Source organism: Chlorocebus sabaeus, chromosome 6 (assembly GCF_047675955.1).
Source record: "Chlorocebus sabaeus isolate Y175 chromosome 6, mChlSab1.0.hap1, whole genome shotgun sequence".
Lineage (NCBI taxonomy): Eukaryota > Metazoa > Chordata > Mammalia > Primates > Cercopithecidae > Chlorocebus > Chlorocebus sabaeus.
The window spans coordinates 11,802,822-11,865,249 of NC_132909.1; the positions used below are offsets into that span (position 1 = coordinate 11,802,822).

Consider the following 62,428-nt stretch of genomic DNA (forward strand, 5'->3'; position numbering starts at 1 on the left):
TAGCTCCTCTCTGTGGGGCAGGTCGTCCCATCAAGTGTTCAGCCCTCAGCAGAAAGGAGGCCCTGGAATGGGTGGTTCATCTCTGTAGGGAGGTCATCCCATCATCTCTGCAGCTCTCAGCAGACAGGAGGCTGGAGAGGGTAGCTCCTCTCTGCAGCTGTTCATCCCGTCATCTTCCCAGTCTCTGCAGAGAGGGTAGCTCCTCTTTTCACCTGGTCATTCAGTCATCTCTCCATCCTCTGCCCTCCTCTGGCTGGGCCCATAGATTTTACGGACCTCCAAAGGGAGGAAGTGCATACCGATTGGCCCATGGGTGACCATGGGCACCCAGAAAAGGCACTACAAGTCCCCATTCCTGGCCTGTGAATCTGGCAGCCCAACCCCCAGCCATCAGGCCTTCAAGTACATCACAAAGCAGCTGGGACTACAGGCACGCACTACCATGCCCCGCTCACTTGTATATTTTTTTTGTAAAGAAAATGCATGGTTTTACCATGTTGCCCAGGCTGGTCTTGAGCTCCTGGGCTCAGGTGACCCACCCACCTCAGCTTCCCAAAGTGCTAGGATCACAGGTGTGAGCCACCGTGCCCGGCCATAAATTTCTATGTCCGATTAAAGCAAGATGTCTATCAGTCTATGTGTCTGTGCACTATGAGGAAGATCCATGTTTGGAAGGCGCTATTTGATGGCATAAGGCAGAGCAGAGTGGTTCAGGACCAGCCATGTCAGAAAAACATGTTTCAGCTGGACACAGTATCTCACACCTGTGATCCTAGCACTTTGGGAGGCCAAGGCAGGCGGATCACAATGTCAGGAGTTCAAGACCAGCCTGACCAACATGGTGAAACCCCGTCTCTACTAAAAATACAAAAGTTAGCTGGGTGTGGTGGCACGCGCCTGTAATCCCAGCTACTCAGTTGGCTGAGACAGGAGAATCGCTTAAATCTGGGAGGTGGAGGTTGCAATGGGCCAAGATTGCACCATTGCACTCCAGTGTGGCTGACAGAGCGAGACTCCGTCTCAAAAACAATAAATAAATAAAGACATAAATAAATAAGAAAGAAAAACATGAGTTTCTCTGTTTTCATAGCATGTAGGTTGGGGGTGGCAAAGCCAGCAGCAGCTGTTACTTGATTCGGGCTGCAGTGCTGAATCTGGGGGGCAAACAGAGCACTGTTTTCCCTTCCCCATGCCTCACGAGCATGTGGCGTTCTCTCCCCATATGCTAGGGTTGCTCTCCTTGCACGGCCATAAAGTCAGTGTGTTGCAATGATGGATCCAGATGGCCGTGACAGCAATGAAGGTTGTGCAAATTTGATCAGTAGCTTGATTCCAGTCAGTCACATCTGAGAATGGGTCCTTACTGTTACGGGATCTTTGGAATGCTGCTTTTCTGACCAGAAACCCATGGCTGGTAGCACCTTTGCCCAAGTTTTGCTTGGACCCTCAGCTCGTTCTACCCACTCGGCCTGGCAGGCTGCACTCAACTCACACTACTGGCCTGGATCCCATGCCTCCAAGGGAGACTGCGAGGGGTGTGTGAGCAAGCATGGGGTCCAGCCACACAGTCAGACATGCTAGTTGCTGCCACAGGGCGGGCAGCTCCCAGTGCCAGCATGGTGCCAGCTCTCTGCGAGGCTGTGACTAGACCCGGTGCCTTACAGGCAGCTTCCCTGGCTGGAGCTGGGGAATGTGGTAGCATCCAGATGCTTGGAGACACCAGGAGTTGCAGGGCTGCAAGAGGGAGTCATAACCCTGGTAGCCCTAGCTCAGGGAGCTCCCAGGTCTGGGCTCTCTGAAGGGCCACAGCTCTTCTCTCCTTCTCTTTGCCTGCAACGTGGTGAGCAAGGGGCATGTTTCAGCCCTGTTTTGTGTTACAGCTCTTTCAGCCTTCCATTTAGTGGGTCCTAAGTTCTTGTCCTGCGACCAGGAAGAATGAGGCACACAGATAAGTGAAGGGTGAGTAAGATGAAGGGAGCTTTATTGAGCAATAGAACAGCTCAGTCTCCTGCAGCAGGCAGCTCCTCTCTGCATGCAGGTCATCCCAACAAGTGTCCAGCTCCCAGTAGAAAGGGTAGCTCCTCTCTGCAGCTGGTCATCCCATCATCTGCTCCAGCTCTCAGCAGAGAGGGTAGCTCTTCTCTGCAGTTGGTTATTCCATGGTCTTCAGTTCTCAGCAGAAGGTATAGCTTCTCTCTGCCGCTGGTTGTCTTATCATCCGCCCTGCTCTGGTTGAGCCCGGGGCTTTTATGGGCCACAGAGGGGAGGAAGTGCGTGCTGATCGCTCCACAGGTGGCTGTGAATAGGCCCCGAAAAGGCACCACAGGTTCCTCCTCTGGTCCTGGGACTGGTAGCCCAGTCCTCAGCCTTCAGTCCCTCCCTGGCCTCTAGGTGGGGCCTCACCAGGACCTGCCCCCCTTCTGCCCAGGAGCCTGTCTGCCTCCTGCTGCCATCCATGGTGCTCAGGCTGCTTATGCCAAGGGGCACCTGCAGGCCAGTACCAACCTGCCCTCAGCACCCCCTCAGCTTTCCTCCTATGCTCATCAGTGCCCAAAGTCCGGAGGGGGCTGTGGCAGGTGGCTGGTGTGTCAGCACTGCCCCAGGCATGTACACACCTAGCCAGGCTGTGACAGTGCCTAGGTTAGGCCCCAACTTTGCTCTAAGATTGCAGTGGGTGCTGACAGCAGGGAGAAGCCAGGCAGCAGGAGGAGGCACTTCTAAGCCTGTGAGGCCAGGGAGTGCCTTCCCAGGCCCCTAAGAGTGCAGAGATGCCTGGGTCTGCAGCCACGGCTTGGGCGGCCGCAGCTATGCCTGGTGGGGTGGGGCTCTAGCCTCCTCCATGCAGTGGCACCCCCAGGTCTGCAGCCACGACTTTGGCAGCTGCAGCTGCACCTGGGAGGGTGGGGTTTCTGCCTGCCCCATGGAGCAGGAGACCTGGGTCCACAGCCATGACTTGGGTGGCTGCAGCAGGACCCAGGGAGCTCCTGACCCACCAACTTGGAAGGGGCAGGGCTCCCACTTGTCCGAGCTCCGACCATCTAGTGGAGTGTGCAGCCCCAGCTGTGCCTCCCTGCTGCAGCCCACATGATAGCAGTGGCAGCTCCAGATGGGCCACCGCTGCCATCATTACTATCAGCATCGACATGAACAATGAATCACAACTGCTAATGGACTTAGAAGTTTCCCTTAGCAGCTGTGATTGAATTTCCAGAATTCACAGCCTTAGAAAGAGATGTCTTTAGTCTGCTGGTCTGTAGTCTTCCAAGTGGCAGAACAGGTGGCTAAGATATTGGCAACAACTCCAAAGTCAGAAGATGTAACATGTCCGGCCTTTAGAAATACTGTATACAGCAGGGGTTGGTAAACTATAACCCACAGACCAAATCTGACCTGTGTGCGTGCGCGCGCGCGCACACACACACACACACATACACACAATACCTGGCCTGTTTCAAACAGCCAATGAGTTAATAATGGTTTTTTTACATGTATAAAACATTTTAAAGCACACATAGACATACAGACACATAGACGCACAGAGAGAGCAACGAATATGCAACAAAGATTATACATGGCCCATAAAGCCTAAAATATTTACTACCTGGTGCTTATAGAAAAATTTGCCAATCCCTGGACTAAGGCAAGAGTAACAGCTTTCAATTCGGCCCATTTTAAACCAGTGCTTATCACCACGGTTGCCAATGGAGTGGGATGGCTGCTGTCACCTTGTGTTGGGACCAGCCTCAACACCATCCGTAGGGTACCCAAAGTCCGGTGGTGACGAAGGAATGAGAAGAGACAGGTTAACAGTGCATAAAGGGTGGGGTGCCAGGGGGCCCACTGCACTTTTGGAGGCTGCAAAAGGCGCCAAGCTCTGGTATCCACACTATTTATTAACTACAATCACTTCGATCTAAGAAGCAGATCTTAGATCGGGGTGAAACAGTGAAAGGGGGGCGGTGTGTCATACACCTAATCTATGGCAGTGACGGTTTAGGCAAATGTTGTTTGTGCTGAAGCAGCATAAACTCAACTACTGATTTATTCTCTAACTTATCAGAGAGCAGCTGTGGGGAGTGGGCGTAACTAGGAGCCGGCAGATCTGGCCATATTCCAATGCTTCAAAGGAGCGTCTTTCTCCTTGAGCCCAGTGTCTGTAATAAGAGAGCAGGTCACGCTCTGGTCACGGGAACGTGATGGCAATTAGAAGGCTTTCCTCATCAGAGGCCTCCTGTGGCTTTCCACAACTTATTGTCCCATATTTTTTTTTTCTTTTTCTTTTTTTTGAGACGGAGTCTCGCTCTGTCACCCGGGCTGGAGTGCAGTGGCCGGATCTCAGCTCACTGCAAGCTCCACCTCCCGGGTTTACGCCATTCTCCTGCCTCAGCCTCCAGAGTAGCTGGGACTACAGGTGTGTGTCACCTCACCCAGCTAGTTTTTTGTATTTTTTTAGTAGAGAAGGGGTTTCACCGTGTTAGCCAGGATGGTCTCGATCTCCTGACCTCGTGATCCGCCCGTCTCGGCCTCCCAAAGTGCTGGGATTATAGGCTTGAGCCACCGCGCCCGGCCTATGGTCCCATATTTTTATGGCCAGTTTATGCAGGCACCCCACAAGCCCTTTTCCCAACAACCTTGTCATCACCAGCACCTTTTCTTTTCTTCTTTTGTAATTACTTTTTGTGTTGAACTCTTACAGACTCACAGGAAATTAAATAGTACCTATAGTCCCATGTAACATTCATCCAGTATTCCCACATGGGAACATCTTATACAATCACAGCATAATATCAAAACCAGGAACGTGACATGGGTACATTACTGTTAACTAGGTTACAGAGGACTTGATTCAGTATTCACCAGTTTTACATGCATTCCTGTGTATGTGTGTGCATGCATGTGCATGTGTGTTTCTACACAATTTGATCCATGTAAATATCTGTATATACACCACCACAATCAAGATATAGACCCACAAAGGAATTCCCCTGTGTTACCACTATAGTGGCATGCGCACACACACATATACACACACATACACAAACACACTATATCTGTCCCTTTGCAACTACCAATCTGTTCTCCATCTCTGTTGTTTTCTCATTGTAAGAAGGTTATATAGGCCGGGCGCTGTGGCTCACGCCTGTAATCACAGCACTTTGGGAGGTCAAGGCGGGTGGATCACCTGAGGTCAGGAGTTCAAAACCAGACTGGCCAATATGGTGAAACCTCACCTCTACTAAAAATACAAAAATTACCCGGGTGTGGTAGTGCACTCCTGTAATCCCAGCTACTTGGGAGGCTGAGGCAAGGAGATTGCTTGAATCTGGGAGGCAGAGGTTGCATGAAGAGTGAGCCAAGATTATGCCACTGCACTCCAGCCTGGGTGACAGAGTAAGACTCCGTTTAAAAAAAAAAAAAAAAAAAAGTTATATAATTGGAATTATATAGTATGAAATCTTTTGAGATTGACTTTTATCCACTTAGCATAATGCCCTTGAGATTTATCCAGATTGTTGCATGTATCAATAGTTCTTTTTTTATGTCTTAACCCAGTAATATTCCTGTCTTAGTCCATTTTTTGTTGCTTATAACAGAATACCTGAAACTGCGTAACTTATAAAGAAACAAAATTTATTTCCTACAGTTCTGAGGCTGAAACTGTGGGGTGCTTCTTTTTTTTTCTTTCTTTCTTTTTTTTTTTTTTTTTTTTTGGGACAAAGTCTCGCTCTGTCGCCCAGGCTGGAGTGCAGTGGCCGGATCTCAGATCACTGCAAGCTCCGCCTCCTGGGTTCACGCCATTCTCCTGCCTCAGCCTCCTGAGTAGCTGGGACTACAGGCGCCTGCCACCTCGCCCGGCTAGTTTTTTGTATTTTTTTTTTTAGTAGAGACAGGGTTTCACCGTGTTAGCCAGGATGGTCTCGATCTGACCTCGTGATCCTCCCATCTCGGCCTCCCAAAGTGCTGGGATTACAGGCTTGAGCCACCGTGTGGGCTGCTTCTGATGAGAGCCTTCTTGCTAGTGGGGACTCTACAGGGTGTCAAGGCAGCATGCGGCATCCCATGGCGAGGAGGCTGAGGATGCTAGCTACTCTCTCTTCTTCTTCTTATAAAGCCACCAGTCCTACTACCATGATAACCCATTAATCTATTAACCTATTAATTCACGAATGTATTTATTTATTTATGAGAACAGAGCTCTCACGACCCAATCGCAATTTTTTTTTTTTTTTTTTTTTTTTTTTTTTTTTTTGAGACGGAGTCTCGCTTTGTCACCCAGGCTGGAACGCAGTGGCGCGATCTCGGCTCACTGCAACCTCCACCTCCCAGGTTCAAGTGATTCTCCTGCCTCAGCCTCCTGAATAGCTGGGATTACAGGCGCCCACCACCATAGCCAGCTAATTTTTTATATTTTTAGTAGAGACGGGGGTTTCATCATGTTGGCCATGCTGGTCTCGAACTCCTGACCTCGGGTGATCCACCCACCTCGGCCTCCCAAAGAGCTGGGATTATAGGCATGAGCCACCATACCCAGCCAATTTTTTTAAAGGAAAGGAAAAAAAGAAGAAAAATGAAATGCCCTATGACTTTGGACATCAGCATAAAACTCACCAACTCTTTGCTCTTAGTCTCTACATTATGGTTGCTATTACTGTTCATAGGAGCCCGTTACTCCCTGGGAGGGGCAGGCCCCCAGGAACATCTCAGAACAGGATCTCTGTTCCGCTAAGGGGCTGCCCTGTGACTGACAGCAGCGGGAGAAAAAGTGCGCTAAAGACGACACACGGGGAGGGCGCGCCCTCTGGTGGCTGAAGCGGGGAACCGTGTAGCATATTTTCCCCAGCGCCAAGACCAAGCTGAGGATGCGAACCGGGAGCCTGTTTACCTGACCCGCAGCAAGTCAATCGGGTCATCCACGTGAAATATCGTATATCTGGCTTTTTAAAATAGTTATTAGATGTTGGTTAATTTGCTTCCTGTCTTCCCCACTAGAATGTGGGTACAGGAATTCCTGGGGGTTTTGTTGCTGTTTTGTTTTGCTTTTTTTTAGACAGGATCTGGCTCTCTTGCCCAGACTGGAGTGCAGTGGCGTGATCTCAGTTCACTACAACCTCTGCCTCCCGGGCTCAAGCGATTCTCCTGCCTCAGCCTCCCAAGTAGCTGGGATTACAGGTGCCCGCCACTACGCCCAGCTAATTTTTTTTTTTTTTTTTTTTTTTTTTTTTTTTTTTTTTTTTTTTTTGAGACAGAGTCTCGCTCTGTCGCCCAGGCTGGAGTGCAGTGGCCGGATCTCAGCTGACTGCAAGCTCCGCCTCCCGGGTTTACGCCATTCTCCCGCCTCAGCCTCCTGAGTAGCTGGGACTACAGGCGCCCGCCACCACGCCCCGCTAGTTTTTTGTATTTTTTAGTAGAGATGGGGTTTCACCGTGTTAGCCAGGATGGTCTCGATCTCCTGACCTCGTGATCCGCCCGTCTCGGCCTCCCAAAGTGCTGGGATTACAGGCTTGAGCCACCGCGCCCGGCCAATTTTTGTATTTTTAGGAGAGACAGGGTTTTATCATGTTGACCAGGCTGATCTTGAACTCCTAACCTCAAGTCATCCGCCCACCTCAGCCTCCCAAAGTGCTGGGTGTACAAGCGCGAGCCACTGTGCCCGGCCTCCCAGCATAATTAATTATTAATTATAATAATTACTAGTAGCTCCCTCTTTCAGTCTCAAGTGTCACGATTTTTCCATTGATGGCAAAAACCGCAGTTACTTTTGCACCAACCTAGTATTAGAAAAATACAGAAGTAAATTAGAAACTACAGTTGTGACGAATGCAAAGGAGAAGAAACAATGTGAGGAAAGCAAATGGGGGATCCATCCTCCTCCAAAATAACAGAAAGGAGGTATCATCCTGATGAGGTGACAGAAGAAACAACAAGTGACAATTAGATGAGGCAAAAGAAGGGAGAGAGAATTACAGGCTTGGGAGCAGCAAGGAGTGAAAGGTAAGTGAAGATTCTGCATTGTATTTTAAATATGTCCTTGTAATCATCACCATTTGATTTTATTTTCATCATTTTTAATACAACAAAGAACATAAGTGTTTTTTGCTAACAGCAAGAAAACTGGAGGAGTTTTTTTGTTTGTTTTTTAATCTATTTTTTGAGATGGAGTCTCCCTGTGTCACCCAGACTGGAGTGCAGTGGCATGATCTCAGTTCACTGCAACCTCTGCCTCCCAGGTTCAAGCGATTCTCCTGCCTCAGCCTCCCGAGTAGCTGGGACTACAGGCGTGCACCACCATGCCCGGCTAATTTTTGTATTTTTAGTAGAGACAGAGTTTCACCATGTTGGCCAGGCTGGTCTCGAACTCCTCATCTCAAGTGATTCGCCCACCTCGGCCTCTCAAAGTGCTGGAATTACAGGTGTGAGCCACCACGCCCGGCCAAGGAGGAGTTTTTTAACTGACTTAATTACAACAGATTAAATCAGGGCAGCTAGTGACTCTGATATTTAAACACATAGGGAGTAAATCTAATTTTCCCCTATCAAAAAAAAAGTATACAAGTAATATAGTCTCTCAGGATTAAAGGCAACATAATAATCACTCATTGAAGTTGCAGTAAATGCTCACAAGGCATGTTTCAATTTTAGGCTGACAAGACACACAACAGGCCCAGTACAGTGTCTCATGTCCATAATCTCACCATGTTGGGAGGCTGAGGCAGGAGGATCCTTGAGCCCAGGAGTTCAAGGCTGCAGTAAGCTATGATGGTGCCACTGCACTCCAGCCTGGGTGACAAAGCAAGACTGTCTCTAAAATGAAATTTAAAATAAAAATAAATTTAAAGAGTGAGGTGGAGGCCAGAATTTGAGGGCTGAGGAAGGAAGTAGAGGAGCCAGACAGGCCAGGTCTTACCTCAGCTTCTTTCCTCGAGGTCACCGAGGTACTGGGCAGGACCAGCTCACAGAGACAGGGTACACAGGTACACACAAAACTTATGGACTACATGAGCCGCTCCATTATCCACAATGCAAAAGGCCCCATGCCACAAGGATAGCAAGCTCACCCTGTTGGAGTCAAGAGTGAGAGGCTCAAGGGCTACCCTGAACTTGACAGCTGGATCCTGGGTGTTGGGCTTGACCACTTGGTGCACGGAGATGATCTTCAACTCTATTTAAAGTGTTTGTATTGTATGTAAAAATAAGTAAGTAAATATGGCCGGGCATGGTGGCTCACACCTGTAATCCCAGCACTTTGGGAGGCCGAGGCAGGCAGGTCACCTGAGGTCAGGAGTTCAAGACCAGCCTGGCCAACATGGTGAAACTCCCATCTCTACTAAAAAAAAAAAAAAAAAAAAAAAAAAAACTAGCTGAGCATGGTGGTGGGCACCTGTAATCCCAGCTACTCCGGAAGCTGAGGCAAGAGAATTGCTTGAACCCAAGAGGCAGAGGTTGCAGTGAGCCAAGATTGCACCACTGCACTCCAGCCTGGGCAACAGAGTGAAACTGTCTCAAAAAATAAATAAGTAAATACATTTTTTAAAGATACAGACTAAATAAAACTCTCACAATGGAAGGCTTCGCTCCAGCTAGCTAATGTTTATATTCTTAGTGTCTTTAAGGAATCTGTGCCTCAAATGAAAAAACAGGCAAAAGAAAGGGAAAAAAGAAAATAAAAATTTAAAAAAGGAATCTGATGTGTAAATAGTCCTGTCTTTTTACAAAAGGCTGGCTTGGTGTTTTGTTGTCTTAAAGCTCAGGTACAAAGTTTCTGAATTAGTTCCAGGTTCCTCTATTTAAAACTTATACCCGGTGTGTCTGAAGTCCCCAAGTGGACAGGGTAGTCAAAGCATGTTCAAGGACAGCAAGAAGGGGACAGTGGCTGTAGGAGGCAGAAAAAGGTTTTTGGGAGTGAGCAAGGTGAGGCTGGGATGGGGTCAGCCCACACTGTAGGCAGCCTGTGCTGCTGCCCATGGGGAGGAGCTTGGGCCTCATTCTAGAAATCATGAGATGCCACTGAAAAATGTGACTCATTTTTTAGGGTGACCTTCAGAAAAGACCTGGGCAGAGCTTTGGCCTCACAGAGGCCAGAGTGCATCCTGGGAGGTCACTGAAGAGGCAGGGCAAAATCCACGTGAAAGGAGGCGGTGTCTGGACCAGGGTGCAGAGACTGGAAGTAAATAGAAGAGTTCTAATTCATCACAGTGTCATGACTTGGTGGTGGGTAGAATATCCATTCGATCAAGTAGCTATTTAGTGAGCACCTACCATGTGCTGGGCATTCTTTTGGGCGCTGGGTACAACAAAGGAAGGAACAGGAATTAGTCAAGGATGATGCTCAAATGTATGGCTTTTATAATGGGAAGATGGTGATGCCATTCCCTTAGACAGGAACTCCTGTGAGAGTGCTGATGTGGAGGAGAAGATCATGAGTCATTTTGCATTGGAGGTGCCTGTGGGACATCCAAGTGGAGGCGTCAAGTGGCCAGGTGGATACACAGATCCAGAACTCAACTGAGCGCTCCAGACTAGACATTGAAATACAGGAATCCTCTGCATTTTGACTGTGGCTGAAGCCATTATGTGGATAAGATCACTCAGCACAAAATATATGGTGTGAGGGTCCAGGAGGGAAGAATTACTCTGAAAAAAAGAGAGAAGAAAGACCAGCCAGAGAAGCAGAAGGAAAATCAAGGCAGTCTTACATCACAAAAGCTAAGGGAAATAAGTATTTTGAGAAAGAGGAAGTGGTCGACTGTGTCAATTGCTATCCAGTTGCCCAAGATCATGCAGCTAATAAGGGGCAGAATGGAAATTTAAAACCAGGTCTACCTATATAATAAACAGAACTTGGGCAAATGGCTTACCATCTGGAAACAAGGTCAGACCCCTACCTCACACCACATGCAAGTATACATTTTAGCTGAGGTAAAGATCTAAAAGTAAAACACAAAATCATCTTTCTTAAATACAAAAAGTTCTACAATCTGAAAAGTCCCTCTTAAGGCAAGACAGGAAACAGAAACCATAATAGAAAAACTTAGATATTTTTTAACAGACTAGAGGAAAAGGTTTGCAGCACATTCAATAAGACATAGGGTTAATATCCCCCATATACAACTCAACAAGAAAATGATCAGAAGAGATTAACAGATGGTTTGAAGATGGATGCTGATACCCATAAATATGTAAAAAGTTAATCACCTCTCTAATGTTCAAGGAAATGCAAATAAAGCAATAATGAGATCTTGTTCTTTGGATTAGTAAAACATTTAAAAACTGATCACACTGTGGGAAAAATAAATACTAAAATCTTTTTGGTATTGTATTTACCAACTCCTATTAAAATTTTAAGTGTAGCTCTACTTCTTAATCCAGGCACTGGATACACAGGTGTATTCACTTCATGAAAATTCATAGGCTCACTACTCTATTAAGTCTATCAACTCTACAAAAAATGTGTTTGTACACTTTTTATATTACATTATTCTTTAATGCTTCTAAAAGAAACTGAAATACACAAAATGTACACACCCAAGAACTCAATAATCCCAATTATGTGATACTTTTGTTCATTTTGCAAATAATAACAAAAAGGCAAACAACCCAATTTTTTTTAATAGGCAATGGATATGAATAGGTAATTGACAAAAAAGCAAGCCCAAATATAGACAACAAATATGGAAAAATACCCAGTCTCCTGAGTGGGCATAAAAATGCCAAAGGAGCTGTCACTTTACACCTATAAATTTAAGAAGTGATAACGCTGGCCAGGCAAGGTGGCTCATACCTGTAATCCCAGCACTTTGGGAGGCCGAGGTGGGTGGATCACTGGGGTCAGGAGTTCAAGATCAGCCTGGCCAACATGGTGAAACCCCATCTCTACTACAAATACAAAAATTAGCCCTGTATGGTGGCACATGCCTGTAGTCCCAGCTACTTGGGAGGCTGAGGCAGGAGAATAGCTTGAACCCAGGAGGTGTAGGTTGCAGTGAGCCGAGATCTTGCCACTGCATTCCAGCCTGGGTGACAGAGCGAGACTCTGACTCAAAAAAAAAAAAAAAAAGAAGTGATAACACCCACTTCTGGGGTCGGGGTAAGGAGGCTCCAAAACATTACTGGTGAAAAATATGAATTATTAATAGTTTTTTGGGGAAAACAATCTGGTAATATTAATTAAATATGTATACTCATTGACCTAATAACTCTATGTTTATAATTTACTTATAAATGCACCAGTGCATAGGGACATATGTCTGAAAATATTTTGCGTAGTGTGGGGAAAATACTGGAAAACTTCAAAAACTAAAAGATCCACAATGCTGAACTGATACTACAGCACATTGTGCAACTATTACAAAGAATAAATTAGAATTAGATATACTGCCCTGGTGAGATGCCCATGAAATATTAGGTGACAAAAGGTAAATTGATGCACACGGTTTTGATTTTGTTACTTTTTTTAATGTCCTTATATAAGTTTGTAGGGAAGAGGCCGGGCTCGGTGGCTCAAGCCTGTAATCCCAACACTTTGGGAGGCCGAGACGGGCAGATCACGAGGTCAGGAGATCGAGACCATCCTGGCTAATACGGTGAAACCCCGTCTCTACTAAAAAATACAAAAAACTAGCCGGGCGAGGTGGCGGGCGCCTATAGTCCCAGCTACTCGGGAGGCTGAGGCAGGAGAATGGCGTAAACCCGGGAGGCGGAGCTTGCAGTGAGCTGAGATCCGGCCACTGCACTCCAGCCTGGGCAACAAAGCGAGACTCCGTCTCAAAAAAAAAAAATAAGTTTGTAGGGAAGAGAATATGGTTTATAATTCTGCAGGCAGAAAGCCTGCAGCCAAACCCCGGCTTCACCACCTCCTGTATGTGATCATCTGCCCGGGCCTCAGTTTCGTCAACTGTATGAGGGGCTAATAATAACATGCATCTTGCAAGCTTGTCATGAGTACGTGATAATTTCTAAAAAGTGCCACAGATGCCTGGTGCACAATTCAGTAACAGCATGAGTACACCGTATGTGAGAATGCAGGACATGGAAGATGAAAACACACCACACTGGTCAGGTGCGGTGGCTCATGCCTGTAGTAATCCCAGCACTCTGGAAGACTGGTGGGTGGCTCACCTGAGGTCAGGAGTTCGAGACCAGCCAGGCCAACATGGTGAAACCCTGTTTCTACCAAAAATACAAACATTAGCTGAGCATGGTGGCACACGCCTCTAATTGTAGCTACTTGGGAGGTTGAGGCAGGAGAATCACTTGAACCCAGGAGGCGGAGCTTGCAGTGCACTAGCCAAGATCATGCCACTACACTCCAGTCTGCGTGACAGAGGGGGACAAAGAAAAGAAAAAGAAAAGAGAGAGAGAAGGGAGGGAGGGAGGAAGGAAGGAAGAAAGGAAGGAAGGAAGGAAAGAGAGAGAGAAGGAAGGAAGGAAGGAAGGAAGGAAGGAAGGAAGGAAGGAAGGAAGGAAGGAGAGAGAAAAGGAAGGAAGGAAGGAAGGAAGGAAGGAGAGAGAAAAGGAAGGAAGGAAGGAAGGAAGGAAGGAAGGAAGGAAGGAAGGAAGGAAGGAAGGAAGGAAGGAAGGAAAGAAGGAAGGGAGAAAAAAGAAAAACACACCACACTGTTCCCAGGTGGCCTCAGGTGGGTGGCGCTGGAGGGGTGGGACACAGGTGATTAACATTTTGTATCACTTCAACTTGTTACAGCATGTGTTACTTTTGTAATTTATTTTGATTTCCTTGCCAGAGGGCAAATGAGAGATCCCTTTTGTAATTTTTTAAAGAGCCACTAAAATAGAAGGGGTAGAAGAACAAACAAGGTAGTCTGCCCTGAACTCACAGGCTCTAGGAAGGCATGGGAAGGGGACCTAGGCAGGACAGAGGGCCCGGGAAAGCCTTCTGCCCCAACAGGTGACCCCAACCCACTCTGGCCCTGGGCAAATGGCTGTTCCTCTCCAGACCCCAGATTCCCTCCTCTCCCGAACTGAGCTGCCAGAGGTCCCCGTGTATAAAGCATGTTTCTTCCTACCAAGGGTGGGCTGGAGTTCCAGTCCCACGGGTGTGACTGTGGGACTCTGTGCCAGACACCTTCTAAGGGCTCTACCCCTGCAACCCATCTAATCCCTCATCAACCCTCTGACTCAGGTACTATGTCATCCCCATATTGCAGGTGGGGAAAACTGAGGCACAGGAAGGTTCAATCACTTGCAGGGTGCCGGGACATGGTGGCTGATGCCTGTAATCTCAGCACCTTGGGAGGCTGAGGCAGGAGGATGGCTCAAGTTCAGGAGTTCGAGACCAACCATGGGCAACCTGGTGAGATCGCGCTCTCTCTCTCTCTCTCTCTCTCTCTCTCTCTCTCTCTCTATATATATATATATATATATTTTTTTTTTTTTTTTTTTTTTTTTAATTACAAAACTTAGGCCAGGCGCAGTGGCTCATGCCTGTAACCCCAGTACTTTGGGAAGCCGAGGTGGGCAGATTACCTGAGGTCAGGAGTTCGAGACCAGCCTGGTCAACATGGCAAAACCCCGTCTCTACTAAAAATACAAAAATTAGCTGGGCATGGTGGTGCGTGCTTGTAATCCCAGCTACTCAGGAGGCTGAGGCAGGAGAATCTCTTGAACCTGGGAGGCGGCAGTTGCAGTGAGCCAAGATCGCACCATTGCACTCCAGCCTGGGTGACAAGAGCAAAACTCCATCTCAAAAAAAAAAAAAAAAAGTAAAATATTATTTATAAAATAAAATTAAAATATATATATATTTTTTAAATACACATTTTTAAAAACCACTTGCAGGCTCTCACACACTAGGTATCCAGGATTTACACACAGGCAGCCTGGCTCTAGACGCGGGGCTCCAGTGCCTCCGTCGTCTCAGCCTGTGACTTACCTGCTCCCAACCTCAGTTTACTCCACTGTGAAATGGGCTTCCAGATACTTACCTCGTGAGTTTGCTGCAAGGGTAAATGGCATCGGGCTTGGACCTGGGAGAAGGAAGTGTTTTTAAAATGGACACCTTTGTTACCTCAGTCCTTGCGGAGAGATGTGCCAACGCCCCGGGCCTCTGCCATGTAAGTTCCTGTTGAGTTGTTCAATGTTCCACTGAGAGGGGGAGAGACAAGCAGGACCGGGATCCCAGCCCCAGGTCTTCCGGAAACGGCGGGGCGAAGCGGCCAGGGGCCTGTGCGGCCCTTCCTGCTGAGCGAGGGGGCCTGTCATTGCCATGGGCGCAACCCAGACCCCAACCACAGTGCATCCCGCCCTGGCCCTGCCAGGCAAGGAAGCTGAGTCTGGGGTCTGCTGGGCCAGCAGGGAAGTCCCAGCAGGGTGTGAAGCAAGACTTTCCGGGCCACTCTCGGAATCCCCCAGCAGATAAAGGCGGCCCCGCCACCGGGCTCTCCTGGCGGTCTCCCCGCCCCTGCCGCCCTGCCGCTATGTCCCGCCGCTGCGCGCTGCTTGCCTGGGCTCTCCTCGGCCTCCTTCGACTCGGAGAGGCTCGGAAGACAGAAGCCCCGGCCTGCTGCAGCCCTATAGTGCCCCGGGACGAGTGGAGGGCCCTGCACTCAGAGTGCGCCCAGCGCCTGAGCCTGCCCTTGCGCTATGTGGTGGTGTCGCACACGGCGGGCAGCAGCTGCAACACCCCAGCCTCGTGCCAGCAGCAGACCCAGAATGTGCAGTCCTACCACGTGAAGACACTGGGCTGGTGCGACGTGGGCTACAAGTGAGTGCGGCGGGGAGGCACGGGCTGGACCGGGGACCCCAGAGGCAAAGGTGTGCAAGTGCCCGCCAGCGGGACCAGGGTGCTGGGGCCACCTGGCTGACACCCCGAGCAGCTTACTGAACCTCACAGGGTCTTCATGTCTTCCTCGGGTCACCGCGTGGGCCGGTGCAGGTGCTCATAGCACCAAGATGCGTGAGGGCCGGGGATGGGCTGAAATCCAAGCCCTGCTCCCCCGGAGGAAGGGGCAGACTTTGCCTAACACGCACCAAGGTGTCCGCGGCGCCCCTTCCTGATGCCTGGTGCCTTTGTTAGGAGGCAGAAAACCAGGCTGACTCAGTGCGGAGCTGGGTTCCAGAGTCAGCTCAGCTTATTGCTGACTGAGGCCTGGGGCAGATCCCTCCCCAGCTGGGGCAGGTCCTCCTGGCTTCAGCTTCCTCCTCCGCAGTCAATGGGATCGCGGCCCATCTGCTCCTTAAATGAGCCAATACAGGCAAAGCACCTAGGAACTGCCTGGCACACAGGGGCCCGCAAAGCCACGGGCTATTGCCATTAGGCACCCCACTATATGCCAGGCAGTGTGCCAGATGTGGCATGGAGAATGGTGCCACTCTAGCCTCCTGGGGCTGAAAGACCAGCAGGGAGAAACAGGCCCAGGCCACAGGTGAATTCAGACGGTGATAGAGGCGATGGAAAAGGAAAGAGGTGAGGGAGGGTGACCTCAGGCTGGGACCAGACCCACACAGGCTCCTTGAAAGGGTGGGGCAAGGGAAGTTCCCTGAGAGTGGCTGCCTTGGCTCTGGGATCGGGGAGCTGACAGAGGAGTGCTGGTGGCAGAGGGTGCTGGGGGCAAAGCCAACGGGGCTAAGTGGGTGGGTCCCGTGGGAAGGACAGGGTGGCTGAACACAGCCGAGGGAGCGGAATGAAATGGGGAAAGGGCCGGACCAGGCAGGGCCTTGTGGACCACAGTGAGGACTGTAGCTTTTACTCCAAGATGGGAGCTATGGGAGGCTTCCCCCTGCAGAGCAGGGACGGGGACTAGTGTAGGTACAAGAGACTCCCTCTGGCTGCCACGGGGAGAAGAGATCATAAGGGGTGCTGCTGAAGCAGGTCCGGGGCCATGCCTACCAGCTACCTCCTCCTTATAATGGGCTGCAGTCCAGTCTGAGGATTTCCAAGGGAAGGGAACGTTTCAATCCTGCAAGCTCTCAGACCCAGGTAGCATCAGAATCCCCTGCAGAGCTTACTGGAGGAACGCACAGGTCCCCAGATCCCCAGGTCCCCAGAGTCCACTTCAATAGACCCCACCCAGGGAGCACATGCTCTCAGGACCTCCTAAGGCTGTGTCATGAAAAAAAAAAAAAAAAAACCCACCCAGAGAAGTCTAGTAAGTTTCCAAAGGTATTCTCAGCCGTTCCAGTTCAAGATTTTATCAAACAATCCAACTTCAACGTTTTGTTTCCAAGACTCAGGCGCTCCAATTCTAAGCGTTCCCATGAGGTCACGAAGGCCCAAGCCTGGCTCTATAGCCTCGGGTCCACGTCACCACATACAGAAGCAGCCGGTGTCTGGCCCTCAGCTTTTAGGATTCAGAATCTGGTTCTAATGTTCTGAATCCCCTTTACATGTCATGTCACGTTCTCTCTCTGAGCCTCGTTTCTTCACCTGTAAATGGGGCTTTTGACTGTACCTGCTTGGCGATGGTGACTGAGGTTTAAATGAGATGCATTCATGCAACAAATGACCAGGGAGAACCAACCACCTCCGACCCCACCACCATCATGCCAGGCTCCGGGAACAGGGCAGGGCCATAACCAGCCAGTCCCAGCAGCCAGCGTCACCAGGGCCAGATTCTGGGAGCTGGCTTCCTAAGCAGCAGATTCAGGACTCGAGATTCGGAAGTTCCAACATTCTGTGCATCACTAATGACACTGTGAGTGCGAGGGCTGACCTGGCACACACTGCAGCTGCAAGCCACTGATCTTCTAGTTCATCCCCATGTGCCAAGTCAGACATGCTCAATCGGACCTGCTGAATGAATCAGCCTTAAGGATCTGCTGCCAGGCTTGGAAACCTCACAGAGGCAGGTGCTGGGGCTCCAGGGTCAGTATCTGATTGTGACCCCAACTTTGAGTCTCTGATCCTGTCCCCCAGAGGACCCCAAGGGCAGGAAGCAGGCTGGGGCGAGGGCAGAGATCTGAGAGGCAGGGAGCTCTGAGGACCTTGTACAAATTATGTCGCTTTCTGAGTCTCTGCACTCTCAGCTTAAGATGAGGACGATAAGAGTCCCTGCCCCAGCCAGGCACGGTGGCTCATGCCTGTCATCCCAGCACTTTGGGAGGCCAAGGCGGGCAGATCACCTGAGGTCGGGAGTTCGAGACCAGCCTGGCCAACATAGTGAAACCCTGTCTCTACTAATAATACAAAAATTAGCCGGGTGTGGTGGCTCCTGCCTGTAATACCAGGTACTCAGGAGGCTGAGGCATGAGAATTGCTTGAATCTGGGAGGCAGAGGTTGCAGTGAGCTGAGATCACCCTACTGCACTCCAGCCTGGGCAACAAGAGTGAAACTCCATCTCAAAAAAAAAAAAAAAAAAGAGTCCCTGCCTCAGAGGGCTGTCCTGCAAGGATTCAGTAAAACAGGACTTCCACAAATCCTCTAGGGAGGCAGGAGAGAGCAAGGCACAAGATCACATGGGTGAGGACCACGGAGGCCTGGGTACAAACCCCAGCTATGCACCAGATGGGCTGTGTGACCCCAGGGCAGGTGATTCTACCGCTCTGATTCTGTCTATATAAAATGGGGTGATCAGGGTTGCCATGCGGATGAAAAAAAGGTGTATGCAGAGCTGTGCTTGGCACATGGCAGGGGCCCAATAAATGACCACAGTCATTGTTACTATCGTGGGAAATTAAGGGGTGAGAAGGATGCTGGGGAAGTTGTGTGCACCAGGGCAGGAACGGAGGCAGGGTGAGTGGAGGAAGAAGGAGGAGTTCTCCTCGGGAAACCCTCCCTCACTCATCAAGCCCACCCCCCCACCTCCCCATGCAGCTTCCTGATTGGAGAAGACGGGCTCGTATACGAGGGCCGTGGCTGGAACTTCACGGGCGCGCACGCAGCTCACTCCTGGAACACCATGTCCATTGGCATCAGCTTCATGGGCAACTACATGGGTGAGTGACTGTCCAGCCAGTCGGGATGGGGGCTGACACAGGGCCCTACACTACCACTGCCCTTCAGGGAAGCCCCTGCCTAACTCTTACCTCTGTCTCCTCCAGATCGGGTGCCCCCACCCCGGGCCCTCCGGGCAGCCCAGGGTCTACTGGCCTGCGGCGTGGCTCAGGGAGCCCTGAAGTCCAACTATGTGGTCAAAGGACACCGGGATGTGCAGCGTACACTCTCTCCAGGCGACCAGCTCTACAACCTCATCCGGAATTGGCCACACTACCCCTCCCACTGAGGCCCTGCTAATCTGCACCCCATTCCTCTCCTCCCATGGCCAAAAACCCCACTGCCTCCTCCTCCAATAAAGATGCAGCTCAAAATGTGTTCCTCAGCAGGTCCCACCACAAACCTCCCCTCCTTCTCTCCCTCCCACAAGACCAAAGCCCTCCCACCCTTTCCCTCCCAGCACTCTCCTCACTGGTGCTTGGAACCCAGAGGCCCCGGCCCTGAACCAAGACCCCGGAGATCCCAGCTCGAGAGCAACATCACAGCTCAGAACCCAGAGGTCTCAGGTCAGAGCCCAGGAATCAGCACCAAAGCAGCCTGGATGTCACCAGCAGGGGGTCCTGGGGGGTCCTCCTGGGCAGTGAACCACGCTGCAAGACACCCCCTTCCCACCACACAGCCAAAGGCATCCTGCGCAGAATCTTTGCTTGAATGCCTTCGGGGACAGGCTGCTCACTACTCCTCCCAGGTCTGCCCTTGCACTCTTTAGAGAGTGTACAAGCTTTACCTAGGCCTGAGTCCCAATCTGCCTCCGAGGCACACACAGGTCCCAGTTATACCCCCTAATTTCTCTTCCTCCACATTTCTCCCCACTCCACCCTCAACCTTTAGTCATAAGCTGAGGGGCCCCCAGGGCAAATATGTTTATTTACAAAATGCACACATCCTCCTTCCCAGCATGCACTGCCTGGGGAGAGGGCAGAGTCAGAGCCTCACACACCTGAGACCACAGAGACAGCAGGAGGGGCAGGGCCGGGGTGGGGCCAGGGCAGGGCTGGAGGCTACCCTGGCCCCACCCCCCAAGCCATACCCAGCAAGTGGGTGGGGAATGGAGGAGCAGTACCCCTTCTCCACATCATGACCGCATATCCAGTCGGTTCATGTACTCCTGCAAGGCCTTCAGGCGTGCGTCTATTTCGGCCATGTCAGCCGCCTGGTGGTCCGAGCTGTACTCTGTGAGAGCAGGTGGGGGTATGGGGGGCTGTGAGGGTCCTGAAGCCCCAGGGAGTTCCTGGGCCCAATATAACACTGCCCCCACTACCATTCCAACGGGTCCTGGGGCCGGGAGAGGGGATGTGGAGTCCCAGGCTCACCTTTGATGGGGACCCAGCCCCCAGAGTTGGCCAGAGATTTCTGATGGTGGCTGCGTTCCACGGGGGTGGACTTCTGGTGATGGGGAAGGTAGGAAAGGGGGTCAGCCACCATCCCTCTATTCCTGTCCCCCTAAATCCCACTGGAAATCCTGAGCCTAAGGACCTTGGGGAAAAATAAGGCCTGACATCTACTGGGTATTCATTATATGCAAAATAACCTCCTAATGTCCTCACAGAGCCCTCCTCACCTCACATGTGAGGTGATGCCATTACCATCCCTGGTTAACTGATAAACAAAAACTAAGGTACAGAGAGGCTAAAGAACTGCCTTGAATCATACAGCTGGTAAGAGGAGGAGTCAGGTTTCAAGACCTGACGTGAGAAGCCAAAGCCCTGAAGAGCATCACGTGCCCCTCATTATTCCTTCTCCAATCTAATGCTCTCAAAACATGCTGTTCCCAGGCCAGGTGCGCTGGCCCAGCCTGTAACTCCAGTACTGTGGGAGGCTACGGATGGCTTGAGGCCAGGAGTTCCAGACCAGCCTGGGCAACATAAAGAGACAATACTATCCCCTTATCCTGTCTCAACCTCACCCTCCCCCGCAAAAAAAGCCTAGTCCCAGCTACTCCGTAGGAGTGGGGTCTCTCCAGCCCAGGAGTTAAAGGCTGCTGTGAGCTACAATTGCCCCACTGCACCCCAGCCTGAAGGACAGAGCGAGAGCCACTCTTACACAAAAGAAGCCCCTGTTGCACAGGCATTCAGAGTCGCCTCTGCCCCTGATCCCCAGGAAGGAATCACAGCAAATGAGGACAGCTGTGTTCCAGTGGCTTATGTTACCCCTTCTACTCACCGTATTGGACCCACTCCAGGGCGTTGGGCCGGGAGGCTTCCCACGGCGGCGGTGACCCCTGAGAAAAAGAAGTAACCAAGGACCAGTGGTGCGCAGGCTCTAGTATTCCCACCTCCCCGACCTTTGTGGTTTCAAGGCCCCCAGGCTCCATCACCCAATTTCCCTGAAGAAGACTGTTTATAGTCTCTCCAGAAACCCTTTTGAGGTGATCCTTTTCCCATGTCCAACTTTTACCCTCTGGAGAGCGACTCAGAGAAATCCTCCAAATCGCTGCAGGAGCTGGCAGACGAGCAGCGGCTGCGGAAACTATCCACTAGAGGGAGACGGAGGGCGTGAGCTCTGGCCCTCGCTGGCCCCGCCCAGGGCTTCCCAGGCCCTCCCAGCCCGCCCAGCCCCGCCCATCCCCGCCCCTCCCGGCCCGCCGGCCCCGCCCAGTGCCTCCCACCCCCGCGCAGTTCCGCCTAGCCCTGCGGCCCCGAGCTCCAGGCCGGTTACCTGAGGAGCTGCGGTTTCGGGAGCGGTTAGGGGCGTCCCCTCGGCCAGTCACGACAGCAGGGGGCCGTGTCTGGCGAGACCAGGAGACAGACGGACCGTCCCCGCTTCCCCCACTGCCTAATCGGTTCCGCTGCTGCTGCCTAGGAAAAAAGAAAGGAGATGCTGGCCTGTACGCCACCTCCTGCGGGCAAGGATGTCGCTGCGCCCCAAAAGGTCACAGCCACGCCGGCGACCGCCCAAGGTGACGAGCCTAGGCGCGGAAAGCATGCAGAAACACAGACGAGGAGGTGGGACGGACGGAAGGCACAGCAGGCGGAGCAGGCAAAGCAGGCGGGGTATCCGGCGAGAAGCGAGCAGGTGGAAGGAGATGGGGACTGATGGTGGCGTGGAGAGATGAGCGCCCGGGAGCGGGCAAGGGCCAGGGACAGGGGCAGGTGAGGGAGGAAGCGGCACTGACTTCATCTTGATCTCTCTCTGCTTCCTTTCCTTGGCTTTCACAAAGGCCGTGGGGTCGAAGCGGAGCGCGCGACCACCTAGGACGACGTGGGAGAGGAGGCGGCTGGGTCCTGCGACGGGCCTTGGCAGCGCCAGTGGTCCCCTCCCCACCGCAGGGCAGGGGCACAGACCTGTGGGTGAGGGCGAGGGGCGCGCAGGGCGGCCCCGACCCCGGCTTCCGCGGCCGCTCTCCCGGGATGAGGAGCGCGCAGCGCCGCGGCCTCGCGACGTGGAGCGCTCCCGGGACGATGAGGCCCGGTCCTCCCGCGCCGGGGACGGCTGCACCGGCGGAGTCCGCCTCCTGAGACCACAGGGGCAGCTGTCAGCTTCCCACCCGCCCCGACAAACTCAATCTCGAGACTCTTACCCGACTGCACCTTCTCCGAACCCTCAGGCCTACCCCATCAGCTCCTAGACGTGCACTCCTGGGCCCACTACGCCCCCGATATCCTCCCCCTAGACCACACCCAAACTCCTAAAACACCCCTCTGTCATTTCCCTACATCCTTTCAACACACCTCCTTCACCAGACCCTTCTTTCCGGAGTCTTCCATAACTCCCCGGAAACCCTTCCCAATTTTCCACCACCCACCCCATAAATGCCAGCAGACCTCACCCTGATCCCACCTGCTGCGCCGCACCCTTTCGCACCTGGAGACCCTAGGGCCCGATCCCTTTCCCAGTCCCTCCTGAACGCCACCCCAAGCCTGCGCATCTCCTCACAGCCCGGGTCCACCTTCTAACCACCGCACCCGAATCCCGTCTGGACTCCAGATGGGTTCCGCTAAGCCCCTCCTCCCCTTCAGCCCCGCCCCCTCCACCCTACCTGGCCCCACCCCACCTCCCTCACGCCCCGCCTTCTCACGCTCCACCCCCTCTCGGCCCCGCCCATCCGCCCTAGAGCACCGCAGGCCTAGCCGCTCACCCCCTCTTGTACAATGCCAGCTCGCTGGTCAGCGTCTTCAGCCGGGCGCGCAGGCTCCGCTCCGATGCCTTCGCCTCCTCGAGCTGCCGGGAGGGGAGAGGGGCGCGGAGGTCCAGGCTGAGGCCGAGGTCCACGTCTCGCTGGCCGCTCCCGGGCCCCCGATGCTCACCTCCTTGGCCAGACGGCGACAATCCTGGCCGCGACGGCCGGCCACCCTGTGCCCGAGCCCGCGCTCCTGCCGCAGCTCCAGCTCCAACCCGCGCACCAGCCCGCGCAGCGCCTCGGCCTCCTGGCGAGCCGCGCGCCCGGCCAGCGCCTCCTCGCGCGATCGGCCCAGCTGCACCTCCAGCTCCCGCTTCTCGGACGCCAGGTGCGACACCCTGGGGAAGACGGGGAGAGAGCGCTGGAGAGAGAGGCATGGCCCCATTCCCACTACTCCATGGGGGTGGGACGCCTCATCATTTCACCTCCCCGGAAGGGGGAACAGGGCTCCATCACTCTCAACTGCCCCCATGGGGAGGGGCAGGCTCCTATTATCTCCCCTATCGACGTGTGAGGAGGGATGTGGTCACATCACCCCCATCTACCCCACAAAGAAGACATGACCCCACCACGCACAGGACGCACACACACTCCTCCCCTGGTGCGGGTGAAGGAGTGGGAACACAGCCATGTGAGTTCCAATTCTAAACGATTTCATCAATCTGTCCACACCCTGAAAGCCTAGCACTGCCTCCCTCCTCCTCCCACCTTGCCAGGCCAGTCTCCCAGTCACGAAATCCTCTGCAATACACATTTGATCAGGTAACTACCACGCTCAAAACCCTTCCTTAAGGAAGTGTATACACAAGGCTATTATTCATTGCAGCACAATCTGTAATAGCAAAAGAGTAGAAATAACCAAAATGTACGTCAAAACAGAACTAACTGAATTTCTAATACATCTACTCAATTGAGTCGCACAAAACTATAAAGAGGAAAGTAGAGGATCTCTACGTCCTGTCACCGAGTGACTGCTGTGACACAGTATGGTGCAGACAGTATGTTCAGAATGTCCCTTTTTGTAAAAGAAAGGAGAATTATAAATTACATGTTTATATTTTCAAAATTATATAATAGAATAAACCAAAATCTATGGGGGAAAAGGATTATTTATGGGGAAGGGGGAAATGAACAGAAATTGGACCTCTCTGGCTGGACAAAGTGGCTCATGCCTGTAATCTCAGCATTTTGGGAGGCCAAGGCAGGTGGATCACTTGAAGCCAGGAGTTCAAGACCAACCTGGCCAACATGACGAAACCCCGTCTCTACTAAAAATACAAAAATTAGCCTGATGTAGTGTCACATGCCTGTGATCCCAGCTACTCAGGAGGTTGAGGAATGAGAATCACTTGAACTCAGAAGGCAGAGTGTGCAGTGAGCTGAGATTGTGCCACTGCCGTCCAGCCTGGGAGACAAAGCAAGACCATATCTCAAAAAAATAAAGTCAGAAGTAAAGATAATTTTAAAAAAAAATTTTTTTTAAGAAATTGGACCTCTCTGAATGTACCCTCTTTTTCAGTTTTGACTTTGGAACTATAAAAATATTTTATATTAATTAATTAAATTTTAACAAATGCCATCCCAAAAATTTTAAAAGACACTGGCCCAAACAGACCTGACTCTATATCAAAGTTGGTGGCACACTGGAGAATTATAGGAGGTAACTAAAACACATCATTTGAGCAAGTGGGATATAGCCTAAGGCCAAAAAGAACTATGAGGAAATCTTTTTTTTCTTTTTTGAGATGGAGTCTTGCTCTGTCACCCAGGCTGGAGTGCAGTGGCACCATCTCAGCTCACTGCAACTTCTGCCTCCCGGGTTCAAGCAATTCTCCTGCCTCAGCCTCCCGAGTAGCTGGGATTACAGGTGCCCACCACCACCCCCGACTAATTTTTGTATTTTTAGTAGAGAAGGGGTTTCACCATGTTGGCCAGAATGGTCTCAAACTCCTGACCTCAGGTGATCCACGTGCCTCAGTCTCCCAGTGTGCTTGGATTACAGGCATGAGTCACTGCACCTGGCCCTGGAAATCGTAAACTTCATTCAAAATTCAATTATTAGTAATTACACTGGTATTGTTTAAGATAAAGCAAATAAATATGTTATTATCCCTAGAAACTAAAATTTTCATCACAAGAAAAGACATATAAGTAGGTCAGGTGTGGTGGTTCACACTTGTAATTCCAGCACTTTGGGAGGCCAAGGCAGACAGATAGCTTGAGCCTAAGAGCCTTTGACACCTGCCTGGGCAAATCCCCATCTCTACAAAACTTAGCTTGTGGCCAGGCACAGTGGCTCACGCCTGTTATCCCAGCACTTTGGGAGGCCGAGGCAGGCAGATCACCTGAGGTCAGAAGTTCAAGACCAGCCTGGACAATATGGTGAAACCCCCTCTCTACTAAAAATACAAAAAAAACATTAGCCGGGTCTGGTGGCGAGCACCTGTAATCCCAGCTACTCAGGAGGCTGAGGCAGGAGATCGCTTGAACCCAGGAGGCAGAGGGCAGAGGTTGCAGTGAGCTGACATGGTGCCATTGCACTACAGCTTGGATGACAGAACAAGACTTCGTCTCCAAAAAAAAAAAAAAAAAAAAAATTAGCTTGGCATGGTGCCATGTGCCTGTAGTCCCAGCTACTGGGGAGGCTGAGGCAGGAAGGTTATTTGAACTCAGGAGTCTGAGGTGACAGTGAGCCGTGACTGCACTACTGTACTACTTGCACTCCAGCCTGGGTGATAGGGTGAGACTCTCTCTCTTAAAAAAAAAAAAAAAAAAAAAAAAAAATTAAATTAAATTAAGTGCAAAAAGAGATACAACTAAATTATATCATTTAGGGATGCGTAGTTCCGCTGGCAAAACCATAAGCAAATCAAATGAGTGAGATTAGGTGCATTTGGGAGCATGGTTAGAGCAAGAGGGTCTCTCCTGGAAAAAGACATGCAGAGGCTACGGGAAAATGACTACTTTCATTTTTTTTTTTTTTTCTTTCAGACAGAGTCTGCCTCTGTCACACCAAGCTGATCGCAGCTCACTGCAACCTTGAACCTGGGTTCAAGTGATTCTCCCGTCTCAACCTCCCGCGTAGCTAGGGCTACAGGCATGCACACTCTGCCCAGCTAAATTTTTGTATTTTTAGTAGAGACAGGGTTTCACCATGTTGGCCAGGCTAGTCTCAAACTCCTGACCTTAGGTGATCCGCCCACCTCGGCCTCCCAAAGTGCTGGGATTACAGGCGTGAGCCACCACGCCCGGCCTGGATTTCTTAACCTGGGTAGTTGTTACATGGGCGCTGACTTTGTGATAATTTGTGAAACTGTACATTTATATTTTATACTCTTTGGGGCGTATTATATTTCACAACAGGAAAGTTAAGTAGTGAAGTAGTGGGACTCTTGGGCAGGACGGAGGGGTCCCATCCCAGAGATTCAGGTGTAAATGTGTGTGTCTGGAGGAGTCAGGGACTGCCCTGGAATTCCTCACTGCTCACAGAATTTTTAAAAACAGAAAAATAGGCCGAGCGCGGTGGCTCACGCCTGTAATTCCAACACTTTAGGAGGCCAAGACAGGTGGATCACTTGAGGTCGGGAGTTCGAGATCAGCCTGGCCAACACGGTGAAACCCCGTCTCTACTAAAAATACAAAAATTAGCTGGGTGTGGTGGCACAGGCCTGTAATCCCAGCTACTCGGGAGGCTGAGGCAGGAAAATTGCCTGAACCCAGGAGACAGAGGTTGCAGTGAGCCGAGATCATGCCACTGCACTCCAGCCTGGGTGACAGAGCGAGACTCGGTCTCAAAAAAATAAAAAGAGGCTGGGCACGGTGGCTCAAGCCTGTAATCCCAGCACTTTGGGAGGCCGAGACGGGTAGATCACGAGGTCAGGAGATCGAGACCATCCTGGCTAACACGGTGAAACCCCGTCTCTACTAAAAAATACAAAAAACTAGCTGGGCGAGGTGGCGGGCGCCTGTAGTCCCAGCTACTCGGGAGGCTGAGGCAGGAGAATGGCGTAAACCTGGGAGGCGGAGCTTGCAGTGAGCTGAGATCCGGCCACTGCACTCTAGCCTGGGTGACAGAGTGAGACTCCGTCTCAAAAAATAAAAATAAAAATAAAAATAAATGGTGAATCTACAGGGCAGCCAGGGCGCTGGTATTTTTCAAAGCTCCCGGGCAATTTGAGTGCATATCCAGAATGAACCATTGCACTGGCTGAAAGGTGGAAGAGAACTTTATAAAAGAGGGAGCCAGCTCTCAACAGCTGAAACCATCAGTCTCAACACCACCAAAGGAGGCATCTTGCCAAAACCTACCCGACATGTGATTAAACCTATATAGGGTTAGCCACCACTTCACTGCAAGTACCGGGGACAGAGGAGGACATGAAACACATCATGGCGATATAATCAGCAAAATCTATTTTTCATTTTTCCATCTGAGTATGCTTGCTAGGGAAAATTTGAGCAAAATCCAGACTGCAAAACTCTACAGGACAAATAACCTGATGTCTTCCACAAATAAGTAGCATGGTGAGGGGGATATAAATTAAAAGAGATTTAAGAAATACATCAGCCAAGCTCAGTGGCTCATGCCTGTAATCCCAGCACTTTGGGGGGCTGAGGCAGGTGGATGGCTTGAATTCAGGAGTTCAAGACCAGCCTGGACAACATGGGCAAACCCTGTCTCTATTAAAAAATATATGTATATATGAAAATTAGCTGGGCATGATGGCATGTGCCTGTAGTCCCATCTACTCAGGAGGCTGAGGTGGGAGAATCGCTTGAGCCCAGGAAGTCAAGGATACAGCGAGCCAAGATCATACCACCACACTCCAGCCTGGGCAACAGAGCAAGACTGGAAAAAAAAAAGAAAAGAAAGACCTCGACAAACTGCAATGTGCAGCCATATTTAGATACAGGACGAATTCAAACCACTTGCAAAAAAGACACTTGAGAGGTGATCAGAGAAGTGTAAGTGTGAACGCATATGCAATGGGTTTCAGATGACATGATGGAATTTTTGTTAATGTTGTTGGATGTGATGACAGCACTTATATCCTTGTATGTTAAAGATACACACTGAAGCTTTTACAGAGGAGATATGAAGACTGGGATTTGCTACAGGGCAGGGGGTGGCAGTACCTCAAACAAGATGGGCAAACGTGGGTAACTGTTGAAGCTAGGGGACAAGTACGTGCAAATTATACTACTGTTTACTTTTGTGGTGCTTGGAATTTTTCCTAATAAATCCTTCTTAAAATCTGTGGTTCCCCACACTCTCCAAAAAGGAGCTTTCCTTTCTATTCGGCCCCTACCCACCTGACTTCTCCCTTCCTCACCTCCTGCCTCCCTCTCCCACAGGCTCCAGCCAGATGCAGTTCTCACCTCCCAGAACCTTCTCTCCTTCTTCTCCTGGCAAAAACCACTCCACTCATCCAGGAAGCCTACCTGCCCCTGACGTTCTCCGCTCTCCCAGCCCTCTGTACCTTTCTGTCCTAGCACCAACCCTGGCAGACCTGGCATGTAAAGGAGTGTCCGTTTCCCATGTGGATCCCACCTTTCTGGGGGCAGAGCCTCCACCTGTCTGGTTCACTGCACAGGACCCCAGGCTGCATGGCCGGGCATACTGCATTCAACTCTATTCCACTTGTTAACAAGCTGGGTGGCCCTGGGCAGTTTCACTTCACACCTCTGAGCCTCAGGCCATCTTTTCTCATCTGTGAAGAGGGACGATAATAAGAATGCCAGCCTGTTAGGCTGTAAGAATCTGTTCACAGTGCTTAAACCATGTCTAGCATAATAAACATTAACCAGTGTCAGGCAGTGTGCCTGGCACAGCATGAACTCCATAAATGTTGGCTGAATGAAGGAATAAATCTCAGAACCTTTCCAAACTCCCTAATTCCTGGCTGGGAAGAGGAAGAGAAGCCACTGAGCACCGTTGGGATCTCAAGGCTTCTGTGGTTGGTTCCAAAGGGTGGAGGGCGCCACCTTGTGGCCATCTTGGGAAACACACATCCAGAAACACAAACCTAGAAACACACACACACCACCTGAGACAGAGAGCGTGCGCGCGCGCGCGCGCACACACACACACACACACACACACACACACACACAGCCTGAGAGCAGATCCTTAGGATAAATTCTGGCCTCCCTACCACACACACACACACACATCCTGAAAGCAGATCCTGAGGATAAATTCTGGCCTCCCAACTACACACACACACACACACACACACACACACACACACAGCCTGAGAGCAGATCCTGAGGATAAATTCTGGCCTCCCCACTGAGGCCTTCCTCGGCCCAGCAGTACACAGGTGAGCTCCTCCGAAGACCCGCGGGGTTCCCCAGCCCTGTGAGCTCCCATAAGGACTGGTCTTCCCGGTCAGCACTTAGAGCTCTGTCCTGGGCTTGCAGCCACAAACACTGCAAACAGCTGGGAAAACTACAGAGGCTCGGCGCTGGCTGCCTGGATCTAAGGTCCAGCCTAGCCATATTACCCACTGTGTGACCTGCACCAAGGTCCCTAACTTCCCTGGGCCTCCGTCAAATGGTGGTAATAGCAGTGCCTACCTTATAGGGCGGCTGTGAGGATAAAATGAATTCAATCATAAAGCACAGAGCAGCCCTGGCATACAGTTAAATGTTCAATAATCATTAATTACTGGTGTTATTATTACTAAAAATATTATTAGTCCACAATGAGCCAGGCCTCTCCCCGGTAGCGATCAAGCCCTAGATTCATCTCCCCAACAGAACCGAGCACATGGCAGGCATGAATACATAGGCCAAAAGCCTTCGCTTCTTTCACTTCATTCATTCCCTTGTTCTCACCGCATTCCCATCTAGCACAAGGACTTTGCCCAGGCTGTTCCCTCTGCCTGCAACACCTCCCCAGCCCCTGTGCCTGACCCATCCCACACCCCAGTGGAGTCCTGTGACAGCCTCGCATGGCACAGGCTCCCTTTCCTGCCCCAGGCATCTCCATCTGTAATGATATACTCAGGTGGTTATATACTTAGCACCCATCTCCCCCAGGGCTGGGCACCACGTGAGTGGCAGGGAGGGAGCTAGCACAGAAGGGGCACCCTGTGAAGGTGGATTCACCTACACAGAGCTCGACCTCCCCACACCCCTGCACATGCTGCTCCCTTTGCCAAGAACACCCCTCCCATTCCAGGCAGGGTCAGGTCCCCCACCCACTCTGAGCCTTCACTGTCTGCAAACACATCTGCCTCCATCCCTGGACTGACAGTCCCAGGAGGGCAGTGCCAAGGTAGACTTGGTCACCGCTATGTCCCCAGCACCACCCAACACAAAGGTACAGAAGAGGGGCTCAGAGGCCACGCACAGTGGCTCATGCCTGTAATCCCAGCACTTTGGGAGGCCACCGCGGGCAGATCACTTGAGGCCAGGAGTTTGAGATCAGCCTGACCAACAGGGCAAAACCCCTTCTCTACTAAAAATACAAAAATTAGCCGGACATGGTGGCGCGTGCCTGTAATCCCAGCTATTTGGGAGGCTGAGGCAGGAGAATGCCTTGAACCCAGGAGGAGGAAGCTGCAGTGAGCCAAGATCGCACCACGGCACTCTAGTCTGGGCAACAGAGTAAGACTCTGTCTCAGAAAAAAATGAATAAATACATGGTGGGCAAAGGACAGTCATCCGCCCCACAGGGCCAGGCATGGGCCCTGCAGTGCATGATGGGAGGGCTCCAGGGCTCCCACCCGCCCCAGTTGCCCACCCCTCCGAGACTCACTGCTCCCGTAGGCGCCAGATCTCACTCTCCCGGGTGTCCCGAGTGTTCTGGCCGTCCAGCCCTTGCAGGCGGCCCAGTTCCTCCTTCAGTGACCGGATGATGCCCTGCAGAACCACGGGGTCTGGCTTGCCCTGGTACGGGAGGGGCAGCGGGTAGTGAATCCTGAGGAGGGGGGATTAGAACCATGGCATCTCAGAGGCCAAGAATGCACCTGAGGGTAAACACCAGCCTCTAAGAGCCACAGAATGCAAAAACACACAATTCCAAAAACTGCACCATCCTAGGGGCTTATGAGCACATCCTCAAGGCCCCTTCCTGTCCCCAGACCCCTTGTTCCAGTCACCACCTCTGAAAGTCTCTTATATAACAATTTGGAAACCACTGGGATTGGCAGCGCTGGTGTAGTCTGGGGGAACTTCCTTGTCGCACACTGCTGATGAAGGGAATGCTGGTATCATGTTACTTGCAGCCAAACACAATCCTAATTCAGATGCCACAGTGGGGGATTCTGGTTGGCCTGGCCTGGGTGACCCTGGCTTGGCTGGGAAAAGGTGGGCCATTGTGATTAACAGCCTCATGAGATGCTATTCACAGAGGATTGGTAACTTCCCACTAAGAAATCCAGTGGTTACCAACACATGGGGCAGACACAGTCACCCAGCTACACAACTGCCATTCCCAACTCCCTTGCTGCCTCCCCCTATAAAGGCTAGAAAGCCAGATATTCATTTTCCCAGCATCCCTTGCATGTGACCACTTCTGGTCACATATTACAGGAAATCTGTTGGGAGTCTTCTGGGAACACGTTTCTTTTCCTGATAAAAACAGCAGATGCAATTAATAAACTCAGCCCTGTCCCTCTTCTTCCTGCCTTGATATAGATGTAATGTCTGGAGGATCCAGCAGCTATTTTGTGGCCATGAAGAGATAAAGATGAAGTCAAAAGGCCAAGCCGGGCGCGGTGGCTCATGCCTGTAATCCCAGTGCTTTTGAGAGGCTGAGGCGGGAGGATCACTTAAGGCCAGGAGTTCGAGACCAGCCTGAGCAACATGATGAAACCCCGTCTCTACTAAAAATACAAAAATTGGCCGGGCGCGGTGGCTCACGCCTGTAATCCCAGCACTTTGGGAGGTGGAGGCGGGTGGATCACGAGGTCAGAAGATCGAGACCATCCTGGATAACATGGTGAAACCCCATCTCTACTAAAAATACAAAAATTTAGCTGGGCGTCGTGGTGGGTGCCTGTAGTCCCAGCTACTTGGGAGGCTGAGGCAGGAGAATGGCATGAACCCAGGAGGCAGAGCTTGCAGTGAGCCGAGATCGCACCACTGCACTCCAGCCTGGGTGACCCAGTGAGACACCGTCTCAAAAAAAAAAAAAAGCCAACACATTAACGATGGTAAGAGGGGAAAAAAAAAAAAAAAGGAAGAGCTTGAGTCCCTAGTGAACTGTTGCACAGGTGGCAGCCACCTACCTAGACATCTCGTTATGCGATGCATTGTTTGTTTAGGATACTGGTGATGGTTATTCTGCTACTTGTAGCCAAACACAATACTAAATGATACAAATCCCAACAGGTGAGATTCCCAAGGCCAGGCTTAACTGATGTCACCTTGCCTGGGTGCCAGGACTTCCTAAGATCCACCCACACGCTCTCCCACCCCGCCCACCAGCCTGGCCCTGAAGCCAGTCCCTTCTCCCCACCTGTCAAACTCCACAGAGTAGATGAGGATCAGGTAGCGCTTGGAGTTGAGCTGGGCCGATCTGGGGGCCAAGGAGCCTGGGCGGCCCCCCATCTTGCGGTTCCGCAGGGACTCCAGGTCTGTGTAGGTCAGCAGGTCCAGGGTGACTGACTCACTACTCTGTCAGGAGAGGAGAGGAGGAGCTGCCATGGCACCCGCCACCACCACACTGAGGGCACCTAGCACACACCTGGGCCACAGCCCTTCCTGTTTTCTAGGCGGGCTAGCATTTCCTACGAGAAGGCTGGTGATCAACATGGCCCCGTCCCAGGGCAGACACAAGGACTTCATCGAAGGGAGAAACCAGAAAGAACCTAAATGCTTAACCACAGAGAACAGCTTAGACCTGTGACTCTCCGAGTGCTGTCTCCAGATCCCTGGGGGGGTCCCCGAGACCCTTTCGGGGATGTCCACTGAGGTCAAAGCTACTTTCATAATAATACAAAGATGTCATTTGTCTTTGGCACTGTGTTGACATGTGTGCAAATGGTACAAAAGCAATGGTGGGAAAAACTGCTGGTGCCTTAGCAGAAACCAAGCCCCTGGCACCGAATGGCACTGGAGGTTACTGTATCTCCCCAGTCTCAGCGGGGGGCTGGGCAAGAGAAATAAACAAGTAAATAAGCAAATCAACCATAAAACACAGGAAATGAAACATCGGAATGTTCTCGATGAAGCAGTAAAAATTATTAATTTTATTGAATCCAGCTCCTAGAGGACACATCTCTTTATTATGTTGTGCAAGAAAATGGGAAGTACACATCAAGTACTTCTGTGCACGCCAAAGTATGACGATGGTCTCAGGAAAAAGCGATTCTGCATCTGAGTTTTGAGCTAAATTAGCCGTTTTTCATGGAACACTATTTTTACTTGAAAAAAAAAAAAAACACTAACAGACAAAACTATGGTTATTTAGACTTCGGCTATCTGGCAGACATTTTCTCAAAAATGAACAAAGTGAGCCTGTCACTTCAAGAGAAACAGCTAACAGAATGTCTTGCCAATAACAAAATTCAAGCTTTCCACTTAAAATTAGAATTTTGGAAAACCTGTATCTTCCACTGGGTGTTTGATAGCTTCTTGGTGTTCACAGACTTTTCTGGGGAGATTGGTGAGGATATTAACAAATGTGACTTCTGGATACTATATAAGGCAATGTGTCAACATTTGAAAAATCTGCACAACTTAGTGAACCAAGATTTTCCAAATGACCAATGCATGATGTTACAAAGTCATCCACAGGTAAAAAAAGATCCATGCAAAATGCAAGATAAGTCTTGCATTTTATGTAACAATACAAAAAGTTCACTGATGAGGATGCAGATTCCACATTGCAACTAACCTTCAAGAAACTATCGCTTGTCCCAGGCTAGGCGCGGTGGCTCACACCTGTAATCCCAGCACTTTGGGAGGTCGAGGCAAGTGGATCACTTGAGGCCACGAAGTCAAGACCAGCCTGGCCAAGATGGCAAAACCCCGTCTCTACTAAAAATACAAAATTAGCTGGGCATGATGGCACATGCCTGTAATTCCAGCTACTTGGGAGGCTGAAGTACAAGAATTGCTTGAACCTGGGAGGCAGAGGTTGCAATGAGCCACTATCGTGCCACTGCACTCAAGCCTGGGTGACAGAAACGGTGTCTCAAAAAAATAAATAAATAAATACAAAAATTAGCCGAGCATGGTGGGCACGCCTATAGTCCCAGCTACTTGGGAGGCTGAGGCATGAGAATCACTTGAATCCAGGAGGCGGAGGTTGTAGTGAGCTAAGACTGTGCCACTGAGCCTGGGCAACCGAGAAAAACTCTGCCTCAAAAAAAAAAGAAAAAGAAAGAAAGAAAAAAGATATCTAAATACCACTCAATCCTGTCACTCTAAGTTCTAACCTTCTTTTTTTCCCCCGATTATTACTTTTAGGCTGGGCACAGTGGTTCATGTCTGTAATTGCAACACTTTGGGAGGCCAAGGTGGGAGGATCACCTGATGTCAGGAGTTCCAGACCAGCCTAGTCAACATGGTGAAACCCCATCTCTACTAAAAATACAACAAATTAGCCAGGCATGAGGCAGGCGCCTGTAATCCCAGCTACTCAGGAGGCTGAGGCAGGAGAATCACTTGAACCTGGGAGGCGGAGGTTGCAGTGAACTCAGATCCCACCACTGCACTCCAGCCTGGGCAACAAGAGCGAGACTCCATCTCAAAAGAACAAATAAACAAACAAACAAAAACAAGCAGGTTGCAGAATACCTTGGAAAATAGATAAACTATATATAATTACAGGTCTGCAAATACATACACACACACACACATACATACACACATGTATTTGGAAACAAATAGAGACACGGAGAAATGGCTGGAGTGATTTTCACCAAAATATTAACAGAAGCGAGTATTAGGGATGGAGTGATTTTTACTTTCTTCTTTGTATTTCTCTGTGACCTGAATTTTCTACATGAGAATAACTATCATTAAATTCAAAATGAACCATTTACATTTGGCAAAAGAAGAAAACGATCGCCCTCTTCCCACAATGAAAGAAGAGGTAGAGGGTCTGACACACATCAGTTGGGCATCAACCCCCCAGGAACCTGGAAGACAGAACCCCCCTCCCACCTGCACCCACCAACCGGGGCCCTACCTGAGTGAGGGCTGACTCCAGCATATGACAGAAGATGTTGAATTGTTTGAAGTTCCCTGTCTTGTGAGTCAAATCTTCAATGACTGGGTGGGGAGAAAAGTCTCTCCTGAGGTCTGACGGCTTGCCCAGCCCCAGGGTAACGCATCTAAGCTCTCCAACTCTACTCAACTCCAGTGTCTCTGGCTTGAACACCAAGCCCTACATCCCTCCCCACACTGGGGAGCTTCTGGAGCTAAATTCTGCTCTCTGGTGGGTTTTATAACCACATAGAAGAGGCGGGTGGGCAGGATTCAGGGTGGCCTCATCTTCTGGGAGAAGCTGATCCCAGGAGAGGAAAAGTGAGCCCACCCCAGGCAGGCACACTCACAGCCAGCATCGAACTCGCCCCGCCACTGGTCAGCCGTCATCCGGTCCTCCACCTCCAGCTCCAGCACCTGCCCAGAAACCATCACCCGCACAGCATGCTCCACACCCCGGAAGACGTAGTCCACCTGCAGGCCGGCCGGCTGGTCCATGGTCAAGGTTGCTGGAGAAGCGGATGAGAAAGAAACCCAGAGGAGCTGAGAGCCCAGGCTCATGAGTTGGAAGGCCAGGCCTCATATCCTGGCTCCATCATTTACCAGCTGTGGCATCCTGGGAAAGTGAATTCACCTCTCTGTGCCTCAGTTTCCTCATCTGGAAAATGGGTATAACCACGGCACCAACCTCGTGGTCTTGTTGTGAGGATTACACTGGGCAATATGTATAAAAGCACTTGGTACTGTGACCTGCAGGCTGCTGTGTCCAATACATGCTGGATACTAGAAATACATGATTGCCAAGCCAGGCGCGGTGGCTGACACCTGGTATCCCAGCACTTTGGGAGGCTGAGGCAGGAGGATCGCTTGAGCTCAAGAGTTCAAGACCAGCCTGGGCAATGTGGTAAAATCCCATCTCTACTAAAAATACAAAAAGATTGCCAGGTGTGGTGATGTGTGCCTGTGGTCCCAGCTACTTGGGAGGCTGGAGGCAGAGGTTGCAGTGAGCTGTGATCTTGCCACTGCACTCCAGTCTGGGTGACAGAGTGAGACCCCAACTCAGTTAAGAAAAGAAAGAAAAGAAATAAAGAAATACATGATGTAATCCCAGCACTTTGGGAGGCCGAGACAGGCGGATCACGAGGTCAGGAGATCGAGACCATCCTGGCTAACACGGTGAAACCCCGTCTCTACTAAAAATACAAAAAACTAGCCGGGCGAGGTGGCGGGCGCCTGTAGTCCCAGCTACTCCGGAGGCTGAGGCAGGAGAATGGCGTGAACCTGGGAGGCGGAGCTTGCAGTGAGCTGAGATCCGGCCACTGCAGTCCAGCCCGGGCTACAGAGCAAGACTCCGTCTCAAAAAAAAAAAAAAAAAAAAAAGAAATACATGATTGCCAACAAAAGAATCATGATTAATATTAGTATTACTTTATTGTCTTATAATCACTATATATTTATTATTCATTCATTCATTCATTCACTCAGCAAACATTTGTGGAGAAAAGTCAAGCTGGAAAGAGGGATGGGGGTATTGGAGTAGGATGAGCCAAGCTTTTAAAAGGGGGTCAGAGCAGGCCAGGTGCAGTGGCTCACGTCTGTAATCCCAGTACTTTGGGAGGCCAAGGCGGGTGGATCATGAGGTCAGGAGTTCCAGACCAGCCTGGTCAACAACGATGAAACCCCATCTCTACTAAAAATACAAAAAAAATTAGCCAGGTGTGGTGCCCCATGCCTGTAATCCCAGCTACTCCGGAGGCTGAGGCAGGAGAATCGCTTGAAGTCAGGAGGCGAAGGTTGCAGTGAGCCGAGATCGTGCCACTGCACTCCAGCCTGAATACAGAGAGACTCCATCCCAAAAAGTAAAATAAAATAAAGTTTAATATCAGAAAATATAATATTGTGAGGCAAAAAAACATGATCCCTGAAACTCCAGGTAAGGGATTTTTAACCTTTTTAGAGTCCTTGAGCCTTTGAGAATCTAATGAAATTTCTGAGCCTTCCGCAGATAAATGAATAGTCCCACAACCTTTTGCAAGTTCATTTCAGGGGCTCCCAAATTACCACCCGCCAGGCCCATCCATAGATCTCTTTTCTCAGAGGCCCAAGGGCAATGGCCTGGGCCCTAGATATCCTGACAGACACCTCTCTCTAGATCACAGCTCTTAACTTCATTTGGGAGAAGAGTGCTTTGGAAGGGCTGATGAATTCGGGGACCCCCTTCCCCTGGAAAATTCACACTCTGGCAATTGTGCTTTCATTCTCTGGTGGTTCATAAGTCCAGGTTAATAATTTCTATCTCGGCCGGGTGCGGTGGCTCCCAGCACTTTTGTGAGGCCAAGGGGGGCGGATCATTTGAGGTCAGGAGCTTGAGACCGGCCTCGCCAACATGGTGAAACCTCGTCTCTACTAAAAATACAAAAATTAGCTGGGCGTAGTGGCAGGCACCTGTAATCCCAGCTACTCGGGAGGCTGAGACGGGAGAATCGCTTGAACCCATGAGGCGGAGGTTGCTGCACGCCGTCGTGCCCTTGCACTCCAGCCTGGGTGACAGAGCAAGATTCTGTCTCAGAAAAAAAAACAAATAAATAAAAAATAATAATCTCGATCTCGCTGCGAACAAATTGCTGCACATTTCAACATATCCCACATCCCCTGATCCCAATGCAGTGAGTGGCAGAGCTGGCCCCGCCCCACTGGGTGTCCTAAACCCCGCCCATCAACCGACCCCCCACGGCTCCCAGAACCAATCAGCGGCGACGCCACCGGGTTACCAAGGCGTAGGAGGCACCCACGCAACTGAACACCTGAGGAGCCGCACAGCATCACCGCCCCCACTCGTGGTCCCCAACTCCCGGGAGGAGACCGCACAGAGGAAGGGGGCGCGCCACACCGCATCCCCGCCGCCAACTCCCGCTTCGCCACTGCCCGGCAGAAACTCCCCATATCCACCCCGCGAAGACCAGCCCCTTTGGCATCCCACTGCCTTATCCTTAGCCTCCACCCCGCCCTCACCCCAGACATTGAGCCCCCGAATACTCTGCCTAAACTCAATTCCCCTTGCACACTTACACCTCTCTCACCTCCACAAACTTCACCCGCTGCCCGGCCCCATCCCCTCCTCTAGGCATATCCTAAGCGCTCAGTAACTGCTGATGGAATAAATCCCACACCCGTGCCCGCTCCACACGGCCTCCTTGACCCCAGCTGCCCGTTACTTGTCCCCCAGATGGCCACGGAATTCTGGGCTCCCCCTCCCTCTTCTCTGCAGAACCTCCCACTCCGCATATTACAGCCCAACCCTCATGCTACATTCCCCAGAAACCAGCCCCATCTCTCCCGTCCAAAGCCCCTTCATTCCATCCTGCTCTCCCAGATTTGGGGGCAGGGAGGCAGCCGCACTCTCCTCCAGCCAACCACGGTCTCCTAGGGCTCCCGCATATTGAACTTCAATGCACCCCGTTATTCCACCTGCATTCTTCCCGCATATTTGCTCAAGGTTCTGCTCCACACACCCCACTTTCAGCCTGTATTCCATCACCCCCATATTTCACCTGGATTCTGTTCCCTCCCAAATTGCTTGTAACCCCACCCCCCACCCCCACTCCACCCACACACACATTTTCCACTTCTCTTCCCTTTGGAGAGCCCTCTCTGAACAACCCCTCCTCCCCACTGACCCCACCACCACCGCCACTTCTAGGATTCCCCGGACCCTGAGCCCCCTCTCCCCTCCCGCCGCTGACCCTGTCCCTCTACCTGCATCCTCCGTCCTTGCTTCGGAGTGACCAGTGGCTCATCCTGGTGGCTGATTTCATTCCAGTCCTGAGCCTCTCCCAGCTCCTCTTCTCAGCCTCTGCCTCCTTCCTGACCTCACGCATCCCAGCGGTGCCTTCGAGGCCCCGCCCTCACCAACCCATGACGTCACCACCCCATCTCTGCGAACACTGTGCGGCTGCCCCCCAGGCCCCATCCTGGCCCACACACCTGACCCAGTTCTCGGGCCTCATGACATCAGGGCGCCGGCACACTTAAACTCAGTGTTTCAGCCCCCATTTCTCTCCCTCTCATCATTCACTAGGATGACCCCTTTCCTCTCCAGTGTTACATCACCACCCCTGGCTCCACCTTCCAAATGGCTCTCCCCAGATAGCTCACAGATTTCACAGCTCTAACCCCGGGGCCGGAGCTGAAAACTCTCCACGCTGCACTCACCAAAGACAAATTTACATCACTACCTCCCATACCAGACATGGGCAAATCACTGCCCTTGGCAGCCCCCACCTAATGGCTGTTTCCCCACACTCTGCAGCTCCCCACCACCACCAACACATATTCCAGCCCAGCCATACCCTAGCTGGGCTCTCCCCTGCAGCAGACCTCCGCCCCACATTCACACACGTGGCCTTGCCTGGATGACCCCCTTCCCGATCCCATTCTGACCTCACCTCCCCACCACGTGGGTGAATTGAGGCTGGATAGAACTCCCCCTTCACTGCCCCAGAATACAGACCAAAGCCTTCCACATTGTCCCCATGGAATGTAGAGACAGAAAAGCCCTCTGGGAAACCAAGCAATGAAATCTCTACAGTGTACACTGCGGCACCACAGTTCCCCCTGGGGCATCCAGACTCCCTCTCCCTCTGTCTCTCAAAGGCGTTTTGCCTTAGATAAGAACCATGCACACTTACTAACCCAATGAAATGACTCACCCTAAATTCTGCTCTCTGCTGGGTATTATGACCATCCCCATTATACAGAGGATAAAACTGAGGCTTGTCTAGGATCCCACAAAGGAGGACAGAAACATTCGCCCTCCTTCCCCTTACCCAGCTGCCCTTCCCTGACCACCTCCTGTTTCCTCCCAGAACTAACCCAAATGCGGCCTCACACCTTAAGCATAGCACATGCTGCACGCTGGGTACTTCTGGGTTCAGATTCCAGCTGCCTTTATCCTTCGTGTGTCCTCGGGCAAAGCGCTTGCCCTCTCTGGGTCTTCCCCCATCAGTAAAGTAGGAATAATAAGAGCTCCTACCTTACAGGGTTGCTGTGGAATTAAATTATTTAATGTATATAAGGTGCTTCAAACAGTGTCTGGCACTCCCTGGTACCATCTGCGTGATCTGTTGATTATCTGACAGACCAGGAGCCAGTGAGGGCAGAGCCATTTTAATCCATCTTGTATCTTCAGGGACTGCTTGTGAATTTAATGGGAGATGCCAGGAAATGGGGTTCTAGGCACTGGGGATACAGCCAAGGTTTTCTCCCCTCAGCTCATTCCCTGTCCTCCTCCAGGTCTCAGCTCCAGTCCCCTCTCCTGCACTGCAGGAAGCCCTCCCTAACTCCCAGCCTGGGTCAGGAGGTGTCTCCATCACCACGGTGGCCCCAGCAAACTCCAAACCAGCTAACAGTGCTTCTCACAGTGATAGCCAGGGAACAGAATCTTTACCACAAGTGCTTCTGAAAATGCAGCTTCCTAGGTCGGGTCCCAACCATACACAAGCAGAAACCCTGGGGGTGGGCCCAGGAATCTGCATTTCCTCCAAATTCCTTCAGACACTAAAGGTTCCTTCTGCCCTTGGGTGCCACCATCTGTCCAGTTTATTCCCCCACCTCTGACCCCACCACCCCACATAGGACCCTCCTAGTTCAGCAACCCTGCCCCATACCACAGGGAGACCCCGAAGGATGGTGAGGATGGTACAGGAGAAGCAACACTTTTTAAACACCATGTGCTCCTCCAGGTGCCAGGTTCCATATTCACATGGAGTCAGACACACTAGTGGGGAGGTCCAAAAACCCCAGTGGATATAAACCAACAATAATTGATGTGAGGGCCAGGCGCGGTGGCTCATGCCTGTAATCCCAACATTTTGGGAGGCTGAGAAGGGCAGATCACTTGAGGTCAGGAGTTTGAAACCAGTCTGACCAAGATAGTGAAACGGCATCTTTACTAAAATTACAAAAAATAGCCAGGCATGGTGGTGTACACCTGTAGTTCCACCTACTTGGGAGGCTGAAACAGGAGAATCACTTGAACCTGGGAAGTGTAGGTTGAGTGAGCTGAGATGGTGCCACTGCACTCCAGCCTGGGTGACAGAGGGAGACTCCATCTCAAAAAATAACAATAAGCTGGGTGCGGTGGCTCACGCCTGCAATGCCAGCACTTTGGGAGGCCGAGACGGGCGGATCATGAGGTCAGGAGATCAAGACCATCCTGGCTAACACGGTGAAACCCCGTCTCTACTAAAAATACAAAACATTAGCCGGGCATGGTGGCAGGTGCCTGTCGTCCCAGCTACTCAGGAGGGTGAAGCAGGAGAATGGTGTGAACCTGGGAGGCAGAGCTTGCAGTGAGCTGAGATCACACCACTGCACTCCAACCTGGGCGACAGAGTGAGACTCCATCTCAAAAAAAAAAAAATAAGTAGTAGTAATAATAATAATAATAATAATAATAGGCCCAGTGCTGTGGCTCACGCCTGTAATCCCAGCACTTTAGGAGGCTGAGCTGGGCGGATCAACTGAGGTCAGGAGTTCAAGACCACCCTGGCCAATGTGGCAAAATCCCATCTCTACTAAAAATGTAAAAATGAGCTGGGCATGGTGGCGCACACCTGTAATCCCAGCCAGTTGGGAGGCTGAGGCAGGAGAATCACTTGAACCCAGGAAGTGGTGGCTACCGTGAGCTGAGACTGCGCCACTGCACTCGAGCCTGGGTGACCGAGCAAGAGCCTGTCTCAAAAATAATACTCATAATAATCTATGTCAGGTAGTTGTGTTATGAACAAAAATAAAACCAAGTGAGGGGCCACACGGTGACAGGAGTTATTTTAGCTTGAGTAGTCAGCAAATGCCTGGCTGTGAAGCTGACATCTGAACAGAGACCTGAAAGACGTGTGGGAGAAGCCACGCAGACACCTGAGAAGACCTGATTCAGAAGGAGAGGACAGCGAGTACAAAGGCCCTGAGGTGGCAGTGCGTTCGGGGACAGCGAGTACAAAGGCCCTGAGATGGCAATGTGTTCATTATGTTCAAAGGACAGCAAGGAGGCCGGGATGGTTGCAGCAGAGTGAGCCAGGGGACTGAGAGAGGTGATGGGAGTTGAGGGGAGGGAGGAGGAGGAAACCAATAGGTCGGGGCCTCGTGGATATGGTGAAGACTTCTGCAGTGTAAGGTGGGAGCCAGGACAGGATTTGAAAGGAGGAGCAACCTGATCTGACTTCTGTTCTACTAGGATCCCCCTAACAGTGAGAGGCAGGGAGCCCACCTGGAAGGCCACTGCAACAGACCAGATAAGAGCAGGGGACAACTTAGGCCAGAGTGGTAGCAAAGGAGCTGGTGAGGCGTGGTTGGATTCTGGATGTGTTTTGAAAACAGAGCTAATGCGATCTGCTAGACCATATATAAGTGAGACAAAAGGGAGGAATGAAGAACACTCCAAGCTAGGCGGGCACCATGGCTCACACCTGTAATCCCAACACTGTGGGAGGCTGAGGCGAGTGGATTGCCTGAGGTCAGGAGTTTGAGACCAGCCCAGCCAACTCAGTGAAACCCCTTATCTACCAAAAATACAAACAATTGGCGGGCGCCTGTAATTCCCTTGAACCCGGGAGGCGGAGGCTGCAGTGAGCCGAGATCGCGCCATTGCACTCCAGCCTGGGCAACAAGAGCAAAACTCTGTCTCAAAACAAAGAGAACGCTCCAAGCTTCTTGATCTTAGTACCTGGCAGGATGAATGTGCCATCAACTGGGTTTGGAGGTTGAAAGGAAGAAACCTCAAGTTTGGTTTGGGACAAGTTTATGTCTGAATGTCAGATGAACTTCCAAATAGAGAAGAGTCGGCCACGATATGAGTCTGGAGTTCAGGGCAGAGATCCAGGCTGGAAATACACAGCTGGGAGTTCTCATTAGATAAAGAGGGTGAAGCTAGCCAATGGTATAGAAAGAGATGAGGTCATTCTACCGATGATGAAGCTGAGGCACAGAAGGGTTAAACAACTCGCCCAAAGCCACAGATCAGTGGCAGAGCCAGGATTCAAATTCGGGATTCAACTCGACGCCACAGCCCACACTCTTAACCATCAGTAGAGTAAGTTTAAGAGTTAATTCACCTAAAACACTTGGCAGGTGCACAGCATGTAGTAAACGCCACAGGCATAATAGGGCTTCATATCTCTTTAAAGTACATCCTTATCCCTGGAGGTCTCCTTCCCTCCCTTCCTCAATATTGCTTCTTCCCACGACTTTCACCCAAATCAAAGCTTGTAAATCACAGTGCGCTGTAATGACCCCCTGCCTTAAAACCTCCTACTAAATCGCCACGCTGCATTTCAAGGGCATCTGTATATTCTACCATCTGCTGTCTCCTGCTTTACAACTCTCCCCATTGAAGACCCTCCTGCGATACACAGATCACCCCCAACTCACACGCTGCGCTCAGTCTCACAACACCTCAATCAGGCACCTACCCTTGTTAAAGGGCACCCTCCCTCCTGATTCCGACAAGGCCGGGTCAGCTGCCCACCGCAGGCCACTCTCCCCGGAGAGAACCCCCTCCCCTCCCCCCAAGACCTCCACCATGGCCCGCGCACCCGCCACTCCGGCTGCCTCTCACCTTCTCCACTGGCAACCCTCCTCGCGAGCGGTTCAACTGACGAAGCTCCAGCCCCGCCCCAGGATCCTGCGTTCTCGCTTCTGATTGGTCATGGCTTACAAGCAGCCAAGTTTCCATTAGCCAAAAGAGACACCCGTCACTCTGTCCCGCCCCAGAGGAGAACCCGCCCTCCAAAGCTTCCAATTGGCTAACTTGGAAGAGGCGTTCCGAACCATTTTGAGGGAAGCACCTACCGTCGGGCTCTTCTCTAATCACTACTGGTTAATAATGTTGCCAGTCATACAAAAGGGTTGTTCCCCAGAGTGGAAGGGAAAGAATCCCGGAAGCAGCCCCTTGGCTCCGCTTATTACCGGCTAAGGGAGGGTAGGCCGCGCCCACGTGGTGGGGAGGGCCTGGAAGGGAGAACCCGGTGTGCATGCGCCTGGGGAGATAGTGGCCGCGGCTCCGGAAACTGGGGAGTGGTCTCAGCATAAAGACAGGTTGAGATTTGTCATCGCTCGGTGCATTCCAAACCTGCACTAAGCATTTTGCAGGCCTTGGCTTGCTTAAACTTTATAATTAGCCCTGCAGAGTTGTTATGATTTCCATTTTACCACTAAGAAAACTGTCTCAGAGGGGTACAGCCACTAGCCCGGGATCACTCGGCTTTTGAACGACCCATATTTTAAACCAATTAGTCATGAACTGGAAGGATCCAGCTAAAGGAACTGAGCGCGGGGATGGGGGAGGAGAGACCTCTTTAAGAAAAGAAAACAAAGTTTAAAGAAAAAAAAAAAATACTGTATGACATGAAAGTTTACTTAGAATATGAAATAATAACAAATTACATATTTAAAAGAGCCAAATACCACAAACATTGCAAAATCCCAAAGGATAACGTAATGTTTTTATTAATTTTCTGCCTGACACACCTCTGTGACGTTTCCTACTTTTTCAGCTGCATGTTTCACAATATCCTTGTCTACAAAGAAAAAGTAAGTTATCTTTCCTCTAGCGTGGTTGATGGAACTTTTTAAAAATTCATTATAATTTAGAACAAGTTTCAGCTTCACAAATCAGTATTGGTGATGTTATCTAAATCTTTTGCAAATCTAGAAAAACTTTTGACCTGGCGCGGTGGCTCACGCCTGTAATCCCAGCACTTTGGGATTTGCCGCGGCAGGTGAATCACGAGGTCAGGAGTTCGAGACCAGCCTGACCAACATGGTGAAACCCTGTCTCTACTAAAAATACAAAAAAATTAGCTGAGTGCAGTGGCGAACGCCTGTAATCCCAGCTACTCAGGAGACTGAGGCAGGAGAATCGCTTGAACTCGGGAGTCGGAGGTTGCAGTAAGCCAAGATCGTGCCACTGCACGCCAGCCTGGGCAACAAAATGAGATGCCATCTCAAAAAAAAAAAAAAAAAAGAAAGAAAAGAAAAAGGAAAACTTTCATAAAGTTTCGTTCATATATTAACTATGTTTTGGAAAATGTTTCCATAGACTAACTTCTGCCTCAATCCTTTCAATTTTTTGTTTGTTGGTTTGTTGGTTTGTTTAGACAGGGTCTCGCTTCATTGCCGGGCTGGAGGGCCGTGGGATGTTCATGGCTTACTGCAGCCTTTAACTCCTGAGCTGAAGTGATCCTCCTGCCTTACCCTCCCAGGTAGCTGGTACTACAGGCACACGCCATCAAGTCTGGCTAATTTTTTTTTTAATTTGTTTTTAGTAGAAACGAGGTTTCACTATGTTGCCCAGGTTGGTCTCGAACTCTTGAGCTCAAGCAATGCTCCCACCTCAGCCTCCCAAAATGCTGGGATTACAGGTGTGAGCCACCACGCAGGCTTCCTTTCAATTCTTGACACTTCTGTTACACAGATGCTTCTGGAATGAGCAGCTAAAAGACACATTTATGCCATTAGTAGGCTGTGGCCTCACATCTAGTGAGTTAGTACCTTACACAATAGAAGCATTCCGGGAAGCCATTTCTACAACATGACAACTAATCAGGTGGTTTAAGTATCCAAGAAGTATCTATGACCCACATAAAAATATCCCTCTAAGCCCAATCTTAATGTATTCTCACTTCACCTTCCCCTCAGCTAAATCTCATAAATGCCTGCACTCCAGCCTGAGTGACAGAGCAAGACTCTGTCTCTAAGAAAATAATGAATAAATAAATAACAATTTTTTTAAAAAAGGAACATGGATTAGAATCTCAAGGCTTTCCCTTACCAGCTGTGAGACCTCCCACAAGTCATGCCTCTTCTGGGAACTTCACTTTCTTCATCTGTAAGTGGAGTTCAATTCATTCCTTAACTTATTTCTTCACTTACTTGTCAGGCCATTTATTGGGCACCTGCTATGTTCCAGGCACTTTTCTGGGTGCTGGAGTAGAAACATCTGGTAACAAACAGGAAAAGATCATACCCTAGTGAAAGGAAGGCAGACAACAGCATATAGTAAAGAAATAGGCTGGGCACGGTGGCTCACACCTGTAATCCCAACACTTTGGGAGGTCGAGGCAGGCGGATCACCTGATGTCAGGAGTTCAAGACCAGCCTGGCCAACATGGCAAAACCCCGTCTCTACTAAAAATATAAAACTTAGCTGGGCATGGCGGTGCATGCCTGTAATCCCAGCTACTTGGGAGGCTGAGGCAGGAGAATCGCTTGAACCCGGGAGGCAGAGGTTGCAGTGAGCCAAGATCGGGCCACTACACTCCAGATTGGGCCACAGAGCGAGACTCCATCTCAAAAAAAGAAAAAAGAAAAAAAGAAATGTCCAGGTCTGGGGTGATAAGTGCTACATAGAAAATAAAGCAGAGTGAAGAGGCTGGAACCAGGCGTTGGAGGGGCAGGAAGGTATCTCAGAAAAGCTGACTTAGAGCGGATACCTGACACAAGTGAATGAGCCAGGAATTTTTTTATTCATCTATTTATTTTGGAGACAGAGTCTCACTCTGTCGCCCAGGCTGGAGTGCAGTGGCGCCCTGGCTCCCTGCACCCTCTGCCTCCCAAGGTCAAGCAATTCTCCTGCCTCAGCCTCCCGAGTAGCTGGGATTACAGGTGCCCACCATACGGCTCAGGTGATTTTTTTGTATTTTTAGTAGAGACAGGGTTTCACCATGTTGGCCAGGCTGGTCTTGAACTCCTGACCTCAAGTGGTTTGCCTACCTCGGCCTCGCAAAGTGCTGTGATTACAGGTGTGAGCCACCACACACGGCCTATTTTTTTTTTTTTTTTTTAATTTTTTGAGATGGAGTCTTGCTCTGCGGCCCAGACTCAAGGTGCAGTGGCGCAATCTCAACTTACTGCAACCTCCACCTCCTGGGTTCAAGCAATTCTCCTTCCTCGGCCTCCCAAGTAGCTGGGACTACAGGTGCACACCACCATGCCTGGCTAATTTTTGTATTTTCAGTAGAGATGGGGTTTCACCATGTTGGCCAGGCTACTCTCGAACTCCTGAGCTCATGTGATCCACCTGCCTTGGGCTCCCAAAGTGATGGGATTACAGATGTGAGGCACCACTCCTGGCCAAGCCACCCTTGAGGGTACCAAGAAGATGGTACGTTCCAAGAAGATGAGACAGTGAGTACAAAGGCCCTGCAGTGGGAGCATGCCTGGTGTTTCTAAGTAACAGCAAGTCAATATTGAGTGCATGGAGTGTGATAAAAGATGATGTCTGGGAGGATGCCTGAGACCAGGTTATATAAGGCCTTGTAGGCCTTTGTGAGGCCTTTTGTTTTACTCTGAGTGAGGTGGGAGCCATTGAAGGTATTAGGCAGAGAGGACATAATTTTACTCATGTCTTTTTTTTTTTTTTTTTTTTTTTTTTTTTGAGACAGGGTCTCACTTTGTCACCCAGGCTGGAGTGCAGTGGCTCCATATCGGTTCACTGAAGCCTCAGCCTCCCTGGTTCAAGCGATCCTCCTGCCTCAACCCCCCAAGTAGAGCAGGATTACAGGCATGTACCACCACACCTGGCTTACTTTTGTATTGTTAGTAGAGACGAGGTTTTGCCGTGTTACCCAGGCTGGTCTGGAATGCCTGAGTTCAAGCAATTCACCCGCCTCTGCCTCCCAAAGTACTAGGATTACAAGGGTGAGCCCCACCGCCTGGCCTACTCATGTCTTAAATGATCATGATGGTGGCTGCATTAAGAAAAGGCTGTTAGCTACTCGGGAGATTGAGGCAGGTGGATTGTTTGAGAACAGGAGTTCAACACTGCACTCCAGCCTGGGAAAGTGAGTGAGAATCGATCTCTAAAATTAAAAATTTAAATTAAAAAAACTTAGGCTGTTAAAATAATTTGGACATGGAAAACAGCCAGTTTCTCAGAAAGTTAAACAGAATTAATACATGACCCAGCAATTACACTCCTAGGTATATACCTGAGAATTAAAAACTGGTATTCAAATACTTGTACGTAGATGTTCATAACAGCATTATTCACAATCGCTAAAAGGCGGAAACAACCCAAATGTCCATAAATCCATGAGCAGATAAGTCCGGGCGTGGTGGCACGCCTGTAATCCCAGCACTTTAGAAGGCCGGGGCGGGCTGATCACCTGAGGTCAGAAGTTCGAGACCAGCGTGGCCAACATGGCAAAACCATGTTAGTCTCTACTAAAAATACAAAATTAGCCAGGCGTGGAGGTGCATGCCTGTAATCCCAGCTACTCAGGAGGCTGAGGCAGGAGAATTGCTTGAATCCGGGACGTGGAGGTTGCGGTGAGCCAAGATCGTGCTACTGCACTCCAGCCTGGGTGACAGAGCAAGACTCCATCTCACAAACAAAAGAAAAAGAGAAAAGAAATGAAGTGCTGATAGATGCTACAACATGGATAAAACCTTGAGAACATGATGCTAAGTGAAAGAAGCCAAACACAAAAGGTCACATAGTGTATTATTCCATTTATATGAAGTGTCCAGAAGAGGCAAGTCCATAGAGACAGAAAATAGTGTTGTGGTGCCAGGGGTTGGGGGAAGAAGCGAATGGGTAATCACTGCTTAATGGGTGTGAGGTCTCCTTTGGGGGTGATGAAATGTTTTGGAACTAGATGGAGGTGATGATTGCACAACATTATGAATGTACTAAATGCCGTTGAATTGCTCACTTTAAAATGGTTAATTTTCTGTTAATGTGAATTTCATCTCAATAAAAAAAATTTAAGCAACAGATTAAAAAAATCATTAGAATGAGAGGTGATGGTGGCTTCCACGAGGGTGGTGACAGCGGAGGTGGTGAGAAGTGGTTAGAATCTATTCTGAAGGTAGAGCTGACAGAATTTGCTGATGGATTGAGTGTTGGGAGGAAGAGAAAGGGAAGAGTCAAAAATGATTCTAAGTTTCCTGGAGTGCAATGGCGCGACCTCGGCTCACTGCAACCTCCGCCTCCCGGGTTCAAGCGATTCTCCTGCCTCAGCCTCCAGAGTAGCTGGGATTACAGGCATCCACCACCATGCCTGGCTAATTTTTTGCATTTTTAGTAGAGTCAGGGTTTCACCATGTTGGCCAGGCTGGTCTTGAACTCCTGACCTCAGGTGTTCCACCCACCTCAGCCTCCCAAAGTGCTGGAATTATAGGCGTGAGCCACCATGCCCAGCCAACTCTAAGGTTTTTGATCTGAAAAGATGCCAAGATGAGATTTCCATTTATTGAGATTAGATGAATTGCAGATACCGGGCGACAGGAGGAGAACGTGAATCAGAGATTTGGTTTTGGACATGTTGAGGTACCCAGTAGACTTCCCAGTGGAAATGTTGAGAGTACAGGTGAATATGAGTCTGAGTTCAGGGATAAGATCCAACCTAGATTGATTGATTTGGGAGTCCATCACCAAAAGAGTGAGTGAAGAGAGAAAGGAGAAGAGAATCAAGAACTGAGCCCTATGGCCATCCAATGTTTAAAGACTCCAAGGACGGGGAGGACTGCAGAGGAGGAGCCACTGGGCCAGAAGGGAAGTCTTGAAAGTGGAGTGTCCTGGAAGCTAAGGGAGAAAATAAACCAAGGAGGAAAGCATGACTGTCAATGAGGAGGGAGTTCAAGTAATATGAGGACAGGCCACTGGACGACGGGACTGAGCCACATACGGGTCATTGGTAACATCACCAAGAGCTGATTTGGAGCTGGGCACGGTGGTTTGCACTCACCATTCCAGCTATTTGAGAGGCTGAGGAGGGAGGATCACTTGAACCTAGGAGTTCAAGACCAGCCTGGGAAACATAAGGAGACTCTGTCTCTACCAAACATTTTAAAAACAGCCAGGCGTGGTGACGCATGCCTGTAGTCTCAGCTACTCATGAGGCTGAGACAGGAGGATCAGTTGGCCCCAGGAGTTCAGGACCAGCCTGGGGGGAAAAAAACAAAAACAAAACCAAAAACAGCTGATTTGGCAAAGTCACAGATTTGGAAGGAGAAGGAATCAGAGACACAAGATGAGTACAAATACCTCTGATGACTGTGTTGTTTTATTTTATTTTATTATGTTATTTTTTGAGACAGAGTCTCACTTGGTTGCCCAGGCTGGAGTGCAGTGGCACGATCTCAGCTCACTGCAACCTCCACCTCCCGGGTTCAAGCCATCCTCCTGACTCAGCCTCCTGAGTAGCTGCGATTACAGGCGCCAGCCACCACACCCAGCTAATCTTTGTGTTTTTAGTAGAGATGGGGTTTCATCCACGTTGGCCAGGCTGGTCTTGAACTCTTGGCCTCAAGTGATCTACCAGCCCAGGCAACAATGCAAGATTCCATCTCAAAGAAAAAAAAAGAGAGAGAAAAGAAAAAGCAGGTTTGTATTAGAATGTGCTTTGATGCCAATGAGGATACTCCAGGAGATACCGGGGAATTGATGGTACCGGAGACAAAGCAGAGGTGTGCTTGACTGATGTCCCTGAGTAGGCGAGAGAGAAGGGGACCAAGTGTACACACATAGAAGTCAGCCTTGGCTGAGAGTGTTTCTGCAGTTAACATGAGAGAGGCAAACAATAGGTCACAGGTAGGTGGGTAGGTGGGTAGATGTGTTGAAAACCTGCGTAAGGGCCGGGTGCAGTGCTCATGCCTGTAATCCCACTACTTTGGGAGGCCGAGGCAGGTGGATCACAAGGTCAGGAAATCAAGACCATCCTGACCAACATGGTGAAACCCCATTTCTAATAAAATAAATAAAATAAAATAATAAAATAAAAATAAAAAATTAGCCGGGCGTGGTGGCGTGCACTTGTAGTATCAGCTACTCAGGAGGCTGAGGCAGGAGAATCGCTTGAAGCCGGGAGGTGGAGGTTGCAGTAAGCCGAGATTGCACCACTGCACTCCAGCCTGGGTGACAGAGTGAGACTCCATCTCAAAACAAAAAACAACAACAACAAAAACAAACAAACAAACAACAACAACAACAACAACAAAAAAAAAAAAACAAGAAAACCTGAGGAAGTTTCCTAATGACTTCTCTTCTCTCTAGGAACTAGGAACAGGGTCAAGGGTGAGTGTGAGGATGGAGAAGAGGTGGGCAAGGTTGGAGGAGGGAACCACAGGTAGGAAATAGATTCCCAGGAGGGTGGGAGAGTGAATGGACAGGATTGGGGTTGGCAGGCAGTCCCCAGTCCCCAGGTGAGTAATCGGGAAATTGTGGTGAGCTCAGTCTCACCACTGTATTATGTGTTTTTCTCCAGTCACACTCAGCAGGTGCAGGTGCAGAGTAGGAAAGACTTGGGTGACCACTGTGTGCCCTGCAGAAGTGCTGCTCTTGAGGATTCACATAAAAACCTAGCTGTTGGCCGGGTGCGGTGGCTCATGCCTGTAATCCCAACACTTCGGGAGGATCACTTGAGGTGAGAAGTTTGAGTTCAGCCTGGCCAATATGACAAAACCCCATCTCTACTAAAAATACAAAAATTAGATGGACATAGTGGTGCATACCTGTAGTCCCAGCTACTTGGGAGGCTGAAGCAGGAGCATTGCTTGAACCCCGGAGGCGGAGGTTGCAGTGAGCCGAGATTGCACCACTGCACTATAGCCTGGGGGCCAGAGCAAAACACTCTCTCAAAATAAATAAATAAATAAATAAATAAATTTTAAAACCTGGCTGTGATGGTTATGGTTATAAATGCTTTGATGTGGTAAACACAGGGACTCTGGAAAGGAGAGGGACCATGGGTCTTACCCTAACCTTTTACAGATGCGGAAATAACCCCAATGAGGTCCCTTTCAGGTTTTATACACTTTAAAATGATGTTTTTCTCCCAAATGTAACATGCAATTGTTATTATGCTTGGAAAATGTCCCAATAGCTCAACCCATTATGAAATTTATGGAGAAGATGCAGTGGTTCATGTCTGTAATTCCAGCACTTTGAGAGGCTGAGGCAGGCAGATCGTTTGAGCCCAGGAGTTCAAGACCAGCCTGGGCAACATAGTGAGACCCTATCTCTACTAAAAATAAAAAATTAAAAAAATTAGCTGGGTGCGGTGGTGTGTGCCTGTAGTCCCAGCTACTCAGGAGGCTGCGGCAAGAGGATGTCTTGAACTGGGGAAACTGAGGCTGCAGTGAGCTATGATTATGCATGCTGCTGCACTCCAGCCTGGGCAACAGAGCGAGACCTCGTCTCGAAAAAAGAAATTTGCAGAGGCAATCAGCAAACATTCCCCAAGCCCTTCTGGATTGCCCTGCCTGAGTATCACAGGTGAGATGATACAGAACATTCGTGAAGCCCTGTGTGTTTTTCCTGCATAGGTTCATGGAGAGGCAGTGAGATGGTTAATTAGCCTGTCTGCCTGGATTTCAATCCTAGCTCTGCTTCTTGCAGTCAACTTCTTCATGTGTCAGTTTTCTCATCTATAAAATGGGGGTGATGGCAGCAGCAGGGACCTCCCAGAGCTTTTAGAGGAAATAAGTGAGTAAATACATACACAGCTTAGCACAGCACACACCGTGTAGTAAACACATAATAAACGGTGGCTATTATCATTCATTGAATCTTCTTAATAGTTTAGAAGGGATGTATTACTATGATTCCTTTTCTACTGTGTCAGCAATTAAAATATGAAAGTGTTTGGCCCAGGCATGGTGACTCAGGCCTGTAATCCCAGCTCTTTGGGTGGCTAAGGCAGGTGCATTGCATGAGCTCAGGAGTTTGAGACCAGCCTGGGCAACATGACAAAACCCCGACTCTACAAAAAATACAAAAATTAGCCGGGTGTGGTGGTGCATGCCTGTGGTCCCACCTACTCAGGAGGCTGAGATGGGAGGATTGCTTGAGACAAGGAGGTTGAAGCTGCTGTGAGCTGATATTGCACCACTGCACTCCAGCCTGGGCAACACAGCAAGACCCTGTCTCCAAAATACTTTTATATATATATATATACACACACACACACATACACACACACACACATACATATATAATATTGAAGGGTTCATGTTGATAGCCTTATACACACACACACACATGTCAGTTTGTGATAACTCTGGGTAGAGATAAAGACTGAGGAAACCCAGACAAGCTAAGCTGATCTACATAAGAAAGTATTAAGGCTGGGTATGGTGGCTCAGGCTCAGGCCAGCACTTCGGGAGGCCGAGGCGTGTGGATCATCACTTGAGGTCAGGAGATCGAGATCAGCCTGGCCAACCTGGTGAAACCCCGTCTACTAAAAATACAAAAACATTAGCTGAGTATGGTTATCCCAGCTACTTGGGAGGCTGAGGTAGGGGAATCACTTGAACCCAGGAGGCAGAGGTTGCAGTGAGCTGAGATCGCACCACTGCACTCCAGCCAGAGTGACAGAGCGAGACTCTATCTCAAAAAAAAGGAAAAAAAAAAAAACAAGTATCAAAGCAATACATTCATTCTCTGACATCCAACAGATTGGCAAAAATTAGACAATCTAAGAACACCAAGTTCTGAAGGAACATATGCAAGAATGGATCATTCACCACGGATGGTAGGAGGCCAAATAGGTGCATCCCTTCTGGTGAACAATCCAGCAATACTTTAAGAAATTAAATATGAGGATGCCTGATGACCCAATTATCACGCTGTCCAACAGGACTGTAAATGAGGTTTGTATGAGGATGTCCATTGAAGTGCAATTTAGGCAGCAAGGAGTTGGAGGGAACTAGATGTCCATCATTAGGGCTGGAGAAGTAGAATATGGAATACACAGTGGAATACTACACAGCAATGTAAAAGAGGGAGAAGCTAACATCAATGTATTGCTCAGTAAATGCCAGATGCTGAATGCTTTAAGATACCAGTTGGGCCGGCCGCAGTGGCTCACGCCTGTAATCCCAGCACTTTGGGAGGCCAAGGTGGGCAGATCACAAGGTCAGGAGTTCGAGGCCAGCCTGGTCAATATGGTGAAACCCCATTTCTACTAAAAATTACAAAAATTAGCTGGGCATGGTGGCGCATGCCTGTAATCCTAGCTACTTGGGATGCTGAGGCAGGAGAATTGCTTGAACCCGGGAAGCAGAGGTTGCAGTGAGCCAAGATCATGCCACTGCACTCCAGCCTGGACAACAGAGCAAGACTCCATCTCAGAAAAAAAAAAAAGGTATCAGCTTGCACTTTAGCAAGTCAAGTCAGGAGGATCGCTGGAGCCCAGGACCTTCCAGCATAAGGAGGTACCCTCTACTCAGTTCCTTGCTCCCACCTTTGCAAAACTCACTGTTCTACTGTTTCCCAGTGGGTCTCAAGACCAAGTAAGTGCCAGAGTTTGAAGCTGCAGTGAGCTATGATGGCACCACTGCATTCCAACCTGGGTGACAGAGCAAGATTCCATCTCTAAAAAACAACCCAAAAACCATCTTGCAACAATCCTATGAGAAAGTGACCATTATTTAACAACTTTCATCTTACAAATGGAGAAACTGAGACCCAGAGAGGTTAAGTAACTTGCCCAAGGTCGTTCATCCCATAAGCAGTGAGGATAGAACTTGAACCGGGCCAGCCTCTCCAGAGTCTGCAAGACTCACTCATCTCCAGCTAGAAATAAGCATATCCACCCAGAGGGCTCTCAAAAAGAACAAAGAAAGAAAGAGAATGAGGTTTGTAGCTTAACAACGACTCTACAAATTTAAAACACACATACAGCAAAACTAACTGTAAGGATACACAGGGATCTTGATAAAAGAATAGAAGGATGGGAAGGCCAAAAATTAAGTACACAAGAGTGGGTGCCTGTGGGGGGGGACAGATGAAGGGGAGAAATTACTAAAATTAAATGTAACCGAAAATGATTGCATAGGATCAGCATAAGTCTACGCACTTGCGGTTCTAAACCAGGGAAGCATCGAGATCCTCAGGGAGGGAGAGGACCATGGGGTGGGGAGGTGTTGTAGCTGAGGGAGGGAGACACGTGAGAAAGGGAGGCAGCTGGTGAAGCAGTTAAAAAGACAGCCCCTGTGGCCAGGCTGCCAGGGTTCAAAGCCCAGCTCTGTTACAGTTCAACTTGGGTTTTTTGTTTGTTTGCTTGCTTGTTTTGTTTTGTTTTGTTTTGTTTTTTTAAGACAGATTCTCGCTCTGTCACCTAGGCTGGAGTGCAGTGGCATGATCTTGGCTCACTGCAACCTCCACTTCCTGGCTTCAAGCGATTCTCCTGCCTCAGCCTCCCAGGTAGCTGGGAATACAGGCATGTGCCACCTCGCCCAGTTAATTTTAGTATTTTTTGGTAGAAATGGGGTTTCATCATGTTGGTCAGGCTGGTCTCGAACTCCTGACCTTGTGATCCACCTGCCATAGCCTCCCAAACTGCTGGGATTACAGGCGTGAGCCACCACGCCCAACCCGTTCATACTATTTGTAGTCATAAGAGACATACAGAAAGTGCCGCCTTCTTCTACAACCTAAGCCAAGAAATAGAGCAATGTAGATTGCTCCTCAAGGTTCTTACAGAAATCACCCCCACACACACACTTTTTTTTGAGACAGGCTCTTGTTTTGTCACCCAGGCTGGAGTGTGAGTGGTACCATTAAGGCTCACTGCAGCCTTGAGTTCCTGGGTTCAAATGATCCTCCCACCTCAGCCTCCCAAGTAGCTGGGACTACAGGTGCAAGATACTGTGCGAGGCTGAAATTTTTTTTTTTTTTTTTTTTTAGAGATGGGCTTTCACTGTGTTGCCCAGGCTGGTCTTGAACTCCTGACCTCACAAAATCTTCCTGCCTCGGCCTCCCAAAGTACTTGGATTACAGGCATGAGCCACTGTGCCTGGCCAGAAACCCCAATTTTATTTCTTTTAGATACAGCACAGTGTGTGATCTGACTCACCTTTGAAAAGGATGACTCTGGACCGGGCACGGTAGCTGATGCATGTAATCCCAGCACTTTGGGAGGCCAAGGCAGGTAGATCATTTGAGGTCAGGAGTTTGAGACCAGCCTGGTCAACATGGTGAAACCCCGTCTCTGCTAAACATACGAAAATTAGCCAGGTGTGGTGGCACATGCCTGTAATCCCAGCTACTCGGGAGGCTAAGGCAGAAGAATCGTTTGAACCCAGGAAGCTGAGGCTGCGGTGAGCTGAGATTGAGCCACTGCGCTCTGGCCTTGGCGAGACAGCAAGACTCGGTCTCAAAAAAAGGATAACTCTGGTTTCTCGTGAAGGGTGGGCCGGTGTGGAAGTGGGTGGCTGAGAGAAGAGGCCCCTGGGAGAGTCCAGGTGGGAGCTAATGGACCCCCACTCGGTGGTGCTGCTGGAGGTAGGGAGATGGGGTGCGATTTGGAACTCGAGGTAGAGCAGAAAGGGTTTGCTGATGGAGTGGATGTGGGTGTGAGGAAGAAAGGGGTGTCAAGGGCAACTGCAAGGTTTTGGCCTGAGCAACCGGGAGAGTTTGGAATTTCTCCCAGAGGCAGCAGGGACCCATAGGAAGATGTTGAGGCTGGGGCCGGGGGAGGGGACTCAGTCAGTTGCCAAAATCACCAAGGTGGCAGCCAGGACTGGGAACACAGGCCTGAGAAACAGGAGGCAGGGATAGATCTCTAGCTTTGGCTCAGCCTCCAACTCACTGTGGGCTTCTGGGCAAGCTAATGCCCCTCACTGGACTTCAATACTGCCTACTACAGTGAGGCTGTGGGGAAGAGAAAGCCCTCACTCAGATATCCTCAGGATCAGATAAGCATACAATCAACACACAGGATTAAATCTCTTCTCCTTATCCTCCTCCCCAAAGCCCACCTGTGCACCACACTGGGCGGGGTACAGAGGTGCCCCGATCCAGGAACCTCGAGGATAAAATGAGTGACAATGGCAGGAGGCACTTGTGCCAGGGGCTATTCACGCTCAGTGAAATGAAGACCACACAGGAACCCTGTGAGGTGGCAGCTTTATTATCATCCTCATCTGTAAATAGAGAAACAGGTTCTGAAATGACTGGCCCAAAGTTACAGGGGAGAACTAGGATTCCAAGACATCTCCCCACCAGCACTGCTGCCTCACATACTGGTCCACCCACCAGCACCTCTCACCTGGATCATCCAAGTCACCTCCTATTGGGCTCCTTACTTCTGCCCCTATCCCTGATACCATGTTCTTCATACACAGCCAGAAGGATTCCCCCAATCTTTTTTTTTTTTTTTTTTTTTTTTGAGACAGAGTCTTACTCCGCCTTCCAGGTTCAAGTGATTCTCCTGCCTCAGCTTCCCGAGTAGCTGGGATTACAGGCACACGCCACCACACTTGGCTAATATTTGTATTTTTAGTAGAGGCAGGGTTTCGCCATGTTGGCCAGGCTGGTCTCAAACTCCGGACCTCAGATGATCTGCCCGCCTCAGCCTCCCAAAATGCTGGGATTACAAGCATGACCCACTGGTGCCCGGCCTCCCCCACTTTTTTTTTTTTTTTTTTTTTTTTTGAGACAGGGTCTCGCTCTGTCACCCAGACTGGAGTGCAGTGGTGTGATCTCAGCTCACTGCAGCCTCAACCTCCTGGCTTCAGGCAACCCTCCCACCCTGACCTTCCAAAGTGTTGGGATTACAGGCATGAACCACTGTGTCCAACCCAGAAGGATCCTGTGATAAAATTTAAGTCTGCTCAAGTTCTTCCTCTGTTCAAAACCCTCCCATGGCTCCCACTTAAATCACAGTCAAATCTAAGTCTTAAAAAAAAAATTTATTTAGAGTCAGGGTCTTACCGTGTCACTGAGGCTATCGCAATGGCATGATCTTGGCTCACTGCAGCCCTGGCCTCCTGGGCTCAAGCGATCCTCAGCTTCCAGAGTAGCTGGAACTACAGGTATATGCCTCCACATCTGGCTAATTTATTTTAATTTCTTGTAGAGACACAGTCTCACTATGTTGTCCAGGCTGATCTCGAACTCCTGGTCTCAAAGGATCCTCCTGCCTTGGCTTCCCAAAGTGTTGGGATTACAGGTGTGCAAATTAAAGTCTTTACGGTGGTTCTCAAGGCCCCCTGCACAGTTGGCTCCCTGACTAACCCTCTAGTCTTGTTCCTCCCACTATTTCCCTCCCCTGCTCTCCTCCACCTTCCCTAGGCTCTTTGCTCTTCCTCCAACACACCAGGCATATTCCTGCCTCAGGGCCTTTGCACCTGCTGCTCCCCCTACAGACCCATGCAGCCCATTCCCTCCACCTCCTTCAGGTCTCTGCTCAAATGTCTCCCCTCAGGGAGGCCTTCTCTCTCTATGTCAACCCTATTTAAAATTGCAGGCCAGGTGTGGTGGCTCATGCCTATGATTTCAGCACTTTGGGAGGCTGAGATGGGCAGATTACTTAAGGTCAGGAGTTCGTGACCAGCCTGGCCAACATGGTGAAACCCTATCTCTACTAAAAATACAAAAATTAACTGGGCATGATGACGCGGGCCTGTAATCCCAGCTACTTGGGAGGCTGAGGCAGGAGAATCGCTTGAACCCAGGAGGCAGATGTTGCAGTGAGCTGAGACTGTACCGCCACACTCCAACCTGGGCGACAGAGTGAGACTCCATCTAAAAATAAATAAATAAATAAATAAATAGGCCAGGCGCGGTGGCTCACGCCTGTAATCCCAGCACTTTGGGAGGCCGAAGCGGGCGGATCACGAGGTCAGGAGATTGAGACCATCCTGGCTGGAAGAGTGAAACCCCGTCTCTACTAAAAAAACAAAAAATTAGCTGAGCCTTGTGGCGGGCGCCTGTAGTCCCAGCTACTTGGGAAGCTGAGGCAGCAGAATGACATCAACCCGGGAGGCGGAGCTTGCAGTGAGGCGAGATCGCGCCACTGCACTCCAGCCTGGGCGACAGAGTGAGACACCATCTCAAAAATAAATAAATAAATAAATAAATAAATAAATAAATAAATAAATAAAATCGCGGCCATCTCCCCTGCCCCCATATCCTATGCCTCCTCCTCCCCTGCCCCCATATCCTATGCCTCCTCCTCCCCTGCTGCATTTTCCCCACAGCACTTACCCTCATCTATCACACTCTATGTATTCCTTTTTTACTGGATTATCTGTCTCCCCGGAACGTGAGCTCATGAGGTCAGGAATCTGTATCTGCTTTGTACACTGCTGTATCCCTGGTGCCTAGAACAGTGCCCAACACATAGTAGGTGCTCAGTAAATATTTGCTGAGCAGATGAGTGTCTGGGGTTCACGCTCCTCCCCACTATACCTTTTTGTGCAAAGCGCTGAGATAGCTGCTTTCTGCTGTTGGTATATGACCACACCTCTCCATCTCACAGCTCACTGCAGCCTTGAATTCCCAGGCTCAAACGATCTCCACGCCCCCTGCTTCTGCCAGGGGTTAAAGGCAAAGAAGCCCTCCTCCATAGAGTCCATTCTGGCTTCATCCCAGCCCCCATCTGGCCCCCTCTCCTTCATCGCCCCTATGATGCCCGTGTCACTTCCCTGCTTAAAATCCTCCAGGGACTCAAGGATTCCACATTCTAATCTCCACACCAGGGTTTTCTGTACTGTCGGTCACAACTGCTTAGCAGGCTGTGGAATCAACCAGTAGTTTTTTCAATAGCATATAATAAATCAGAGTCAGCCAGGCATAGTGGCTCACACCTGTAATCCCAGCACTTTGGGAGGCTAAGGCGGATGGATCACCTCAGGTCAGGAGTTCCAGACCAGCCTGAACAACACGGTGAAACCCCGTCTCTACAAAAATTAGCCGGGTATGATGGCAGGTGCCTGTAATCCCAGCTACTTGGGAGGCTGATGCGGGAGGATTGCTTGAACCCACGAGGTGGAGGTTGCAGTGAGCCGAGATCGCACCATTGCACTCCAGCCTGGGTAACCGAGCAAGACTCTGTCTCAAAAAAAAAAAAAAAAAAAAAAAAAAAAAAAAAAATCAGAGCCAGTGCACATAGTGTCGACATAATGTAGACTAAGGTGGAGATGAAGTGTGGTTTCATGAAACTTTCATTTCAATTGTATTAGGTTGGTGCAAACATAACTGCGGTTTTTGCCATTGCTTTTGATGACAATAATTGCAATGAATTTTGTACCAACCTAATATATGCATTGCATCATGAAGTGTGTTTCTCACTGTGAGTCAACAAAGTTTGCAAAAACCCTGCAAAAAAGTTTGCAGTCCTGCCTCTCCTAAATCCTGTGCACTGAGTGGATGGAGGATATTAATAGCAGCTCAGATTTATCTCTTTGCTGAGATCCATGCCAAGTGGTTTTGCCTGCTTTGGCTCATGGACTCCTTGTCATACCCCGAGTATGGTCATGATTCCCATTTGACAGATGGTGAGACTGAGGCTTAGGCTGGAGACAGCCCATGCCTGAGATCACCAGGCTGGGAAAGCTGAGGTTGAGCCCCAGTGAGCTTCCCTCCTGAGCCTGCACAGGTAATGTTTGCCCATTTGCCCACTCGCCCAACCTCTCCTGATCTACTCTGCACCTACAAGAGCACTCAGGGGCACCAGCCTGTCCTCAGAGCCCAACAGGTGCAAACTGCATTATTGATCCTCCTGACACTCCAGCCAGCAGTATCATTTCAACCTCCATTCTGCAGGTTGGAAGACTGAGGCCTTTCATCTCATCCCAGAAAACAAAAGCTAGAAAGCCTTTCCAAGGATGTACCGTTCTATCACCCTTCTCCAAACTGCCCTCTTTGAGAGGCAGGAGAGAGAAATGGCTAAAGATGTGTCTTTGACTGCCCAGGCTCAAATCCCATCCCATTCATTCTTCTCCTTCATTTTTTTTCTTTTTTTTTTTTTTTTTTTGAGGCAGAGTGTCTCTCTGTCACCTAGGCTGGAGTGCGGTGACACGATCTCAGCTCACTGCAACCTCTGCCTCCTGGGTTCAAGTGATTCCTGTGCCTCAACCTCCCAAGTAGCTGGAATTACAGGTATGCACAGCCACTCCTGGCTAATTTTTGTATTTTTTAGTAGATATGGGGTTTCACCATGTTGTCCAGGCTGGTCCTGAACTCCTGGACTCAAGTGATCTTCCCACCTCGCCCTCCCAAAGTGCTGGGATTACAGGTGTGAGCCACTGCGCCCAGCCCAAATCTCATCCTTCTAAACTGTGTAGCTATGTGACACCAGGTAAGCTCTCTGGGTCTCAGTTTCCTTTTCTGCAAGATAGGTATAAGAATAGTAGTCTACCTATAAGACCGTGTTTAAGACTGAAATACGTTAGAATACATGCAAAGTAGGACAGTTGCCATATTGCTTGGCTGGGGAATCTTCCCAGCAGCCCTGTGTAGTTGGACTATTTACCCCCGAGACTTGTCATAGAGAGGAGAAGGCCCTTGCCTGAGTTCACATGGCTAAGAAGTGGGAAAGCCAGAATCTGGATGTAGATCTGCCTGGACTTTTAACCACCAAATCATAACAGTTATTTAAAGGGGATATTGACCAGACACGGTGGCTCACGCCTGTAATCCTGACACTTTGGGAGGCCGAGGCGGGCAGATCACCCAAGATCAAGAGTTCAAGACCCGCCTGGCCAACGTGGTGAAAACTCGTCTCTACTAAAAGTACCAAAAAATAAAAATAAATAAAAAATAAAAATAAAGGGGGTATTAACAGCAGCAGCAACATTTTCCAAATTAAAGAATGCGAGAATCAGAGAGGGTAAGGGCATGGCCAAGTCACATGGCATGTAAGTGGCAGAGCCAGAATGCACACCCAGGCTTGTGCAGGCCGACCTTCACTCCAGCGAGCCTCTCCACATAGCTCTGCCAGGATGGAAGGAAAAGGCAGGTTTGGGGATGCCCCTGCCCCAGCTTGGTCTGGCTCTCTGGTATCCCTGACTCTGGCCCCTGCCCAGACTAGGGTAACCGCTCCCCTGAAAGCTCTGGGGTGGGGGCACAGGGGAGGCATGGATGATGGTAAAGGGTGCAGCAGCTCCCTCTGCCAGCCTCTGATTGGGGCCCTGCAGTCCCCCAGGATTTGGTGCTTGGAAAGCTGACGTTGGGTTGCTATGGTGATGGGTTTGGGGCGGTTGCCATGGAAGCAGAACTAGCCTGGGTTTAAAAATATCTAGCAGGAGGTTTGTGTTTGTGTGTGAGTGTGAGTGCGTGACCGACCGTGCTGTTGTGTGTGTCCAAATGGGAGGGCTCGATGGGGGGAGTGCAGGGTTGGGGTTGCAGGCATGACTCGGGGGTGGGGGCTGAGTGGCACACAGCTTTCCATGTGTGTTGTGCATGTC

At 50.1% G+C, this 62,428-nt stretch overlaps 2 protein-coding genes and 2 long non-coding RNA genes across 7 annotated transcripts; 1 reads left to right on the top strand and 3 right to left on the bottom strand.

Moving 5' to 3' along the window:
- Nucleotides 1–1,960: 1,960 nt before the first annotated feature.
- Nucleotides 1,961–9,337, bottom strand: LOC140711832 (uncharacterized). Its single transcript, XR_012093134.1, has 2 exons — nt 8,906–9,337; nt 1,961–8,802 (listed from the first exon to the last, which is right to left on the bottom strand). It is a non-coding gene; the product is annotated as an uncharacterized lncRNA (long non-coding RNA).
- A 381-nt stretch (nt 9,338–9,718) lies between these two features.
- Nucleotides 9,719–15,101, bottom strand: LOC119621759 (uncharacterized). Its single transcript, XR_005238334.2, has 2 exons — nt 10,258–15,101; nt 9,719–10,159 (listed from the first exon to the last, which is right to left on the bottom strand). It is a non-coding gene; the product is annotated as an uncharacterized lncRNA (long non-coding RNA).
- Nucleotides 15,102–15,405: 304 nt separating this feature from the next.
- On the top strand, nt 15,406–19,207 carry PGLYRP1 (peptidoglycan recognition protein 1). Its single transcript, XM_007997271.3, has 3 exons — nt 15,406–15,718; nt 18,768–18,889; nt 18,995–19,207. The coding sequence occupies exons 1-3, from the start codon at nt 15,432–15,434 to the stop codon at nt 19,174–19,176; spliced, it is 591 nt and encodes a 196-aa protein (XP_007995462.1). The 5' UTR covers nt 15,406–15,431; the 3' UTR covers nt 19,177–19,207.
- A 579-nt stretch (nt 19,208–19,786) lies between these two features.
- CCDC61 (coiled-coil domain containing 61) lies at nt 19,787–43,914 on the bottom strand. 4 transcript variants are annotated; one of them, XM_007997274.3, is made up of 14 exons: nt 43,847–43,914; nt 35,583–35,741; nt 35,216–35,298; nt 32,537–32,694; nt 30,833–30,994; nt 23,195–23,405; nt 23,026–23,108; nt 22,232–22,401; nt 22,063–22,138; nt 21,606–21,745; nt 21,345–21,423; nt 21,111–21,168; nt 20,261–20,333; nt 19,787–20,120 (listed from the first exon to the last, which is right to left on the bottom strand). In XM_007997274.3, exons 2-14 carry the CDS (start codon nt 35,728–35,730, stop codon nt 20,023–20,025), a joined length of 1,539 nt encoding a protein of 512 aa, XP_007995465.3. In that variant the 5' UTR covers nt 35,731–35,741; nt 43,847–43,914; the 3' UTR covers nt 19,787–20,022. The 4 variants fall into 4 exon arrangements, with proteins under 4 accessions (XP_007995465.3, XP_037847787.2, XP_007995463.3 ...); XM_037991859.2 differs by lacking the exon at nt 43,847–43,914 and adding an exon at nt 43,824–43,840; XM_007997272.3 differs by lacking the exon at nt 43,847–43,914 and adding an exon at nt 43,701–43,764.
- Nucleotides 43,915–62,428: the final 18,514 nt, after the last annotated feature.

Coding starts and splice junctions, on each gene's coding strand:
- PGLYRP1 (XM_007997271.3), top strand. CDS start 15,432: ATGTCCCGCCGCTGCGCGCTGCTTGCCTGGGCTCTCCTCGGCCTCCTT. Junction 15,719..18,767: donor TGGTGCGACGTGGGCTACAA/GTGAGTGCGGCG, acceptor CTCCCCATGCAG/CTTCCTGATTGGAGAAGACG. Junction 18,890..18,994: donor CTTCATGGGCAACTACATGG/GTGAGTGACTGT, acceptor TGTCTCCTCCAG/ATCGGGTGCCCCCACCCCGG.
- CCDC61 (XM_007997274.3), bottom strand. CDS start 35,730: ATGGACCAGCCGGCCGGCCTGCAGGTGGACTACGTCTTCCGGGGTGTG. Junction 23,406..30,832: donor ATCTGGCGCCTACGGGAGCA/GTGAGTCTCGGA, acceptor CGTCTTCCCCAG/GGTGTCGCACCTGGCGTCCG. Junction 23,109..23,194: donor GTCGCCGTCTGGCCAAGGAG/GTGAGCATCGGG, acceptor CCCTCCCGGCAG/CTCGAGGAGGCGAAGGCATC.